Source organism: Meleagris gallopavo, chromosome 8 (genome assembly GCF_000146605.3).
Source record: "Meleagris gallopavo isolate NT-WF06-2002-E0010 breed Aviagen turkey brand Nicholas breeding stock chromosome 8, Turkey_5.1, whole genome shotgun sequence".
Lineage (NCBI taxonomy): Eukaryota > Metazoa > Chordata > Aves > Galliformes > Phasianidae > Meleagris > Meleagris gallopavo.
The window spans coordinates 28,068,607-28,136,520 of record NC_015018.2 but is presented as its reverse complement, the minus strand read 5'-3'; the positions used below and the strand labels follow the sequence as shown (position 1 = coordinate 28,136,520).

Below are 67,914 nucleotides of genomic sequence, written 5' to 3'. Positions count from 1 at the left end.
AGGGAGGGCACGAGGCCTGCTGTGTTCTGCCCGCGCGCCCCGGGCCGCCCCTCCAGCGTCTGCTCGGCATTGGCCCCTCGCCCTGCAAAGTTCAAGGCGGTTTTCTTTAAAACCGTGGCGGGCAGTGCTGGAAGAGATGCTGCAGCTTGCCGTGACAGCCCTTCCTTCCTAGCAGTTACTCTATCTTCGCGTTTCGCAATTGAAATCAAGGCATTGCCTTCCACCCTGAGCCTGTTGAGTGGTCGTAAAAGTTCCCAGATCAATACTAAAGTAATAATTGTAATATAGTTGTCTGAAATGTCCTTTTTTTTCCCCTGCAAAATGTGCCATACATAGCTGCTTTTTTCAGCTTTGCTGTAATGTGCTTTCATTTCACAGTCAGAAAACAACCCTGAGCCTTGCTGGCAAGCAGTTAAGAATATAGCAGCAACCAAAACCCCTGAAACTTTCTCTTAACACTTAAATAGAACGTTTGTAACAGGATATCTCCATTCCAAGAATATAAAGGAAAGATAATTAATTTCCTCTCCTGTTAGTATTTAAAAACAGATAGGTCTGAAGTGACCCATATTGGACCATTCTCCAGATTGACTGTTCCCAGATTCCACAGGCCTCTTGTCTGTGTGGAGGAACTGCTTGGTTGGCTTTGGTGCAAAATCGATGTCATTACTATATCAATACTACAGAAGGGAGAACCACAGTACCCACTAGTATCTATTTGCATTTTTACACAGTGTGAGAGTCCAACGAAAGCTAAACGCAATACAAGCACTCAGAGAACTCTGTCTTATGCACTTTGCAGTCTTAATTAAGGGAATACCTGAAAATGCGTGCTTGTGGAAAGTAGAGATGAAAAGTGATTCATCCAGTTGCATTGCAAAGGCTGTCAGGGGGACCACAGCCGCTCTCAATCCAGGAGTCTGTACATTGTCTTCCTAACAGAGCTTATATAGATCATTGCATTGTTCTGGATCAGACAGATTTCTCAGCTATTAGGGATCTCTTTGTGTGTGCTTTGTAACGAATTGGTGAGTTCACGCAATGAGAGGAAATGGAAATTGTGTTGCTGCTTTATATTTTACAGAAAAAAAGGCTGAGGCTGAAGCATTTGCTGAACAGTCTGCTAATTGTGCAGTACTACATGTGATTAAGGCTGCTGAACACTGTCCTCTGTAAATACCATTATCAGATCAGAAGTGCAGTTAATACAAGCCTAAAATACAACGTCATTTCAAGACTACTTTTTAATCTCATAAACACTTTCAGCAATTTTTTCTTGCTTAGCATGACTGGAAGATACATTCTTCCTCCACTTTCTCAATTCCTTTATACCAATCAAGAAATTTCTAAGGCTTACACCATCTTTTCTCAGCCTGAATGAAGATTTTTCTTCAGATCTACAGAAGTCAGCCAAGTTTTTTAAAAGCTAAGCTAAGCTTCCAACAATTCATTACAAGACCAAAAAAAAAAAAAAATCAACAACAATCAGTGTGTGTTTGTCCTCCAAGTGCTAAATTTCTTCTTTAGTCATGAATACATAAAAATAAGAATGAAAATACAAGAGAAAGACAAACATATACTGGGCAGGGCCATTACATGACTCTGGATTAAAAACACAAATAGGCCATCAGAAAAGGACAAGATAGATATCAGACATGCAGAGAAGAGTATGACAGCACTCTTACACTGCACAAACAGTCCTCTCTAAAAGCCTAAACACTACTATAAATGTTTCTAGATTTAGAATAGTGAGGAGAAAATATTGGATAGCTATCTCCTGGGTAGCTATGAAAATGAAGAAGTGCAAACCTTTTGGCTGTTGTATGTCACAGTAATGCATTAGATGTTTCATAACTCCAGGAAATGAATGATGTGCAAATGCCAATATTGGTACTCTTCTGTCCTGATTTGATGAGAAATTTCTTTTTTGTCAGATGAAGTTAGCAGTTCTGGCTGAGAGAAGTCAGATCTGTCAATTTGCTCATTGTTACATGCAGATCTGTAAGTTCTGCTTTTCTTGGAAGTGTGACATTTTACACCCTTCATCCCTCCAGTTCTTGACATAGAAACATTTACATTTTTGAAGGGCTAATGTACTAAAAAGTCTTTGGTTGAATTTACAGCTTAGAAGCATTTGAATAACTCTTCAAAAGTTTTAAGCTGCTGGTTTAAAACAGATACTGAGAATAGACTATAGAGAAGTAATGTCAAGGGTATGTTGAAAAAATACCTGTCTAGAATATATTTATAATTTCGTTAGCTATTGCCATCAAAATCTAAGGACTAGCATTCAAATATACTGATGGATTTGTGTTCATTCAGAAAAAAACATCTTTACACATACTTAGAGATCTATACAGCTGCTGTTCCAGGCAGGGTGGAGTGCATACAGGGAAGGTTTGAGGACAATACAACCAGCTGTGTAGAATAGGGAGAAGAGATTACCTTTGTGACTGACCTCTTTGTGAGGATATTAAGAGAAACAAATGATTTCCGTGCCCTTCTCCTTGGACAGACATTGTCAGACTCATTAAATTAAAGCAGCCAAGCTCTGTGCTGCTTACAGGCAGGGATGTTTAGATCTGAGCTGGCCTTGTGCCATGATGGTTACACTAGCACGTAGATTGCCATAGCAGAGGGTAATATCTGCAGAGCGGTGCACAAGCTGTAGTTCAACACACTAGCACAGCATACAGGCTTTATTGCATGCAGTGTACAAGCTTCTTAACTAACCTTAAAAGTGTAGCATGGGTATAGACTTTCCCTTTTTTCCCCCAAATATGCATGTAATACCTTGGGTGGAGGACAGCATAAAGCCCTCTTTCCCTAAACCCCATTTTTCATTGAGTGATACTGGAGCACCTTTGCCATTCCATATAAGCCTTTCTGTCATTATGAAAACCATCACTCTCTTCCAGAAGGTAAAACAAATTTATCCATACTCAGCAGATCCTCTAGTTAAAAGAACAATGCATGTTACAATTTTCTGTTCTAATTTGTCTTAACCAAAGCCAGCTCTTGGGAGACATCAGTTTTGTAAATTTAATAATGTAAGCACGGAATCAGTTTTGAGATTTCAGACTTTAAGAAAGTGATGGTACATACATTGATTAGTTCAGTGGTTGAATCAGAAGGGAGCAATTACACACGAAGCCATCAGTGTCCTGTGACAAGTATGTATAGGAAAGTCGAATGCTCATTTCACCTGCTCACAAGAACTGTTTGATATTCTCTTGTAGAATTTGTAAGTTCTTAAGGAAAACTAAGAGATATGAACAAAACTTCAAGAACATACAAAATCTCAAGCTACGTGTCAAGTAGAAACAGGTACAAAGAGCAGATGGCAACTTGGTTATATTTTAGTGTTAAATCCAAGCTATGCTTTTTGTGACTGATAAGCATCTCAGGCTTTCATGTTTTTTAGGATTAAGTCTCACAGAAATGGGGCTTGAATATCTTCTTTTTTTTCAGCAAAGAAGGCATGAGGATACTTTTATCCTGAATATTTCCTCAAGTATCTCTTATGTGAACATCCATCCATCAATCAGCTCAGTGAAACTGTTTTCTAAGTTATAGTTCATAGGCAAAATTTTTTGCTGGATCACCCAAGGCAACATTATTATTGTACTCCAGTCTCTATCCACTGTCACAATGCCATGTGTACTTATCCAGTGTTAAAAGACCAGTTCTGAAAAGTGATAATGTAAAGGTTTAGAGAGTAGGAAGATTAAAAGGTTAAGAAATTGGCATTTCATTACAGTTTAATATAATTCTCCTCCGTTGACATTGATCTTGACTCTTACTACAGTCCTTTGAATTTTTTTTAGAAAAAGGTTTTAGATGTCTGGCTTACACTTTCCGCTGAAAGAGATGTAATTTCATGCCACACTGAAACTTTGATACATCCTGTAATATATTACAAATTATCAGGAAAACACATTTTCCATTGCAAGTATATCTATATCTGTTCAGCTGCACTCATTTTCACTGCTATTCCTTCTGGATTTTCCCACAATCCTGTTTAATCTTGACTACTCTCAAGCGTTTCTCCTTGTCAGCAAAGCTGCATCTCACAATTCAACCTTTCTTTCACACCATTAGTAGGTGTACTGAATTTATCCAATACTCTTAACGATCCCAAAGGACATAGCTATTAGAATTTTTCTAGCTGAGAAAACATTTCCTTTTAGTTATTTTCTCTCGTTCTTTTCTAAATCAGGAAGTGATCTTTAGGATTGATGATACTGCTGCCTTTATTTATGTATTTGTTCCTTTTATTCATATTTTTCAGCAAAATGCTGAAAAATATATTTGATGGTAATGAAATTCAAATGCCCTCGCTGGGATTTACACTTCTCCTTCAGATTTTAGCACAGTTTTCTGTGTTTTTCTGGATCAGGTTTGTTCACTGAATGATGTCAGAGAAAGCGTTAGTAAAAGAGTTAGAAAATAAAAATGAACTGTTTGCCCCAATTTTCTCTCATCCACTATGTTTTATCTGCAAGGCTTAGGAAGACTGTGCTTACTATTATTAATGGCCTTCTAGTTTTTCCTCATCACATTATATTTTGCCCAAGGGTTTTGTATGTACTACACTAATTACGTCCAAGGCTGCTAAAGCACGACTTCTCAGCCCATACTTCCAGGCTGACAAATTTCATCCATTTGAAAAAAACTGGAAAAATTTTGGGTAACTGCTAAAACAATATTACAGTAAGGATCTTGATTTTAAAACTTTTTGTCTTTTATTTATATCACATTTCAGTCCCTTTGGACTGATAGTACCTCATCTTAGTGATTCCATTTCAATACGATCTCATGTTGTATTATTAATTTTCTTAAAAACAAAATGGGGTTAAACAAAAATGGGGACTGTAGTAACCTCTGGAATGCTTAATTTTTCTATTTTTTAACTTTCTGTTTTGTTTTTGCTAAAAATTGCATTTTCCTTTCCTGCATTTGCAGCCTGCTGAATTTTCCTCTTGGTTCTCTTTTATGTAATGAAATGTAAAAATATCTACACTTCTCTGCATGCTCAGCTAATACTTGAGCAGTTGAGCTATTAAATTTGGAAAGTGATGCTTGCAGAGAATGGAAACACAAGTGCATCGGGTAGGCTGCAACAAGGAATAATGAGCCAATGATTGCACTAGGCATAATGGAAAACTGGAATAAAACAGTGCTCATTTTTTGCCCTTTGCATAAAACTGGGAGAAACAGGAGGCTGTGCATGCATTGATCCTTGCCTTGTCTTCCTTGCAGATGTCAAAAAAAGAATTGAGCAGATTAATTTTTTCCGTAAGTATTAATGTTGAAACATGCAATATATGCCAGGAACCTAATTGGCATATTGCATTAATTCAAGGAAATTATTTTCAGTAATTTGAAGGAATAATTCTCGTGTATAAATATAATATTTTGACAAGCACAGCAGCAGTTATTTAATTAGCTTAAGACATTAATTTTCCTGAAGATATAAAGTAATACATTCCACATCTGCAGCTTGAAACAATGATAGACCATGCCAGAGGTGATGTCTGGCTGCACAGAAGGTGGGTAAGCGTCTCAAAAGGAAAGAGGAGAGAACTTGAAGTAACATACCAAACATTTGAAAAACAGAACCACATACACTGCAGTCTGAGATCTAAATAGTTAGATTTTATGGTACTGATACATTAGCATGGTCCATACAGTGGTACAGCAGTGTGGTGAAACAGCAATACTTGAACACTGTCAGAGAAGAGCATAGCATGATCTAGAAGAACAAGCATAGGAAAAGTCACGTGTTGTGGCTTGAAAAGGAAAAAGTGTCCAAAAGATTCGCTGAATAACAGTTAAATTAGGTGAGTTAAAAAGAAATAAATGCTCTTAAAGATAGGTTTAAACCAAAGATTTTCAATATAGCAACTATTGGAGACATCCAAGGGACAGAAACTAGAAATAACTAAATGGCAGGACCTAGTGGTTAGATGGTAGTATAACTATCTGGGAGCTGCTGGAAAAGGCAGGACATGGATTGTCTATTCAATACTCTGAATGTGTTAGGGACTGTTTTTTTCTTTCATGAAGTGGAGGAAATTACACAGAAAGTAGCTATTTTAGATTTAATTCAAATTCTTTTGGAGGAAATGGTTGAGAATCTTAAAGTGGAAGTTAATTCAAGTGAAAGAGATCATAAAAATGATAAGTCTTCCACTCTTCCTTTAAATTGCAAATAACAAAATAAGGGTAATGGACTTCAAATGGCTCAGGGAAATGCAAGTATCTGAGAAGAGATAAGGAAAAAGAAATACACAAGATAAAGGCACAACAGCAAATTATGCTAACATGGAGGAAAGATTTGAAGTACATCAAAAATTATCATGATTGCATCAAGAACACTTTAACAATCTGAAAATCTAAAAGAAAATCATAAAAAGCAGGAAAAAAAAGGCACATATATGATGATAAGTATAATGAAATAGCACAAGCAAAGCAGAATAAAATTAAAAAATGCTGAAGCACAGAATGAGTCACAAGTGGCATGATAATATTTGCATTCAGTTCAAATGGGACAGATCTGTGCTGGAAATAGTAATAACTTCTGTGGTGGTACATATCAGCAGACTGCTGTTTTCCACAAGGATTATGCCAGATCACAATGGCTTGTTCCTTGGATTTGACTCTTTTTACTCTTTGAATTCACTTGTATTAATGCTTTACTTCTCTATGTCCTCCAGTAGTGTGATTTCAAAAGATCAAATCAAAGAATGGCAGTGGAGCTTCAGTGTCACAGGTGCCGATTCCAGCTGTGGTAACTGCAACTGTTCACCATCATTACAAGATGAGGCATACGTTAAAATTAATTCCATGTATCACAGTTTACTTCCATCAAGGTTGCACATAGCTATACTAAATATTAAAAGAAGATCAAAACAAAAACTACAAAGCACAATTTTCAATTACATCCCATGGAGCACTTTTGTGATTTCATCATAAAAGTTATTAGCCGTATGTCAGAATCAAGATGGAGAACCATGTAGTCAAAGGTAACACTGTGGATTGATTATACCAATAAAAACAAATCATTTAGTTATGCCACGATGACAAATATCTTCAGGCTACAAGAATGTCTAAGAGTAGAAAGGTTCAAAAAATGTCACTGGAACACTGTGGAAGCAGAGTACTCTTGTTTCACCACTTTACTTTTTTTTTTTTTTACATGGCTGCATTACTAATTTCAATGTATTTTATGCTTCTGTATGTTCTCTCAATCCCTCTTTTTTTCCAGGCTATGGAAAGAATGTTTTGTCATTTACCGGAAAACAAAGTGAGAAGAATCATAATTTGGGCTGAAACACTTCCCATCTGTTCAAATATTTCAAATGCCTAATTGCACTGAAGAGAATAATTTGTAATAAGCTTTGTCTAGATAATTTATTGACTGAAGAGCCACTGTGTTGCAAGACAAGTTATTCAGTTTTAACTTAGGTTTTCGTTATGACCTTATGTGTTCACATCCTTTCTCGTTTTTGTCAGCTTAACTACTTTTCTTCCATTATTTTCCAAATTTGACCTGTCTTCTCTTTATCTTCCATGTTGACCTTAGAAAAAGACAGCGTCTCCTTGGTAATCTAAGAGCAGTTGGAAGTTATTCTAGACTAAAAGAAATTAAAATACTCCTCACTTTCACACAAAAGATTTAGAGCCAATCCCCTCAAAGAAAAACAGAGCTTTTAAAACTCTCTTGACAATAATTAATGAGCAAAACACTGTCTTTATTTTTGAATAAAAGTATAGACAAACTTTAAAATAAATATTCTTTGACGTGATTCATCTATCCACTATTGCTCTCTCATTCTGTATTATCTGAATTATTTTAAAAGAAAACAGAAAAATTCCTCTTTTAAATTATTGTGTTCTGTTGTTTGCATTCATAGTTCTATCAAAACAGCACAGTACAGACATATCATGTAAAGAATAGGACCTATGTTAATGCCTTACAAAAGGATGCTGTTACCTACATTGCCCATCAGTCTGTATTAGTTTGACATGGGCCTAGTAAGTTGTGATTTGTCTTAGTGTAAACATACATGAGCACACATATGCACATTAGCACACATTTTAAGTTCTGTAGTTGTTTTGGGCCTGTTGTTTTTTTTTTACTTACACCCTCTTACTACATAGACATCCATTCTAGAAGCTGCCTGTGGAAAAGAACTGAGATCCTGATTTTACTTCCCCATCCGGGAGAGCCTATCTTCAATAAAGTACCAAAAATGCCTTGAATAAAAAGGCTGTTTCATGTCCAGGGTTGTGTGTGAACGCCTGCCTGTTACAAAATGAATGACAGTTTTATAAATAGCATGCAATGTGGATGCTTTCTGTGAGGGCAAAAAATGAATGTCCACATCCCTCTGAAGAATGTCAGAAAATTATTCCAGTAGAATGACAGCTTGTCATGCACAGGGGGGTGTCAGTGTGAGCTTTCAGCATGTTTGTGTGGTCTACAATTAAAGAGGATAAACTTCTCAGGTATTACAGTCTGGGTCTTGAAGGAAAGGGGCCTTAAGTGCCTTTGATGCCTCTTTGACTCAGCTGGAACATCTAATACAAGAGCCAGATCTAAATAGGAAAGGGCAGAAATGTCTCTGCGGGATGATGATAGCTGTTCATACCTGGAGACCTTAAAAGTCATTAAAGCACAGTGCAGTTCAGTGCTGGTTCACTCCAGAGCATTTCTCAATGTTGTGACCTTCAGTGTTAGCATAACACAGAGGGGATGAAATTGAATGCATTTATCATATTTAGCCACTTTCAAAGACAGATGAGCAGTGAAAAAAGGCAAAAGGATGGACCTTATCTGACTGTGGAAATGTGATTCATTTTAGTATGCATTCACACAGACATATGAAATGCTGACTTGTTTGGGGTACCTTCAAGAAAAGACCTTTTAAACACAAAATTAATCTGTAAAGTCTAACAGAGGAAGGCGAATTTAAGAAAATATTACCTCTTGTTTGTGTCTTTCTTGATCAGCCTTTTGGGTTCAAGAATCAGACCAGAGAATCCTTCTCTGTTTTGATGTATTTGAGTCAAAAGAGCTGATTATGTACTGCTGGATAGCAAGTAGATAGGTCTCAGGAAACAAAAAATAAACTCTCTGTAAAAACCTGTCATGTGAACTCTGGGCAGAAGTTGAGCCCACACAATCCCCAGACTACCCAAAATATGCTGTTTGTTCATATTGGATCTTTTTGTTTCCTGATGACTGCTCTGTTGCCCTACTTCTGAAACTTTTGGCATCATGTCTTTGCAGAAGTACAAGGTCTGTCTCTCAAGTGCCTGTGTCAGAGGACATCTGCATTACGGAGCAAGAATAGAACAGTTCCAAAATTAAGGAACTAAAAAGGAAGGAAGGCAAAAGAGTCTGTCATGCACTCTATTGTGGTGGCTGATTTTCACATCCACAGAGAAATTTAAGCAAAATTCAGATGGTTTGTCAAGGGAAATATGATTGAATTATCTCTATAGCCCAGCTGAAAGGTGAAATGATGAGCAACCTGGAATTAAATTAAAAACCTAAACCCATTAAAGTATTCAGATTTCCCAGTCTAAGATAAAAGTGAAAACCTTTGAAATTAAGCAGTCTCCCTACCCTTATCTCAAGCTGAAGACGCTGCTGCTTTGGATAACACAAAGGAAGCCAGACTGGATTATTGCTCATTTGAACACTGGTTTTCAAATGCACCATATTTTCCTCAAGAAATGAACGTTATTCATTTCAGCTTATGCTGGATATCAAAGTAACTGTAGAAAAGGACACAAAATAAATTACCAGCCATCCTTTGATCCCAACACACTCCCACTGCTCCACTTCCCCACTCCAGAGAACAACGAAATAGGACCATATCTCTTCCTTATTCTCAGCACAGTGCTGCATACCCTGAGTCTTTCAAAGCTCATTCCTTTTCTGAACAATGTCTTTATTTGTAACTCAATCAATTTTAAACTCTGTGTAAGATTTTCTCAAATGCTTGTTTTCTCACATGACTCTTTCTTGCCTTCAAAGTGATTCTTCTTAAAATGCAATTCCTGAGTCCCACCTTGTCTGGCTTGAAGAGACAAATAAATCTCTCTCTTTGAGGAATCCAAATCTGTTCATCTATCCCATCACAATGAAGTATATTCATGTACAGAAGTATTCCATTCCTATATGCAATATAAGCAAGAAAACAAATGTTTTTCTGTTTAAATTGGTTTTCATGTTAGGGCAGTTACACTTGTGCTGCATGTGAAATGAATCCTTGCCTTCCTTCATAAAGGCAACACCATACTGAATCACCGTTTGATGACATAAAATACTGGAAAAACATATGACAAACTATGTGATATCCCAAATCATGAATATAAAGGGATCAATATTGAATTCCTTAAGTACAATAATGACGAAAAAACCTTCATGTATAACAAAGTGGGACCAGTTCTGTGTATTTATTTGTTCATATGATGCACCCACATCCCTTCCATTATGCCTGATTGCACTCTAGGTGTATAAACACTTCAGGGCAGACATTCTTTCTTTGAAACTTGCACGACATCAGAATAATGAAGCCTCAATCCCAACAATGGTCAGAAGAAACAGCAGGGGTAGAAATATTTACTACTACTAACAATGTTACGTTACTGAAGAAAATGGTTTTTTCAGTTGCATTTTGAATAAGAGGAAAATTGAAAGCAAGTTGCTTCATAGCCCTTGATCTCTTCTGTTTCTACTTTGGAACTGAATGTGTCCTGGAGTAACCAAGCAATAGAGAACTTCTCTGATGTGAAATAACCAGAAGGAAGAGAAGGGAAGAAATACCTATTGCTATCAGGCCTCCACAATCAGATTTCTCCAATAAAATTTGCAAATTGCTTAGAATATCTTCAGTGGAGGAAAGTTACTGTTGTGCCTTTGTTGTACTCCTCGAGCACTCGTCTACATGCTAGATAGCAACTGAGACACCAATGGAAATTCTCTCAATAAACATATTTTTTTTTTAATTAAACGTAAAAATAAAACCTTTGAAATGGTATTACTCCTTCCATCATCAAAATATTGTGCTGGTGTAGTTAAATTTCCCCCTTGCCTTAGGTTTCAGTTCTCCAGAATTAAATATTCCATTTCAAATCCACATTTGGTATTTCAGTGATTTACACCTCATCTAATTTTGCTAGACGTCAGATGCCCTTTTAATGAGTGCTTGGAGGGTTTCATTCCATTATAGTTCCAGAGAAGCTGATGCTGCATTTTCTTTCAAATTCAAAAATTTAGCTGGCTGACATCCAACTTGCAATCAAATAATAATGAATTTTTAAAACTACTCCTTCCCAAGCAGATTCTCAAGAATAAAATTAAAAAATAGAAGAATAAATGTGCCAGATTTATACAAGTCTTTATAAAAATTGTCCAGAAGAAAAAGTGCATTGCTGTAATTTCTCAAAAATAGAACAAGTAACCTTTGGGATGTTTCTTCCATCTAATCAACTGAGAATATTAACAATTTCACATGTTTGCTGTTCCTGCTATGTTTAATAAATGAACTAAATGTGAGCACTGTCTGAAAAAGCATCTATTTAAAGCCTGCTGTACAGCTAACTCCCTGTTGCGCTGGGCAAGAAGGAAGTGCAGAGGCAGAGTAGCAATCTACAGAGATAAGCATAGTTAAGAAATAACCGAAGATAAACAGTTTTTTCTGAGAAACTATGGCCAAGATGAAACAGCGAACAAGGCATCAAGCAACTGGAATCCTTGGTTCCCTTTCTCTTTACTTTCCTTTACTTTCTAAACCTTGAACAGCCTTTGTAATGTATCCACTCTTCCATCCATCTTCTCTCTTCTCTGCCTATCCATTTTCACATCATATATGCAATACCCTCCCTGCCCCCTGAGAAGAAAAGGTATCTCTCTGAACAACTGTAAACAAAGTATAAAAACAACTTGTGTAAATTATCATGAACTATTTGGAGATAGTGGACAGAGAATTTCCCAGTTAGTTTATACCACTCCACTTTAATCCATCCATTTGATTGTTTGCAAGCGTTGTTTCCATTTTATAAAGATGGCTTTCATAACCTAGAATATAATTTATCATCCTAGTGAAAAGTATATGGTCATATGGTATGTAGCTTGTGCACCTTATTGATTAGGTGTTTCACTAGCAAGTTACATTGACAGGACCTGCTGAGCTTGCCAGGTGCTCCTTGTGAAGGTTTTTGTAAACGCATTTACCACCCACAGTTTAAAACCAGTTATTTATTTGCTTGCTTAATACCATTTCCAATGGTCTATATCCAGTATGTCCAAACAGCTGATCTATTAGCTAAATATTTATAAATAAAATAATAAAATGGCAGATTCTCCCAAGAGAGTCAGCACTCCCCTTTCCTGCATATAAACAAAGTCCTGCCAACCCATGTGAGATGCTTCCCTGTCTATTCTGGCAGTGAAAGGACACTGATGTCTCCTTGTTTCTTTACATAAGTCTGTAGGATAGGTGACAGTTCAACTTTTACACAGAAATAATTTTCATTTTCTGAAAGGATTTTGTCTTTGGGTGCAGTGATTCTCTTTCAATTCCTTTTATTACCATAGAAATATAAAACTGAAAGTGAAGTCACCTACCTCTTGCCTTCTCTTTTTTTAATCTAAAAGAATCCCAGTTCATAAAGTCTTCCTTCAGAGTCTGTGCTTTCTAGACCTCTGTCTGGTCCCTACCACCTCTCACATCTTTGCTCCTGAAGCCATTTTCACAGCTTCACCATTTTACTGAAAAGGAGTTGATTTCAAAGCAAAATAAATTTTATTATTTAACTTCTCTTTCCCTTACTATTTTTTTTTTCAATCCAGTAGTAGCAAATCTGACTACAGTAAAACTTTCCTAGTTGCAGTGTTAAGCACGCTCCCTTTTTATGCATAGGCATAATTTACTAGCACTAGTAGTTGAGTAACACATTTTAGCATTCATAAACACTGATTATTTCCTTCATGAATCACCTTGAACTGCATTTCTCATGATTTTAACATGCACTCCCTTGTTGAGGTCTGGAATTCCCTTGATATAAAGCACTTTGCAAAGTGATATTTCTGTGTTACCACATGCACTGAAGATGAAGAAAATGAGTAATATAATTTTTACCACAGAATAACTGAGGTAAATCTTTTCTTATGACTGGTTTAAGGGAGTAATGCACTAAATCAGTACATTTTTATTATTTTCATGACATTAATATGGTAATCAGCCCTGGAATCACCATAAACATCCTAAAACATAGGCACAAATTAGGACTTCATGATGGAATGTGATCATTTCTATGCAAATGATTTTCAGTTCTTCCTATTGTTTGCTTTTTTTTTTTTCCTTTCAATGTTACCTTGGGATGTTTTGAAAGGACACTTGTTAAAAATACTCACATTTAATGATTCCACAGAATTCTTGTTCTAGTGAGCATTTAAGTCTACTGACCTGCAAACAAAGAGCTGGGCTTGGTGTCAGTTTTATGATTAAGCAGAAATAAAGTCAATAAATGTTGGTAAGGAACTGAACAAAAGTTATAATTTCCTCTCTTTACATGAATTGCATTGTTCCTTTACTGTAGATCTTCCTAACTCTGAAATACAAACTGTGCAACTACTCATGGCAAGAGAATGTCACAAACTACTTCAGAAATGTAATCTTGATTGAGGTCAGTAACATTCTGGCATTTTCTAACTCTGTTAGAATATCATTCCCAGAGTCCCTGGCCTTCTCAGTCATAAATGTTCTCTTCAAGAAAGGGATGCTTTAGCGAGAGCAACAAAGAACAAGCATAGACATTGAGAACCCCTCATGCTGCATCACAGCAGGAAAGAACACTAATAGCAGATTTTCCTTTTCATTTTCAAAAGTTAATGATGTTCTGTAATTATAAGTAGTGAAACTGGGGTACTATCTTCCAAGATGACTGTACAGTACCTCGTTCTTCTGGTTTTCATCTTGGGATTTCAGTTCCTCAATACATCAGCCTGGTAATTGCACACGGAGCTAATATCTGTCTCAGATGCAGCACTGATGTTAGCAATTAGCATCTAGTCAGCCAGAGAATATAGGATTCACTTTAACTTGTCCTGGATATTTGTTGAAAGAAAAGAAAATAAAACATAAGTGGAACAACAGATAAGTGAAACACCTGGGCATAACAAGTCTGTGGGGACAAATGCCACTTCTAGAAATGGTTCTTCCACACAGCAGCATATATTCAAGACCATGCAGAACTCCACACCATCAGCAGACACTCTTCTCATTTGTTTGCTGAAATAATTTTGTCTCAAAGGCTTTGAAAGATTTTCATCTTCATTTTTAATCAAAAGAGCATCATAGTGCATTTCATAAATAGCAGAAACAATATTTTCCATAATCACTGTGGAAAGTTTACCACGTCACTCTTCTTCAAAGTCACCTTTTAAACAGAAAACAGTTTATTGAGCTACTTTGTCCCTTAAATTAGCTTAAAAAGAAAAATGGGTAGCAACTCCTGTAGAGAAAGATCAAGAAATTCCCAGTGATTATTTCATTACACTTTACAAAAATGCCAAAGGTTTTGTGCTGTACAGTGTGAAAAATATCATATTTTCTAATGAAAAAAAAAAAAAAAGCCACTGAAGAATCCTTCTAATTAAGTTACTCCTGGAAGTCTGAATAATTTTGCTGTTTGTACAGCAGGCTTTCAACACTGGGAGGTCTGTTCATTACCCTTAGATTAAAAGGTGTGAACTTGTTATGAACTTCTTCCTAATGGAAGAAGAAAAACTAGCAAGGTGGGATATTAAAAATGCAAACAACTGGTTTTACAATGGAAACTGAATCTTCTGGAGGGATTTTTTTCTATTCTAGAATGATTTTCTTCTGTTTCCAAAAACACCATCTTTTGGAATTAGGATTGTGGTATCTAACACAACAGTGCACTAGGTATGGGTATTGAACATGGGTACCTGCCTTCTTTGGGTTTGCAACCAACACTGAGCTTTAAGTAATAGCAGAAAATATCCACTTTCAGTGCAGTTTTCAAGAAATTCTTTTTAACAAAGTACAGGTATAGCTGAACTGCTCCTTTCTAAACACTGGAGAATAAACATTCAGCACAAAGATCTTTGCAGCCACAATCATAGAGGAAAGTTGACACTTATCTCTTCCTGATTCACTGAACCCGTATGCCTGCATCTGTTGTGTCAGCATTTTCAGAAGCAGTAGCATGGAATAACACCTGGCTTGATCATGTGGTTAAGAATTACACTACAAGGAGAAAAACAACACAACCTAAAAAACACATGTAATTGAGAAGATGATTGATCTATCTTCAGAAAGTGAAGTGCTACAACCATTCAGTTACTCAGAATCCTAAAGACTGCCCATCACTACATGTAGCCTTGTTTGGTAAAGATACTGTACTCCCATTTCAGCACTGGCCAAATTCCTTTCAGATACAAAAACAGTCACACATTTTCTGTGTTACTGGGAAATAACCCAAGAGAGATTATAAACAATGTAATCTAAGAAGTTGGCTTTATGCCTTTGCAAAGGCTTTGATAGGTCCTGTTGGCTCACACCGACGTTTTGAAAATAGTTACACATATTTTACTGGTAGCAATGTTTTTCCATTGTTCTGAAATCCCAGCATGGGACCATTAAAGCAAATGTCCCTTTCAAGGCATAAAACAGAGCAGAGCAAGCAGATGTTGGGTACAAAAGATGGGAAGATGAAGAACTGGGATTTCAACCTCCGAGCATGATCAGAGATGGAGACCTGGACTCTGGAGTTTTAGTATCTTCTTCAGCACAGCAATTTTCTTAAACTGGCTAACACAAGAAATCACTGTTTTGAACCACTGTTAAGTTACCTTCTTAAAATATCATACACCCTTGTAGAGAGAAACAAACAATGAGATAAAGAACCCTGGAGACTGGAGTTCTGGAAAGGAATGTGTGCACGCAATATGGATATCTCATTGATGAAGATGTTTGACTTGGGTCTGAGAGCTAAGTGGCATTTTCTACATTTTAGACCCAGAAAATCCCATTACAGTTCAGATGACTAAGGCTCCAATTCCAAGAAAAGGATATTTAAATGAAATCCAAATCAGCTCTATAAGAAGATACTTAAATTGCTACTTATTATGCAAAAACTTAGCAATTTGTTAAACCTGTATCCAATTAAAATGAAATAAATTTCAGAATGCATTTAAATGCTTTTCTAAATTGGAACTTTAAAACTTTTTCCTGGAAACTGATAAGGAATATCTACAACAGTTGAGACTTACTGTAACATTTTCCATATTTCACTACAGTCACGCTTTTACACAGTCACTGGAAACTCGTAATGCAGACTTTGTCTACTTTCAAAAATTAATGCTCTCTGTGGGAGCTTTGTTAATAGTCACAACTTAATTGCTTTACAATGCTCTCCAATCAAGACCATTTCTAGCAACTCACTGGATTATAGTACTAACAAACTGTTCACCCCAGCAGTAAAAGTGATTGCCCAAAACTGTTACACAGAGATAGGCAGGGTATCCCTCCAACAGTCTAAACTGAGGAATTTGTTTGTGTTTCTACTGCACATCACCACTCTGCAAGAGAAAAACTAAAGTAAATCAATATTTTTACTTCTTTGGATTTCTGAATTTAACCACTGCTTCACTTTACTTGCCCTTGTCAGATTCGTTCTGCTCAGCAGTTGACAGAAGACACAGTTCTGGCCCATTTAAAGGGGATGTTTTTAACCTTCTGAATGAACAAAAACAAACTAGACCTTTTTCTTTCTTTCTGTGAATAGTCAGAACTTTTTAAATCAGTCTGCCCTGGGTTTTGCATAGTGGAATACTTGAAAAATCTGACCGACATCTAACCGCAGCGACTAAAAATCTTTTATTGACTTCAGTCAGTGGCCTTTGAATCAGGGTCTACAAGAAACCGTGGCTTTGTGTTTTAAGACAAATAAGAAAACAGAATTTAAAGGGACACATTGTTTCAAACAGACTCATTCAATTCCTTAGCAACAATTTAAGAAGTCACAAGGGAAATGAGTTTTTATGGTCTCATCATTTCTTTGATGTAAAAGTGCACACTCCATCTTTCTGGCATTTCATTCAACAGCCTCACATGAGAAAAAAGAGCCCCACTGTGCATAAAGAGAATAAAATATGTTCAAGAAGAAACAGGAAAAGAGATTCAGGTTAATACAAAGGTCAACCTCTTTCTGTGTTTCAAATCTGCACTTTGCTGAGATCTTAAAGAGGAGTAAAAAAAGCTTTAATCTTCAGTGCTGTCATCCTTCTGCTGGAGAACGAAAATCCAAACAGAAATGCTTTGGCTGATGTTAGCATTGTGAATTGCTGTTAAATCTTATATCTGTCCCTGAAATACTGGACCCGACATGGCACTCTTCATATTAAATAAAACTAATGCCTTGTGAAGGCTATCAGTGATCTCAAAATGCCAGAATCTGCCAGTCACTTTTCCTTCCTCCTCCCCTCATCTTATGCAATGACGCAGTGGGAGGCCTCAAGTACCCCAATTCCTGCACCAAACTTTTGGTCCAGGATGGAGGAATCAGTCCACCTCCCTGCCTTCCTTTGCATCTCTGAACCAATTCCCAGAAACTGGTCATAATCTGATGCCATCCCATAAGCAGCAGAGTTTTCAGGATCCTTCCCCTCCCAGGTGTGCTCTGCCTGGAGGCTGAAGGCTATCCCACAATAGGCTGTAGATACCAGTTTGAGCTGAAGGTCTCTCCAAGAGCACAGTGTAATGGCGGCCCAAGCTTCATCTCTGCAGAAGGGGAAGGAAGCACTGCTCTGCCCACTGCAGAAGAAATAGGCTGAACCATGAGGTTTTCAGGTACAGTGAGGCTGGGGATGGGCAATAGAGAGAAAAGCACCTCCACTGGGTCTGCCTGAGAGACATGGCTGGGAACTGCCCCATCTGAGGTAACGTGGAGAAGTGCAGAAGACCCTCTCCAAATGCAGTCATTTGATTTTCAGGATTTTCTCATTGTTTTGTTGTGTGTGCATTTTTGTACTGTGCATGTTTCTGGTGTGTTTCATTTTTCTTTTTTTTAATTCTTCTTCTCTTCTTACAAAAGAGCCAACCAAGCATGAGAAGCTACTACTGAGAGCACGTGAGCTGACAGGTCTGCCATAGAAATACTTCATCAGCTACTTTGAGATTAAGCTTAAAATGTTTTTTTAATGCCAATATTTTATTCATCCACACAATTACCTCTTCCTTGCAGGAGAACTGCTAGACAATTACAGTGCCTACTATTTATAACCTATCAAAGCTGGAAGTCAGTTCTCTTGATCACGTAGTGTGGGGCTCATTTCACCAGCAGTGGTTGAAAGAGTGAGAAAGTCTCCTCTGCCTGGCTGTGTTCTTTTCCACCTTAAAAGTGAAGAATTAATATATAAAAAGAAAAAAGAAAAAAAAGAAAAAAAAAGTACACAGCTATCTACCTAGTATCGTGCTATGTGGGTTGTATATTTTAAACATAAAAAAAAAATACAGGAAAGAGTTTGTATTTGTAGCTAGACAAGCACAAGGAAAAAGGTTTTCACACAGACATTAAGAATTTCCCTAATATTTAAAACTCTTTCCTGAATTATATTTTTCCATTACACTTTCCCAAAAGGACAAAATGGTCTATGTTTCCATTTTTATTTTTATTTTTTACTGGGGTGAGAGAAGAAGAGTCGACAATTAAGATTTATATTTTTTTTAATTTAACTGCTAAGGAAAGCACACCATAGGGCAACCACAGGAAAGAGAAAGTCCAAATTCATACAAGCTTCTATCTCCCAACTCATGGGAATAGCAGCATCAGCTCTTAGCGATGGAGCAGAAACCACTTAAAATGGATCTGGAAAGGTGGTGAGAACTGTGGCTGCTTCCATCCATAACTGTCACCCCAAACAACCCCATCATAGTTAGTGATAAATATGACAGTGAACATCACTATCTGAAAGCTGAATGTCAGATGAATAGGAATGAGAGCACACTGCCATTCAGTTTTGAAATCCTTACTACAAGAACAGCAGCTGCTATATGCTTTGCCTTTTGTTCAGGCAAAAGAAACGAGACTTTTTCTTACTCTGCTGCAGATGTAAAACGTGTTTCATTTAGCATGCCTAAAACCAACAGCTCTCTATATGAGCACAGAGCTCAGTGCCATATCACACAAGTCTTGAGTACCTTTGAAATATTCTTTCACTCCAGTTTCCCTAGTTCAAAATAGTGGTGTTTAGCTGTTGGAATTCACCAGTTCACGTGTCTGATGGGAAGAGGTTTGGCACCATCCTGGCAGAAAGGTTGCGTGAATGCACTACCAGCTGCAGTGATTTATAGAGGGGACGAAGGAATAAGCAAAGTCACAGGTAGAGATAAACAGCAGCATGAGATTACAGCATCAGGAAGAAATCTGTTTAGAATAGAAAACAAGGAATAAATATTTTTCTCTCCACTATGAACAACCTTTACATTTCAATCTTCTGGCTTAGTGCCTTTAGCTATCATTTGAGACTTCTTGTTCTGCTGAATATTTTTGCATCAGAATTCTGCAGTCTAATGTCTTTTCAGAATAAATTTTAAGTTCTTCTTCATCCTTTCATCCTTTGGTAACAAGCGTAGACACAAACATACCTGCTCTGCTTCTCCCTTCTCTGTAGCTGAAGTGCAATTTACACTTTTGTTTGTTCAGTCACCAGCCCCTCCAGCATACGTAAATGATGCAGCTGACTGGATGCATTGTGAAGAACTTCAAAACTATTTCTCAGCAGAATATTTACTCAATGATTAGAGAAAAGCTTTCTAATATTTGTATACAAAACATTTTCACATGAAGATGGCACGTTTAAGCTTTGAAGAGATGATAATCATATATCATATCCCTCTAGTTAAAAAATTCATGGGTGCTCTACAGAAATATCAGGAACTCGTGTTTCTCTGCAGCTGTGTTACTTCTTTAATTAAATGCTTCTTACGAGGACGTACAGGGCTACAGGGCTATGAAGGATTTGGCCTCTATAATGCAGGCAGTACCCTGCAAATCGTGGCCACGCGGCCTGATGTGAGTAATGGACTCGTAAGTGGCTGCAGGATCTGCTGCCTCATCCCAGGAATTGCACCGCATTGATTTCCTGCCCACGAACCTGTCTCCTCTGCCCTTCAACCCACCTCCACAGTGGCTGCTCTCATGAAGTATGCATCCAAGGGAGAGGACCTAAAGAGCAGGCTGATACTGCAAAGCCACATCGATACGTACATTCCTGCTGCCTCTTCCGCGTTTTGGTGCTGTTTTTTATCCACTAAAGAAAAACGGTTTTCAGGATTGTTGTTTTCCACGTTCTCACTCCCTTCTGCCTTTGGTAATTGGAGGGAAGGTAGAGATGCATTAGGCATCCTGACAGTTTCTTACTCTGTTGCAGAGAGAATGTCTCGTGGAGATTTTTTACATAGGTTCCTGGCCAAGTTTCAGAGAAGGTCATTGCAAACTACCCCTTTTCTATTACATCACTACAAACTGTGCTGGTTTTGGCTTTGAGATCCACTAGAGGAAAGCAAGAGCATTCCAAGTGTTGGGAAGGTATGTTTATGCAGAGATTATGCTTATCAACAATAGGGAGTGCCAGAATTCCTTCTTTGTGAAAATAAAGAAGATATCCTACCAATGAATGGCTACACTCAACAAAGCAGCAGCCACTGACAAAAATTCCTGACATGTCCCATTTATAGCACACGGCTATAAATACAGTCATTTCTGCAAAGCAGGTAACTGTGTTTGATACTGAGTAAGAAGAGACATTTTTGAGAACCTATATATGAGTTCCTAATAAATAAACTGTAATTTTACGCTGCTTGAATAATGTTGACAAAAGCTAGAGATATAGCTGACAAAGAAAGAAGATAGAAAACCATCACCTTAAAAATGAAATTGATACTGAACCGAAGAACAATATCATTCAAATAATAATGCTACAGTGTATCACCCTTTTAGAATTCTGTACGAAACATTGATTAGATTGTTTAGGAATAGATGTCATGTTTTAGATAGAAATATTTATTCTGGGAAAAACAAATTAACCAGCTGCCAATCCCGTGACTATTGTCAATCAAATTGCATTATGAATGAGATAGGTACACCCATCAAACAGCGAGGTGGCCTATAAAATACAGTAGAAGACAAAAGAAGAAAATTTACCTCCCTGCTCAGGGAAATAGGAGATCACGTGAAGTGTAGAAATATTGGCTGCCATGAACACTTACCTTCTTCCAGTCATTTTGCTTTTCCTGTTATCCCCCACCCCCTTCCATGTAGCAGCACTTGGCAGTATACTGGCCACATTCTTCCTCAGGAGTGTGCATGGGCTGCCTGGAGAGGTGTGGGACACAGAGGTGAGGTCAAGGGGGAAAGGAGATGAGAGGCTCTGGCTCTGATACTTCTGATGCTTGCAAGGCTTGGGAGAAATTTAGAGAGCAAGGGCAGGACATGGACTGATGCTGTTTCAGGGCCCAAAGAGAAAGCAGAGTGAAGGCAGGATAAGAGTTAATGTGTCCATCCAGAATCAGGTCCATTTAAACTTTCAGTTGCCTGTGTCTTTTTCCTACGCTTACATGGAGGTTCTTTTGTGTCACCACATCCCCCTCCCTTGATCCTTGTTTTTCTCTAAGGCATTATCTGGTTTTAAATTATGTAACAATAATGATGCTTTTGAAACAGTAATGTAATTGAACGATACGCTACATCCTTTCTTTTGTGCGTAACCTTTAAAGGACACATTTATATAAAATATCCAGCAATGCCCTCCTTTTTACTTCCTGGCTAAACGCACCTGTAAGACTCTATTTACTTACCATAATAGTGCAGGAATTCAAAATTTAATAATGCCCAAATTTTTATAAATACACATCTTTCAGCTGAAAACGCAATGCTGATTTATGGGGTAATTCCTAAGGCTTTTATAATCAGTACGTGTGTCACAGTTTTCTCAGTTTCCTTATTTATTTATTTATTTATTTATTTTACAAAAGAAGATGCAGTTTAACTCAGTTTTCACCCAAAAGAAATGGGAAGGATCCAAGACTGACCTATGAAACAAGAGGAGCCTTAGACTTGTTAGGCATGGAGACTGAGATGCATTTCTGCACAGCAGAGCAGGAGCTGTGTGGTTCTGGGAAGGAATATCTTGACGGAAAAATCAGGGAAATAAATGACTTTTGAGGCTAATCAGACAAAAAGACTGAAACATTTGACTTACGTTACAGTGATGCCATGGCTGCAGAGGCTTTGGTACTCTACTGCCAGCAGTAAAGTAATCCATGAATTTTTTAAGCAGAAGGTCTTTTGACGTAAGGAAAGCCTCTCTTACTTACGGTTGTTTTAGGCATTTCTGTGCTCCCTCCCAGTTTGTGCCAAACATGATACTCTGAGATTTGGGCAGAATGGCCACCCAGGCAGCAGCAGTGAGTACAGCCTTCCTCTGATACACACTGCTCAATGTTTGCAAACCCTTTGCAATCTGCTGGTGTTGTTGCTGTACATCAGCAGTTCAAATGTTCAGTATTTTAAGTAAATAGGGGATCGCAATGCTGCCAGCCTGATAAATATCAGAGGATTGAGTTTGCTAAGGAAACTAAAGTAGTTCCAAACTAATTTAGTGTGTTAAATCTGCATTTGGGAGATGGAAAACCCTCTTCATTTTAGTGTTTAAGCTCAGAGCAATTTTTGTGTGCATTCTATTGTGTTCCTAACTATATAACAGGCAAATAATGCTTATCTTTAGGCAGATGGATACATCACTAAAAATGACAAGCCCATTAGATCAACAAGGGCTATATAATTATCATGGGGAAATAAAGCCAATAAATCTATCTGGTATAAATTATGGGCTTATGAAGTCATACATAATGAAATAAATATTTAATTTTTCTAAAATCCAAAGTCTTCCTTTGGAAACAGGAATATTAAAAATTCATTTCCATTTCTTATGTCGGGAGCAGTGTGGTTGAGTGGTTTCAGCACAGGCGTGCACTCCCAGGCACTTCTCAGTCCTATTCCTGGTTCTGCCATTGATTCACACTGTTCTGAGCCAAACTGTTCCACCTCTTTGTACTCCTTCGCCCATCTGTAAAGCTGAGATAATGCTCACCTGCTCCATAGAATCATTAGGAGAATTAAGAAACATCTGCTCTGCATCTTGAAGGCATGAAATACCCTCAAAATGCAAAACAGCATTATTTGAGAGATAGATAAAGCCTTCCAGGGTTTGGAGATTTTCACTTTGTCACCAAACCTCTCACTACCTGGCAGGATTGATTTCTATCTCACTAATTCAGTCAGCACTCTCTTTCTATAATATTTATTATTTCACTCTCCTTAGCTAAGTCTGTCGCCATTAAAAGAGATCTGTTTACTGTAAGTCAGCTCTTCCAAAAAATAATTGGCAGCAAGTTCCTGGTGGAGACACAGCAAAGGGAACATCATCCTCTGCAAAAGATTCACCCGCAGCCAACACAGGTCCCGCTCTGAGAGCAAAGATGCAGACTGTGTCTGCTTCATAATTATGGAGGAAAGGTGAAGGAAAAGGGCTGTTTAGGGATGTAAAATTATAAAATGGAAGCACAAGCAAAGAGGAAAACAAAAGTTTAGTAATTAGAACTTTTGATATATGCTGGAATGGAAACAACTTCTCTATAAGGAATGAAGAAAATATTTATTTTCATCTAATATTTTGTAAACTGTGTGGAACAGTCTATGGCAACTCCATCAAGAAGACTGTAATACTTCTATTTCAAAACTGAAGTAAAATAGTTTTCCTTCTTGATCAGTAATATTGTATGCCATTCTACTGCAGCCATATTGTATCTATCCATTCTATGCAGCATATTTCCAAGTTTATTTGATTTCTTTGCCAGTCCTCTTCCAAATTTTATCATATATACATATCTAACTTCAGTATTTATTGACTTTTCTAAAGTCAATAAAAAATGAACCTGGTGATACAATTATTTTAGTACATTTTGTTTAGCTTCATTGTTACACTCTCAACTAAATTCTTTTTGTACACTTAAAACTCAAGTAGAATATTTTAGGAAGGTAGGAATGGTAGAAAGGTAGGAAACAAACTGTGTTAGTTTTAAAAGTCAGTATTTGGGAGAAAAAAAAATACAAAAAAACCTATGCAGCTCAACAAACAAAACCCAAACTGAAAAAAAGGGTACATAACACTTCCTAATTGACACAGAAGGCAGATGAGTCACACCATCCATTTTTGCCAAAGGTGGTTTAGAATTGGTGTTATGTGTTCTGCTATGCTTGGCTGGCATTAACAGTGACCTGCACGATTACCTGAGAAGTCTGACCCGAAAAGCAGCAAGGCTTTAATTGTTGTTAAGGAATCCACTTTGGCCTTGAAGCCTTTATTCCGTTTCACATAAACTCTGCTCTCTGCCATCAATCTGCCTTTCTGTAATCCCAGAGATTAGAAGGGCAGAAAGAGGCATTCTCATACTTATCCTTCAGACTCATCTGTTAGGTAACCTGGAGGCAAGTTACACTGGATCAAGCTTTGGCTGAGCTGAGTTCCTCCTTGTAGGAAGTCAATGGCCTTGACTTAATGGTTTAAGTACCCATTCTGCTTTTGGTCACTTAATTGTCCAATTAATTTCTTATTTCTAGGTGCAGAGCAGGCTTTTTTGATCTTTATGTGAGAGGGAAAGAAGCTGTAACCCACTGGAAAGGACAAAACAAGTATTTGCAGACTGATCGTATCACTTAGTTTTATTTTAAAGAAGAGTGAACCAATTCAATCTCTAAATAAATGGCAGATTTCCCAAACCTTGAGTAACGTTTGCAGCCCTGCAGTGAACTCTCTCCATTATGCCAGCTTTCTCTCAAAAAAATCCTGTTATAAATGCCTGGAATCATTTCACAGTGGCCTCATCCGGAAGATGAACTTTTCTAGAAAATAATTTGTCACTGCCATATCTGTAGGTATGTAAATCCGTGCTCACAGGTAAAAGATCATCTGACAGTACCTGAAAAAATCAGTTTACTGTACAGACACCAAACTACTTCCCTTCCACATACATCACATGCAGCATTATTTGCAGCAAGCATGACAAATTGCTGCAAACACACAGGCTCAGCATCTACAGCCGTAACCACGACAACTGTCCTGCAGCTACACAGGCTAGGAAAAGATCTCCAAAATACTTGTGTCTGCTGCAGCAGGATCTCATCTTTCTGAGGCAATTCGAAGCATTTCACAAACGAAACGTCAGAATTCATCTGCCTGGGGCACTGGCACAGATGTTGTGCTGTGGATTCGGAGGGAGGGCTGTGCTGTCAGAACCACAGGAGCCCAGCACTGAACACTGCACAGTGGTGCTGGCTGAACAAGATCCTGAGCAGCCTCGATGAGGGATGGGGACAGCCTACTTGAGCACAACAGTGTGGGCTGCAAAACTTAAGGGCAAGGATACCAAGCACTACAACAGTGCTTTGATTCTAAACATTGAAGAACTTGTATGTTAGTGTAATTGCCATATCAATAGCTCTTTGTATTTTACCCATCCACAATGCCAAATAGTGCTCTAAATATGTCATCATCTCTAAGATGTCTAAGTGCTCCAGTTTACCCCACGAACAGCTATGCAATCATAATATGTTTTCGAAATCATTCACAGAACAATAAGTTCTGACTTCCTTGGTTGGTTGGTTTTCATTTAAAATAAAACAAACACAAAAACAAAAGCTAAAATCTAGTTCCTGTTAAAGAAAAAAACACCTTCATATCCCAGAACAAATATCTTCGGCTGTGTCAAAGCCCAGAGAAGCTGGAGTTCATATGGCAGCCATTCCCAAATGCACCATGAATGCCACCCACAGAACACGCTTCAGATAAAGTTTGCCGTTTCCTTTTGCTACATTCTTTGGGAGTCTTTCCATTCTGCCTTGAACATAGATCTCAGCACAAAGGACTGCAATATGCAGCTCCAATTCACGACAGAGTGCCTATGCCATGAAAAATCTCAGCACCTTCAATGAGATATTGGTATATCTAAGGCTTATTAATATGAGCAGGAGTTGATGACTAACATGAGAATCTGCTTCAAAAATACCACTGCTAGAGCTGACATATTATTATAGACAGTCTATTGTACTTGCAAAAGACAAGTAAAGAGCTTTTGGTTGAGAATACATGTCAGAAAAATGACATGTTTTCATCACTTCCAGCCCTAGTTAAAAAAACTCTGAATACATTAACCAGCTGAAGGAAAAATACTTTCAGCTTTTGTATCGCAGTGGGAATCTGTAAATCTGCTACAGTGTAACAGACAACTAGTTTGAATTCAACCATTTATCGTTTCCAAAAAGTTTTTTTGTTTTTTGTTTTTTTTTTAATTCTATACATATACAAATAGAGGATTTTTCACTGAGTTCCCCATGCTCCACTTTTGGAGATCCTGCAAACGGAAGGAGTTTTGGGTGGGCAGAACTGGTTCAGTAATTGCAGCTAAGTCGTTATCTAATACAAAGCTTTAGCTTGTTATTTCATCCCTAGTACACGTTCCTGTATGCTAATTCAAAATGATCCAAATCATCTGATGAAAATCTGGTAACTATTTCAGCATGCAACCTGCATGGGACCCCATGCTTTGCTTTCAGTAACTTCTTATCAGGAGTGGGTATTCTGTTTTGTTTCCTAGACCAGACTTGCTATTTCCTTTATCCAGAAGGCTTCAGCTATGCTCTGGGGACTGAATTCCATGCATCTGTAGGAATGGCTGTGTTATCTCTAGGAATGCCTGGCACCGCTTCTGAAATGGGTTGCTTTTGTTGGCACCAGCAAGTATCTGAGCATACTTGTTTTGGCTAAAGTTTTCCTTTTGTAATCTAATACTGACCCAGAATCATCCTTTCATGCAAATAAGTGTGCCCGACTGGATGGAAAGCACAGGTCCTTCTCTGTGATTCTGTATTTCTTAAGCTAAGCTGGACATCCTTTCCAAATTCAGACCAAAGAATGAGTCTATCACGCTCCTTGAAAGGAATATTTTACTGTCTACATGGATAAGAGAATGGAAACATGAGATCTAGTCCTACAGTCTTTACTCAAATCACTTTCATAGGAAATCCAGATTCACTCTAGATTTAAGAATAAAGGGGAAAAAAAGAGAACAAATTAATTGCAAATTACACAGTTTTTCTGGTTTTGTCGGTGGTGGTTGTTTTGTATTAAAAAAAAAAAAAAGAAGGTGACTGATTATTTGTAGGAAGCAAATAAAAAGGAAAAAGGATAAAAGGAGGGATGTGGCCATGGATACACCACACAGGCTTCTATCAGAGACTCATCTGCAGCCAGGAGCTTTACTGAAGTGGCTAAAAGGAAGCACCAAGGGGATTCATGCTTTGAAAAGTCTGAAAATGCAACTATGCATATCATCTCAACAATATTATTTTTATGTATTTATTTCTATATATAGCCCAGAACACTTAGGAGGCAGCAGCACGTCAACAGTGACACAATAGTTATTACTATATATCATTTGTGCAGTGTCATAAGTGTTCAGGGCAGACAGGAAAAAATGCTTTCCCAGAAAGTACATGTTATAAGGATGTTTAATTAATCTAATGGCTTAGTGGGTGCCATTAAGCACCTCTTTAGGTTAATTTCAGTCTCAGCAGGCAGGTGGATAAATAGGAAGCTATTTTACTCCTTCTTCCAGACAAAGCATCATTTCATTAGACCAGAAGGGATTGGGCTTTTTCAGACATTGCATTTATCTGACTGCTCTGTGAAGTGACAAATCCTCATTCTGTTTCAAGCCTTACAATAGCAGGGAGCCCGCTGCTGGAAAGCCCCTCTAGGTAACAGCTTATGTCTCCAGTGCTCTCTTACTCACACACTAAGAAATGTGGGAATTTAAGGGCAAACTTGAAGCTGGACAGCAATGTCCGTTTCTGAAGTGGAATTACACTTGTGACCACACTGCTGCTCTCAGCCCCAGACAGATCAGCTCATTCTCATTTAGAATCATAGAATTGTTTGAGCTGGTAGAGACCCTTAAAGGCCATCTGGACCAACTCCCTGCAGAGAACAGGGACAGCCTCAACTCTGTCAGGTGCACAGAGCCCACACCAGTCAAAGCAACCTGATCTAAATGTAGATTCAACTCCACTGCACAGACAATAAGCCACCAGATAAACTGAGGATCCACCCAAACACTGCAATCTCAATGAAGAGAATGACTTACTGCTATCAACGCCAGTTGTCTCTGGCAAGAACCACCCACGTACGAAGCACAAAGACGCATCTAGAGTAAACTGCAGCAGATAAGCTCTCAGCATTTTCTAAGCAAGCATGATAGATTTCTCAAGGTTAAATTTTTTTTTTTTACTTTTTTTTTACTATTTTTATTTTTTACTAAATGCTACAAATGTCTGTTTATTAAACATTTTTCAAATATTACTCAAACTAAAACATCTCTTGCTTTCCGTACAGTTCACCTTTTTAACGAGAACACCTTTTTATATGACCTTGCATAGGCTGAGGCAGTTAAACAAACACGTTAAAGGACTCAGAAATTGATTTTGACAGAAGTAAAATCCAGCACTGAAAATGCAAAGAAAAAACCGTGGTTTAACAACCTCACCATACATTACACACGAACTGACAAAAATATCTCTAGGGCTTTGCATTTATGCACTAGAGTTCAGATACTTAAAAGTTTTAACATTTAAATCTGGATTTACTTGTTATCCTAAGCAGCCTCCTGCAGTTTTACAGCACTAAGTTCTTCAGATTTGTCTAATTCAAGGCTGCACATGCATGACATATTGAAGCAGCTTTAAGAAAACACACTTGTTCCTGAGTTACTGGAGCAACCTCACCTTGTTCTGAAATCAAGGGTGTATCTGAATAACATGACATGGACACTGCTCGTCCTGGGCAGCCCTCAGAGACCCGTGGTACCCAAACCTCAGCAGCACTAAGGTTCTTTGTTTGCAAGCAAAAAAGTCATTGAGAAATAGGTCCTATATCACCTACAGCTTGGCTTCTATCTGATCTCATCCCCAGCATCAGAAGGAACAGAAAGAGAAAAGTTAAAAGAAAAAAAAAAAAGTAAAAATCAAAGAGGAATTTATTTTTTGTACATTCATCATTTCAAAATTGGAATATAGCAGCATTTCAGGTCTTATTAATAAATCGGAAAGAATAAACTGGACCAATTTAACATGAAATTCACTATAAGACACAACGAAGTGGAAGGAAATTGTTGATAGCCATCAAAACAAAAAGAAGGCAAAGATGAGAAACGAACCTAATATGCATTACCAACATTATTTACAGACCACGTCAGGCTTAGTTTCACTGAATAGCTTCTCAGCTTGCTTATTATCAGGCATTTTTGTGGTATTTAAATGTTGAAACTGCAGATAATTTGTATTCCTTTCCCCACTGCAACAGGAAAGTTTAATACAGAAGATAATATCAGCGTTTGAGATCCTGTTACACTCTCAGCAAGGTGTACCTGCTGTGATCAGATGCTGAGAGAAGGCTCTTTGTCAGACCCATTTCCACAAATTCTTTGCTCATTTTCTATTATAAATAGTGCACACTGCAAAACAGTGCATATTCTGAAGAGGCACTAAGAGTAAAACAAGATTTTCTTGCTTAGCATCAGCCCCAAGATGCACAAACCTAAGGAGAGACCAACACATCCATTTGATGGCATATGTGCTTACACACCCATAAACTCCTTCGTGTCTCAAGGCAACACACGGGGGGAGCAGGCAGTGAGTCTCATCCCATCCCACAGAGCCTTTCTAAACAAAATAAAACGTTAATTTTTGTCCTCGAGCAATGGTTGTCTGTAAGCCTGTGCGATCAATGCAGCAGCCAAAGATGTTGTTATTAAAACGCCCCTTTCAATGTGCTTCATTCTTCACGTTCCTGAGCACTAATAGAGAAATGTTGAACCTGTGCCTGAGCGCGTATCATTCAGGTGTTGCTCTGCTGGGATCTATTTTCATCCCATGTGAACACTGTGCTGCTTAACAGCAGGGTTACAGGGGCCAGCTCATTAGTATTGGAGGGAAATGGCAGCTGGGGAAACAAAAATTCAATGCCGAAAGTTACAAATGGTTTCAGCATTATTAAAAACTTCTTGCACTAGCACTTTTGGGAAAAAAAAAGTTTTCCTCTTTTTTTTTTTTCTTTTTTTTCTTTTTTTGAGGGCAGCTGACAGTGGCAGAACCTTAACTATGTAAATACCACAAAGCCAAAGTTCGACACCTGCCTCCTCCAGCACATACCTTTGTTTTCAGAATTTGCTTGAGATCCAGAGGCTGAATGCTGATGGAAATGTAGACCTCAATGTGCTCTTTTTAGAAGCTGGTGCCCATCTGCCTGCGCTCATGAGACAAATGCCACCATCTCCTCACTGTAAGTTCATCATTGGTCATTTCAATGTCTGGTGGGAAGTTTACTCTTGCTGCTCCCATTATAAACTGTTAGCAAGCCTGTATCTTTCTTTTAGTCATTAACAAACAAACAAACAAACAAACAAAAACAAAAAAAAACCCTGATTTCGAACCTCAGTATACTTGGGGCAAGTAGGTATTCACCTGCCATCCAGCCAGTGTTATGGTCTTCTCTCTCAAATACACTCCATTTTCTGGTGTTTACTTCTCACTCCCACAATTTCTTTGCAACCATCAGTATCGGTGTTTCTCAGACTTCAATAAGAATTACATTTGTTACTTGTCAGCAAAGCACTGAGGGGGTGAGGGAAGCCAATTTACATACACAATTGCAGTCACATAGCTCACATACACAGATTTTTCTTCCAAACTACCTTCCACTGACTTGAGATGACTTTTCTGGTAGCCACACTTACAAAAAATCGGGCGTTCCACGGCCACTCACCATTTTTCTAATCCACTGGAGTACTGTTTTGAGTTCTGACGAAAATTCTAAAGTATTCTAGCGAAAATTGGCCAGCCTGTCTCCTCATCATTTCAAAACCTTTAGAAATACTATTTACAAAGCATGCAACTGAAAAGCTACATTGAATAATGTATAAAGAACACTTTTCTTTGAATTTCATAGCCTTTTGATGGCAAAAAACACTGACAGACTGAAAGATGTGATTCTGCCATGTAGCACACAAGATGAAGGTCTCTGTAGAGCTCTCTCTCTCTTTTAAACATATCCATCTCATGCAAGTGGATACCTGGGACTCCCATTACATTACACTTTTTTGTTTTATTATTTTTTTAATAACTACTTTTGAGTGTTGGCTTTGTTTGTTCCTCCTGGATCCTGGTCCTGTAGCAGTGGGACTGCCCAGAAGGCGAAGGACTGGTTTCACAACCTCTTGCACATCAATCCCATGGCCTTCATCCCCTCCTCTTTCAGCCACAAGGCAGGGAAATCACTTCAGGACAAGCACAGAATACCATATATTTAATTCAACTCTTTCAAGAAATTCCTCAACAGTGCTCTCTGTTAATAGCCATATCATTACCTGTGCTTTATTCCCACTGTAAAAGTTAGTCATAATATACCATCTGTTCCCCCCTTATTCAGCAGCTAGCACATAGCACTACATACAGAGCATCAGCCAGTCCTTTCACCATGCAGATAAATTCACAGCCATAATTTTGACTGATTCATTTGTAGAAATATAGAATTCTCCCTCCTCAAGCACGATTGTCACAGTGCGCTTCTTCTCAAAAAGTAGAATTATTAATTTAACCCCTGCAGCAGTCTCAATGCACATTGCATATGAGATACTTAATGTGCACAGCTGGTGTGACCATTTAAAAAAATTAGGGAGAAAATAGCTTATTGGTTTTCAATTTCCTCCCAAAAAGAAAGAAAGAAAAAAAGGCACATTTTGTTCTGCTCTAATTAGTATGTGTGCCAGTGCATGACTTCCAAAGCAGGCAGATGCTTTGAATGAAGTGTAATGTAGATTTTCATTAATCTTCTTTGGCACAAGACTTTTCTTCTGTTATGTGTATGCAGGAAGTAATGACTAGAGAAGATGAGCAATCACAGGCAGTTCTAACCAACTTAAGCTGGCTTTTGTAAAGGGCAGGATAGGGTCACCAAAGAGTACGGTTACCTCAGTGTATGACGTCTCCCTGTTTCTGGTTTTTCAGGATAATAAAGGTTTTGAAGTAATTCCTTTTTAATAATAACGCATTAAAAAACTCAGACATGCTAACTAAAGAAATTAAATATCAATGTACTGAATAATGCATGCATTTCAACCAGCTACACGGCTGATCCAGAAGAAAACCACAGACACACTTTCCTTTCAGGAGGCACAGAATTAAAAATTGTACTTCCTGAAACTGCATTGATTTCTGGTTCAAAGCCAGTATGGAGAAGGGCCCCATCTTGCTGAAACTATCAATTACAGCCTATCAATAAGCAGTTTAAAGAAAAGTTGGAATTACTTTCATCTTTCCTCACTTCAAGTTAGAAATATTCTCAATTGTTTTAGGTATGACTGAGGGGAAAAATAACAAAAAAAGCTTGAGGCAGAGGCTGTGGATGTTTGTTCTTATTAAATAGCCAAGCTGGGTCATTCTACCAAAGAGCCAGGTTCTGCCCTTGATTCACGTCCACGTATCACAGTAAGAACTAAGATGCTTCGGGCTCTCTGAATTATGAGAGCATACTGATGATGTGAATTTTTCCAGTGCTGAGTTTGCATTCAGAATAACATAACACCAAAAAAATCTGCTCCTTTTAGAGATCGTTGCTACTATTACCTTTTGCCTTTCTGCAGTCCCTCCCACGGCTTTTCTTCCAAGAGACAGTTGTTGCTTTCCTCTGCACTCCTTCCATTCATTTGTGAGCTGTGTCGCACACATGTAAGAAGAGAGCAGTTCCCACACTCGATTTGAGGATTAACTTCTGAATAAGAGTAATGGGACAGGGAAAGTCATACTCCCTCAGAGACACTGCCTTGGGCAAACACGGCTGCTCAGCTGTTTGATTTCCACTTTCAGACAAATCTCTCTCATAACTCTGAGGTCTAAAATGCAGCTTCTGCCATGAATGTTCCAGTTCTGACTTCAGGAAGAGGCAGGCTGCTAACCACATTACGTGGCCCAGCTCCAAGCTAACGATGGCATGTTTGACATGTACGTGTAAGAGAAGTTAAATTAAATAAATAAATCTTCCTGTAATAACACAATCATTAATTACACAAATGGATTTCTATTTACAGTCTAAGTGAAATTATGACTTAAGAAGATTACAGAGTAATGTGCAGTACAGAACATTGCTTTCAGGAAAAGCACAAGCCAAGAAAACATAATGAAAAATGTGTGCCATCATTTGAGATAATACACACGGGACACAAAAATAACTTCTACAATTTGAGCAGAAAGACATATATTTCTTCCTGACTTCTTTAGAAACAGCCAAGCCCATTAAGCAGTAGTACAGCTGTTTTAATGTGCCCTATCTGAGCATTAAAGTAAAAAAGGAGGAAAAAATGGGTTTAATCTACTCTATGTATTATCTTTTCCAAAAGGCATGGAGAATAAAGGAAGACATTTCACCCAAACCAGCATGTATCTCAGAAGAGAAATATTTCCAGGAAATGGAAATGAGAGCTCTTACATTTAGGAAACCCACTTGCTTTAGGACCCCAGTGTTACAGTGGTGGGACTGGACAAGATGCTACGTTCCATGCAAATAGAACGATTCAGAGATTTTATGATTTTATGATAACTCTTCTATTTTCACTTTGCAGAGCAGAATCATTACAATTTAGTTGTCAGGCACTAGATAATAAATACAATTACACTGCTAAAGACAGAGGGTCCCTTTCCGCTCGTAAGGTTGCAACCTTCTGCATATGGATAATCCACCTATGGCAAAGTGTCAGAGCACCTTTCTCTAATGGTTCCTGAACTTCGCCTTGATTCCCACCTTCTTTATCAGGTAAAGAATTTAAATTCTAAAGAAAAAAACCAGGACTCTTCACAAGTTCAAACAAAGCTAGCATTTCTCTTCATTCAAACAGTAGAAATGATGACGTTGTGCCTTGCGCTCAGGTGCAGCTGTGTTACTTCATTAGTTCCAGTAAACCTGGTCATCTTTGCACCAGGACACCATGGCAGAACAGATGACAGTTTTGATCTCTGATGTTTTGTTAAGGAGCTCCCAGGGCTTGCTTTATATATATAAATATTATACATATATATATATATATATATACACACACACACACACACACACACACACATTTAGTATCCAACAGTCTCTTAGCGGTCCATTTTCAGGTATATATCTCTATCTTTTCACCTATGTATATAAAGTGATGATAAATCTGTCAGTTCCAGGAATACAAAGTTAATATCATTTAGACACATAAATCAGCATAAACTCACCTGATTCTATCAGAATGAATTGACGACTCAAGCTCAGACAACTTATTTAATATTTGAAGAGAAAGAAAGAATCCTCCACAGAAGCAGCTCACAACTTTCCTGTAAGTCCTTCACCTGGATCAGTAAATCACTCAGAAAAAGCGCAGTGAGGCCCACTCCATAACTCAGGCACTGAAGAACACTGGCTAGAGACAGCAGATCCATGAATGTGCACGTTAGCTTTAAAACTATTTATAGAATCTATTGATTTGGTAGATGATGCTGAAACACTGAGGCTGGACTGCCTGTGCATGCACACATACCTTACCACACTAATGTGACATAATGAGCTAATCAAAGGAACGCAGAATAATTTTGTTAGTTACATATGTGAGCCTCCCACACTGTTATATTTCATAAATGAAAATGAAAGGAGATGGGATAGACACAAGCTGCTGTATATCCATGAGAAAGGGGCTATAAAGGAACAGTTTTGCTAAGGCTGGCACAATGCACAGTACTTCACTGGCTCCAATAAATAATAATACTTCAGCTGCAGAAAAAAAGAAATCCACCCTACAAATAAGGTTTGCTTCATAAAACATAATTTGGAAGAAACAGAGCCATGAGGGAGATCCACACGAGCTGGAGGCTGAAGGCAGGTACACCCGGAGAGCAGGAGGGAGCTGGGCAGTAGGCAGTGATAGGAAGCAGGCAGCAGATTGGCAGCTGCCCTCTTGCAGGAATGATCTGAATGATTCCAGTTGTCATTACCTCAAGGAAGTTTTCACTTGGATAGCATAAATAATACATATTTTTAAAGATGAAAGAGGCAAAGAATCTGGCTTGAAATCTTTCTTCCATACAAAAGCAGCAATCATTAAGTAGACTGCTCATGGGCTGCAAAGAGATAAGTCAATCTGCCACGCTGCAACCTCAGGAGTCATAACTATGGATCTCATTCATGTAACACCAAGCTGTGCTTTTAGAACAGCAGCTTTGACCCTTTGTGACTCCAAATATTTTGGCTGTGAAGCCTCTCCAGGGTCCTACATATATAAATATTAAGGTGCCAAGAAAAAGAACCAGTCATAACTAAGCAAACAATTAAGATTAAAAATTACATAGCATGTCATGTGCTTTTATCTATATTTAACATTCCATTAGGGAAACTTCTTTGAAAGGCTCAGTATTAGATTTAAAATTAAAGTGGTATTTAGGCAACTGTATTCAGCAAATTGTGCACATGTAAAGGGACCAGAATAATGCACAGTTCAGCACTAATAAATAATGTTCCCTGGAGAATTGAGTATTTCAGGCCCTTTTGGAAACACATGTGAGATTGAACATTTGTATGCCGTCTGAATATAATGTAGGTTGCTCTGAAAGTAATGCCTCCTCTTTATTTCCATGGAAACTACAACAGATATCAAGAGCACAATCACACTATTTGATAGAGCAAACTCTCAGCTATAAAACACTATTTTCCAGCATAAGCACCACCATCTGCTATGCATTTTCACCAGTTATGAACAGGAGCTTGCATATCACACTTGTCAAAATCTGAACCAGTGGAGGTGACCCACTGTCACCACAGCTGAAACGCACCACCTATCGCCCCACTATGCTCACATCCACTGTTTGGTCTCCATACATGTTCACAGGAGCCAATGACTGTCAGTGGGTGCCATTTTTTCCACACTGAGGAATTCAATGACACACCTTTTCTTCCTGCACACTTCCATGTCAGACACCATCGTGTCAGACTGCCCCTCTGCTGCCATCTGTTACGCAACAGCAAAATGTAATAGGATATTGGTGAGAAGGTTCAATCTCTACTGCCACACCACCAACATCTGCCTCTGATGTTGTAGTCCAACAGCATAACATAGAAGGCATTACTTTCAGAGTAGCCCTCATATCTCACTGTTTTGCTGAATTAAACTGAGTAGAACTTCAACAGGAAATGTAAGAGCTCTTAGGCTCAGCTACTACAGGTTGAATCTGCCTTCCTTGAAAAACACCAGGTACTGCCCTAATCTGTTTCCCTTAGCAGCTTGAGGGGGCAGAGTTCAATCCAACCAGGGTGAGAGGTGATCCCCACAGAAGCCAGATGGGAAATAGGGATTGGTGCTGTTGGCAGAACAGTCCAAAAAATAGGGGTAGAGGAGGTTGCTGGGGCTGCCCGCCACCACTTGAGTTTTCATACAATCATAGCATCACCAAGGTTGGAAGACCAGTAAGATCATCTAGTCCAACCATCAACTCATGTCTGTGGCTGCTCTAGACCAAGTCTCTCAGTACCACATTTACCCTTCTTTTGAACACCTCCAGGAATGGTGACACCACCACCTCCCTGGGCAGCCTGTGCCAATGCATCACCACTCTTTCTGAGAAGAAATTGATCCTAATATCCAACCTGAACCTTCCTTGGTGCAACTGAGAGCCTTGACCTCTTGTTCTGTCTTGTCTTTTCTTCTCCTCAAGACAATCCAAGGCCAATTTGTGCAGATGCAAGTTACACTGTGAGGACAGGAATCTCCCCCCAGATCTCTGAGCACAGAAGTTAGAGACAGAGGAGCAGTAAGAAATCACACACATCCCACCAGCTCCCAGCCCTATTCCTGCAGCCAGATCAGCCGGCAGAAACCCACTGATTGCAACAAAATTGTCAGTTTGCAAACACTGAAAACAAACAGAAATTTGTGCTGTGAAAAGGTAAAGAAAATGCAAACTGACAATTTGTTATTACTCAGAGGTAATGAAGTTACGATTCAGGCGTACAGAATGACAGTGTATCAAAGCCCCAGCTCCAGCTGGAGAATTCACGACTTCTGGAACACGAACAGTAAAACCCTTAATGAGATGAGGACCGTGGATAAAACTGCTGCTTCAGAAATGCCCTGAGCACCCGCAGTTACCCAATTAGTGATCTGGCAGCAATGCGAGCGCATTCGGCTCCACAGAAGAAAAATATTTAACATACGTAAACTCACTCACTGACTGCTCATTAAACACCACCCGAATGAAACAGGAATATCTTACAATAAACTCACCCTTAGTTTTGTTGTCCTTCTCCACATCTTTGTGAAGATTAAAGAGCAAAAGTAAGATCTAAATTAAGAGCTGCAAGTTTTCTTTGAATATCTTTGTACGTTTACTGTTGCCATTAGAGTGCTGCAAATAACTACTCCTAAAATATAATTTATGAGCGAGGAAATGCACATGATGCTGCAAATCCCTGCATCTCCTGCTGGGCTTGTTTGGGAGGTAGGGAAAAGCATTCTCCACTTCTCTTTGCGTTGCTTTGCTTCTCAGAGAAACAGGAGCATGGCACTTCACCAAGAGAGACAGAGGCAATGACAGAGAATCAAAGAAGCAAAGGATGATGTGAGTTGGAAGGGACCTTTAAAGGTCATCTGGCTCAGCTCCACTGCAATGAATACTCTTGGGTAGGTCCCAGAATTGTGGGGTTGGGTCACACGCTGCTGGGCAGCTCTGCCTGCTATCATCCTACAAACAACTGCTTACAACTGTTGCCACCAAACCCCCAAAATGTGTGTTTGACTTCCCTTTCCCTTCTGGCTGCCAGCATGGCAGTCTCAGTGAGTTCAGAGCAGTGATGAGCTGCTCTACATCTCATTAAACATCCCCGCAGCTCTTCAGAATTGCTGATCTGTGTCAGCTGCTGCTCAGGCAGGGAGCTGGCAGTCATCAGTGGCTGTCTGGTGCAGGAAAACAGCACAGGAGCATACCTGACTTAAAATGATGAGGGTTTCAGGACACAGCTTCTCACTAAAAGAATAATAAAATGTAGTCCAGGTGAAATAGTGGGATGCACAAAAGAATCATACCAGCAGCCACCAAGCTGCTCCTACAGCCACGAGCTGCTCTCCCTGCACACCTGCTCTGTCAGACCAAGTTTGCATACGTGCTCTCTGCAAGCAGATCTTGATGCACTGAACCCAAAAGGAACAAAACTTCACGGAGGCAATGTGCTCCTCCAGCAGTACTGAAGCCAGAGCAACCCTCCAGCTCTCCAAACCTGCAATGCCACTGCTCTGCACACTGCAGCAGCTGGCAGAACTTCCTCACAACCCCGTAGGAATTTGCTACTTAAGGCATTTATTGTTTCATGCACAGCATCCACAGCAATGAGCTTTTGATTAATCATATGGTGATTAATTACCTGCTCGCTTTATGGATCCATTTCAGCAGAGCAATCAGGTTCTCACAGCAGCACGTTCCCGAGTTCTGAGGTTGGCCAATTATCTGTCACAGCTGCATGTGTGGCGTATTTCTGTGCACATTCCTCAGATGTTTAGATTATGGCCTCAGAGTGCTTGCACGAAAGCCATAAAAGTCAGCCTGAGAACGCACCAACAGCACGGTCAGCCCCATGCAGCAAGACATCTGAGCCATGTAATCTATCTTAGCTGTTGTTGGTTCAAGAGATTGATCCAACGTTTGTTATCAGATAATATACACATGTGGCTTACCCGGCCAGCCATTGCATTTTGAAAGTGAAGTTGCACAAACATTTATTTCAGTTAAAAGCATAGAATATATAAGGGGCTGCTCCAAAAGTAATGCCTCCTATGTTATGATGTTGGACTACAATAACAGAGGTGGATGTTGACATTATGGCAGTAGAGATTGAACCTTCTCACCAATATCCCTTTACATTTCGTTGCTGTGTGACAGATAGCAGCAGAGGGGCAGTCTGACACAATAGTGCCTGACATGGAAGCATGCAGGAAGCAGAGATGTGTCACCAAATTCCTCTTTGAAGAAAAATGGCATCCATCGACAGTCATTGGCTCTTGTGAACATATGCAGAGACCAAACAGTGGACGTGAGCACAGTGAGGCAGTGGATGGCATGTTTCAGCAGTGCAGCAGTGATGTGAAAGCCAAACAACATTTTGAATACACATGCAGATTTTGATGAGTGTGACATGCAGGCTTTTCATCATTGTGGTGACAACACAAAGCTGATGGTGGTGACTATGCTGAAAAACAGTGTTTTATAGCTGAGAATTTACTGTACCAAGTAGTGTGATCATGGTCTTGGTAGCTGTTGCAGTTGCATGGTAATAAATAGGAAGCTTTACTTTGGGACCAACTTCTATACATCTTTCCCTTGAAAAAAGCTTGTACTTCAAAGCAGAGCCCTATTTGAGTGAAGACAATAAAAACATATTCATAAATTGGCCATGTAGCATTTAGGAAATACTGTTTGCATGGCTCCTGGCAGGCTGGCAGGCACAGGGTCAGGGCAGGTCAACCAAGCCCACCCAGCAGCTCCAGGAAGGGCAGATGTTTGCTATCCATAAGCCTGGCCATCCAGCTCAATGAATTAATTCTGAGCATTGTGTGACAGCAATGAACAGCAATTGCCAAAAAACAAGAACAAGGACAGGGAAAACATGAAGGGATCCAATCTCCAGTACTCTGTGGCTCATACTTACTAAGGAAGAGAAGGCAGCACAGCATTATAGCTGCAGAACGTGTTCTAATGCAACAGGAACTCATAGTTCTACAGGTTTCTGATTAGCATGCATTTAAATATGCATGAGTGCATTTCTCTCCTTTTACCCTCTTTGGATGCTTAGGGGGTGGGGAAGCACAGCATCTCCACAAATGTAGGTTTCTAGCCATGAGTTACAGGTTTTGTCAGCCAGCTATTGGAAGCAACTGCTCTCTGGGTGTTATTTAAAAACAAAACCATAAAACCTAAAAAAGAGGTTAACAAACACAGATCTGTTAAAGTTTCTGTCTTACAGAAATTTTACAGAATCAATGTTTTGTGTTTCCTTCATGCCCCTTTGCGGATTGCGGATTCAGGATTGCAGAACTGCCGACCCTGCATCACCCTCAAGTTTTAGGGATTTTTATTTTACTTGTAAGTACAGCCTACAGGAGCCTTGCACAGCTATGCTTCCTCAGCCTGCGCCTGCTCACTCAGTGCCATTTGCTGGAGATCTGATGTAGTATCTGAGAGGACACATCACCAGGGTAATTTTAGAAGTTTCCCTGGTAACCACTGCTGACATCCATAACTCAAAATTTAAGACTACGGCTCTCTGTGTCACTCTGAAATGGCAAATTGCCTCCTACCAGCGGAGATAAGGGACATCACACATGAAAATGGAGCTCCCTGGGCTTGTCAGAGTTAAGGTATCTGCCCACAGATAGCTCCCTCTCATAAAGGAAACTGCCCCCATCTCTTCCAGCCTGCAAATAGGGAAAAAGTACAGACAAACCTCTCAGATAGTGATCCAAAGAAGGGAAATAGAGCCTGGAAAGAGGGAGGTGCTGGAGAGAAAGCAGTGGAGGCACAAGGCAATGAGTGAGAAGCTCTGGGGAGCTGCAGCATGAAGTCAACAGGAATGCCTGGAATAAGTAGAGAGCTGGCAAGGAAGCACTGAAAATAAATGAATGTAAAGAAATGAAGAAAACAAGAAGGGGGTGGGGGGGGAGCAATACTATCAGTAATTGCTCCTTTGGTATGCTTTTGAGAGGATGCTCATCTCCCTCTCCATGTCTGGAATGGAGAAAAAGTGAAAAGAGGGTCACCATGAGATGCCATTTGTGGTCCCCTGTGTGTCAGTGCTTTATCTCTGGGCAATCTTGTTTTCGAAAAGCATAAATAGCTCAGCCATTTCTGTTGATGACTCAGGCCTAACCTAGATAGGCAAATCTATCTGCTTCATTCAAGCAAAATAAGAGCCCAATAATACATCACAGACATCCAGCAATCCTCCTCAACTAAAAGAGAGTTCAGCATCTCCCACTCACAAACCCTTCCCACCAGTTCCTCCCATCTTCACCGCACCCATCACCACCTTTCTGGTGGGCACTCATGGATGCCAGTTGGTTGTCTCCTCCTTGTTTGTTCTTACAACCAGCATGGCACAGCTACACGCAGCAATGATTTCCTTAAGAACCAGCCCTCCCACGTCCATCTCAATCCTGTAGTCCTTCTGAATGGCCTCACTGCTGTGGGCTTTGCCCACTCCTACCCCAATGGCTCACCACCCCAGTATTGCCAGTGGTTCCATGACACTGGGAGCCCTTGAGCAGGGGCTGAGTTTAACTCAGCACTGAGCACTTTGGGATCCCGATGCTCTTACCAGCGTGGTGAAACAGAAAGGGAAGAATTGATACCAAGAACCAAGAAAAAACAAAACACTTTGAAGAGTAAACGTTGCTTTGTCTTCATTTTCTTATTTTCCCAGCTATATTAGTGCACACTGCAAGACATCTCCAAGAATATGATTTCCTCTCCAATGCCTATTATCATTTTTACTTCAATTCCCCAAGGACCAGAGGGCTATGTACCAGCACACAGTGTTAAAGGTGTGATCGGGTGTCAGGACATTTCCCAGGCACACCAAAAGCACACCAACCAGCACGGCTCCATCACCCCAATGCCCCTCCTTCCTCCCTCCCATCAGTCACGCTCCAGCTTCTTCACAAAGGTCCCATTCTTGCTCTCCCGGTACAACGCCTAATGCAACCAAAGCCCTGTTTTTCTCTTTGGAGGCCACCATAAGGGGAAAAGCAGCAGTAAATAACAACAATATAGCTAAGGATAGCAAAATTTAAGAAAAGACTGAAGAACATCTGCCAGTTACCTATATTACACAGGAAAAACTACAGAGTGCAGCGCTCATTAAGGGGAAAAGAAAAGCAGGCAATACAAAAACAGACGCAGGTAAGTGGGAATCCAGCTGCTAGGGCTCTTACAGCAACAAAAAGAAAGAAAACAATGCCAAGCAACAACAAAGGAAAGAAAACAACTGTGCATGGAAATAGTAAAGCAGAGAGAAGGAGAGAGCTATAAAGCAGCGTTCCTCAAAGCACCTTCTAAGCACTGAGTCAGGGAAATAGCACTGCTGCAGGAGAGGTGGTGAGGGAACGTGCTGCAGGTGAGTGATGGCTGCACCCTGAACAGGTCAGCTGTAATCAGTACATGGAACAATTCATAAAAGGATCGTGATGGTCAATGGTTGGGATTTTTGAAAGTATTCAGATGGTTTTTTCTCCTTAATGATTTGACACCCTTCATTGTATCTACCTCCAGGGTTATCAGCAGTTTCAACTACAGTTCCAAGCAGAGCACAGAACTACTGATGTTCTGACCAAGAGGCAGCATTGCCTTCACAAACACTCCCCTCCAAGCTCCCCAAGCCACACACTGCAGCATCAACCTTTCAGCACTCTTTCAGAATCTTTTTAACACATTTTTTTCTTAGATGACTAAATGAGAAAATGTGCTTTCCACCATTATTACGTTCCTGTGCCTTCTTTCCATCAGCTTTGTTATTTTCCTACTGCTTCAAGATGCATGAGAACAAGCAGCGCGTAGGGGCACAACTCACACTGTAGCAGACATTCATAAATTTAGATCTGAATTGCACTGCTGGTGCCACGCTGTGCGACTGCTGGGAGGAAACTAGGGCAGTATGCAGAGGAAAAGACAGAAAAGAGACTCATTTCCAACAGCACTGTCAGATACAATTGGCTGGTCAGCATCTCTACTGTCTGAGCATCTACAAAGAGACACAAAAAAGCCCTCAGCCTTGGTCCATTTCAGTATTGACGTAAAAAAATTAAACATTATCTTACCAGAGAATCTGGTCTTGTGATTGAGTTTCACATGATAGAACCTCATGGAGCATGGGAGGCTTAGCACAGCTGCTGCTACACAGGTACAACCATAACACTGCAGGAGACCTCTCTCTTAAATACTGACTTTCTACATGGTCTAATAGTGACAGGACAAGTCGGAATGGCTATAAACTGAAAGAGGGGAGATTTAAGTTAGATGTTAGAAAGTCATTCTTTACACAGAGGCGGTGAAGCACTGGCAGTGCTGCCCAGAGCTATGGTTGTGCCATTCCTGGGGGTGCTCAGGTTGGGTGGAGCTCTGGGCACTGACCTGGTGGGAGGCACCCAACCCACGGCAGGGGTGGGACTGGGTGATCTTTGGGGACCCTTCCCGCCTCAGCCATTCTAGGATTCTATGCAAATCCATTGGCATTTTACCACCTTGTTGGGGCACAGCCTTCTCTTAGCATTTGCAAGTTGTGTCAATATCCCCAAGAGGCGCAATGCAAACATGCCATGCTGTAAAAGAACAGCCTTTGTGCCTGAACTCCTTCAGCAGGGCAGGCAAGAAGAAATTGCTTACGGAATAATTTCTTTGCAAGTTCCTTCATCAAAGAAAATTAAAAAAACCACTGAGTTAAGTTTCATCTGCATTTTGACGAAAGAAATACTGAAGTATATTTCATATAAACACTGTAAAGAATGCCAGAGCCTTCCCAGCTCAGCTTTACTTTCACAAAACCAGGACAGAGGCCAGGGTTCGCTGCATCAGAAGAGTTCTTGTTGAAGTGCGGAACTCCTTCTCAGCAACGGAGCTTCAGAAAGCACTGTGCTTTGAAATAATGCCCTCAATTATGTTTTAAAGTTGTAAGCTAAACAGGATTGCAGATAACGGGTACTTCCAACCAGCACAGCATAAGGAGAGGCCAATTTAAAATAATTCCAAAGAGTAACCTGCAGAGATCAGACTCCTGCTAGAAAGACGTTCCTGGAGGCACCAGGCTTCCTTTTGAACTAATTCTCACCTGCCAGCCAATGGGACAGCTTTCCTGCATTCCTTCTCTACCACTACATACAAGCAAATTGAAGACAGCCTTAAATGAAATTGAACTTTGACATTATTCATTTAAAGTGAGCTTAGCGAATGCTTTCGGGGTTCAAAGTTCTCATGTAAATCTGGAATAATGGTAGGCCAATGGAAAAATTTGGACATCACACTGACAATTTTCAGCAGAACCAGTCGAAGTTGATTTAAGAATGAGAGCAGACCAGCAAATACACTTCACACTTAATTAATGGGTGAGGGAACCACTGCTCTGAAAATGGTGTCCTGATCAAATTTGGATTTTTTTCACACTCCAGTTGAAAGCATTTTGTTATTTAAAGCACATAATGTCAAACTATGATCTACAGTCAGAAATGTTTTAAAACTACTTGTAAGCAAAAACAAAAAACAAAAAACCTCTTTTTCTGCTCTGTGACAAAAGCAAACACTTCCAATCAGCATATGTGAATCCTAAATTATACTGCCAATAACATTTCTTCTGGGTGACAAGAGCCAGGAGCCAAGCAGCTTGCTATTCATCTCAGCCCTACAAAGTTCTCTGTCAGGCTTCATTTCCGTTGGAGTTCACATCCACAAACACTAGTCTGGAGTTTGTTTCCACTCCTGATATGCCTGTGGTTTGTTGTTGTTGTTCTCGTTTTTTGCTTTAATTTAAGCTGGAAAATTCATAGAGAGATAAATATTATTGACTGCTGTGGATACTTACATCGTCTGCGAAGGAACACCAATGTTTCACATTGATGCAGTTTCACATTCACATGCTCAAATCTATTCTAAATGAACCAAATGCCTCAATAATTGAGTTAAAGCAAAGTTTGACAGCACTGTGAGCAGGAGTCAATGCTATCAACTCTACAGTTTGCTTTTCAAATTAAAGAATAATTGTATCTTCATTTCCAGGGCTTGCCCTTTGTGATATGTGTCTGGGCAGACAAAGTGATAGAAGATGAGCAGCTGAGTATTAATTAAAACTCAGAAGGAGCCTTTATATGCTGCTGCTTATGGCACTGACAGTTCTTCAATTAAGCACCACAGTTCAGACCCATGAGTTGAGTTTCTCTTTTCATTCTGATGTCAGCCTGCAATAGATTGCACAGACATGCACATTTGACCAACCAAAGCCAGATAATTTCTAAGACAGCAAATTTTTAAAGCAAAAAATAAGTTTCCCCTTTTCCTCACTTTTTTTTAACTAAATACCCCTGCATCCAGCACATCTCTGATCAGATGCATCCTTCCCACAGAGTTAATTTGGATCCTTCACACTGAGCCAGTTGCAGGGCAGCTCTGGCAGCTCCAGCTGGTTGCAAAGGGAACCCTGGCTGGGAGCAGCCCTCTGCCAGCACTCACTCCACGTGGGGCCAAGAGCACAGGAGGATCATTCTCTCTCCATGTGCATGAACCCATGCTTTGGAGAAGCTCCCCACTGACCTTGCATGATTGCTGACAGGTTTATTTCTCAAAGTAAAGCCTTCCAAACACTTTTTTCCCTCTTTCAAATCATTCTTTGCTATTCACTTTTGTAAGGCTTTTCATATTCATCAGAAGAATTAAAGCAGCTGTGCCAGGGTTGAGCTTCCCTTTTGCTATTCAGATCACCAGGGTTGATGCTGGGAGCACAGAGCATGCACTTAGAGGCAGGAATCAAGCCTGCCCCATACACTATGAGCATCTCTTAGGCTCAGGAACTCTTCCCCAAGTTATCAAGGGTCAACAGATCAGCTTCCACTGAAACAGTATCACAGCATATTTAAATTAGATTCTGAGCCAAAGAAATCAGGCTAACTCATGGAAGGGCTCTCCTTGGCATGGAAGGAGTATGCTGCGTGCCTTATGTATAATTAAAAAGTTACTGGATTGACCTTACTTCAAAATGAACACTGCTGAAACACTTTCCTCACTGAAGAATTAAAGGCACCAGCATGAAGGCTGAAGGTTTTTTTTTCCATCTGTTCCTTAAATCATCCCATCCTCAGCATCACTCCTGTGCCACACAAAAAGGAATCTGTGGCGATCCCTCCTGACTTCTGCAGAAGCACACGCAGGGGTGGGAGATCTGGTTATCTGTTGTGCTTTATCCATAGACTTGCAAGCACTCTCACAGGTTGCCAGGAAATAACCAGATGCTGTATTAACTGAGCTTCCCAAAATATTCAACTACATTTGACCAGATACCAATAAAAGAGAGACTGGGGATGAATTCTGCTGTTTCCACTGATAAAATGGAGCAGCTGAACACCAGCTCTAACTATATGAACATGCTATTCCTTCCAGTAGTAAACAATATCCTCAGCATAGCAGAGAACCAACAAAACTGGTACGTGGCAACTCTACACCATTCAGCAAAAGTTACACATGGCCCTAGAAACAAATCACTAACACACTCAACAAACAGGTTTATTCATTCTGCACGGCTGTTAATAGCAGTCTCTAGAGAAACAAACGCATTTCCTAGATAAACACATAAGATGTAACACTAATTCTATTCTGACAATTTTTAAGTTTTAAGTAGAAAATAGAACTGTTACATATTCATCAGACGCAGAACAACTCTAAGTAATGTGCCACATCATTAATATTTATTCTCCTTTTCCCCCTGCAAAAAAAAATACCATTTTACAACCCATTTGTATTTCACCAAAAAAAAAAAAAAGGTGAAAAGGTGAAAATTAAATACATAATTCAGTGAGTAATAATGTACGTAACTTACTGAAGTGAGGCAGGAGTCCTCTCATTGAAGCCAAATGAAACACCATGTGCTTTAAGTTACCTACTTCCCTTACACACCCCTGCTGACCCTTTGCAGTACAGAGCACTGCCACACCGCTGCCTGCTCTGCCTTTGCCAGGGTTGGCTGAGCACCACGAGACACATGGACATCTCTTATCTTGCCTACCTGCACAAAGACACCACACCAGCACTGCATATCACTGTGACAGTCCATGAGAAGGCCCCCGGGTGGGACAGAGGAGAAGATATGCATTCCTTCCTGCTGGCAGAGGGGCAGACACTGTACTAAAGACATCACAGTGGGCAAACGCAATGGTTAACGGCAGCAGTCACTCTGCGGGCGAGCAGCTGGGTGAAACGAAGCACCCTGACAAGAAACCAATGGTCTGCCAGTGCCCTATGTCAAGTGAGAGTATAAAGCTAAGAAGGAACTGTATACAAAGCAGCGCAGCAGCAGCTAGCCTTCATGCATTCTGTGTAGCAGTTTACTCAAAGGGCAATCTGCATAGCAAAGAGCATTAATCCTGTTTTTTTAAGCATATTTAGTGTTTGTACACAATGTTCCATTTACACTGCAAATGCATATTCTGTACCTGCAGAACTTGAAATGGTTTTGTTGACCCCAAAGAAAGCCAGCTGCAGATGGGGACTCAGTGCTGACATACTGCTCACCAAAGAATAAGCCGTGCTGAGATTTACTGCAATTCAACATAAGCAAAACAAAAACAATGAAATGTTGCTGCCTTTTGAAGGGCATCATAGAAAGCTATCTTTTCAACTGCTGAAATGAAAATAAATGCTCTCTCTCACATCAGTTGCAGTAACAACCTCTATTATGCATTTCTACTTAAAAGCTTCTTAAGCTTTAAAATGATATATTTAAGCTAATTGCTCTATGTGCTGAAAGAAAGGCTAGTAAAAATGGCATCCTCTCCTTACCTTTCTTGCTTTATAATACTTAATATATCTTCTTTCATGATTGCCTAAAATGAGTTCATCTACTTCAAAATGTAACAACTGAAATACGCGTTCACCTCTTGTCATACCTCTTCTAGACCTCCCCCCCCCATGTGAACTATAAAATTATGCTCTGAAGCCACTAAAAGTAGTCTGACATCTGTGAAATGATGCATTCTGTTTTTAATGCATACACTCAGCTGCAGATCTGACTTTGAAGTACTTAATTCTGAAAGATCAAAAATAATCCTATGTCCCTGAGAAAGAGCACTGAAGCATCCAGGTCTGTGTCTTTCTTAGGAACAGAGCAGTGTCAGGAATGGGTCAGAAAGACCTCCTCATTTTCAGCTCTACTTTGTTAGCAGTTTTTCTTGTCCCTTCTCTCCCCTAAGCATCTTTGCTCCATGCTTTCTCACTGACCACTTGTACCTGGAAAAGAATTCAGGAGAGGACAAGAGCATTTTAAGGCGAACGTTTCAAGCAGATGAATTAAAGGGATGCAAATAGGAAAGCCAGACACAGAACTGTAACCTAAGACGAACAAATCTGGTAAGAAGGCTATTTTGTAAGCTGCAGAGACGTGTGTGTTTGTGCTACCAATTCTATTGCCTCATTTCTACTCCCACTCTCAGTTACTAATGTCTTCTGGTACAAGCCACACGTGCCCTTTTCTAGCATCACTGCACTGTTTTACAGCTCACAACACAGAAAGCAAAGCGATGTGGAAAAGTTAGGGAGAGGATGCTGATTTGATTTGACTCCACTTCTTCCAGTCTTTCCTCTGGCATCCTATGTTAACAGATTATCTGAGACATTGCAGTGTCCCCAGCACATCTTCAAAAAGAGTACTGGAAAAAGTAAAATTTCCTTCATGCAAGGCAGCTCTGTGTTTTCAGAAAGCATTTCTTGTCCCAAGCACTGAAACCACTCACTGCCAATTACCACCATTTTGCTGTGCCTGCTGGACACCTGTCTGAGCCTGTGGCTGATCTCAGAGACAGTAAGAAAAGATAGGCAATCTCATGGCTCCGAATGAGGACATAAGCATTCAGGTGATAACCCTGCTTGTCTGAAGCGCTTTTAAGTATTGGTGATTTCCTTAACCAGGTCTCACAAAGAAACAAATTAGAAACAATGTCTGATGGTTAATAGGGAGAGCAATTTTGCCCACAGATTGGCTGAATCCATTCAGAGTCCACACCACATCTCTCTGGTGGTGTTACACTCCACACAGACTTCCACATAAGACTTGCCTTATTTTTCCTAGTGCTTTTTAATAAAAGTACTGTTGCCAGCCAATTCTTTGACTCCACCAAGCAACCCAAGAATGATCCCAGCCACTAAGACTTGACCATTTATTTCACCAAAAACAAAAATAAAAAATTCTAAGGTATTCCAAAACCTGGTGAGCCATTCAAAGTTGTTTGACTTAATTTTCTTCTAATAAACATATAAATAAAAAACAGTTCTGCAGGGCAAGATGCTAAATGTTAGTTATTGATGAAGGCGCTCCTAGAATATTTCACTAATGGTTCTGGTTTGGTGAATGTATGTACAAAGAAAGATCCTATTGATTTTACTTAAAAACATTTAAAAAGTGCTCAGCATGCTGGCAGCAGAAAAATAATATGAAGCACACAGAAAAACTACCATTTAAAGCAGGAAGAAAGAGACACAGCCCAGCAGGGACATTAGGAGGAGATAAATGACAAAGCCATTGTCAGTCTCATTGAAGCAGCACCAGCACTGGCAGCAGAGACAAGGCAGGGCTAAAGGAGCATAATGCCATGGATTAAAGATCACGAATCCAAACTCAAGAGGGAAAATATTTATGTCAAAATGTAGGATTTTTTTTTTTTTTGGAAACAGGATTTTCTCCATGAACAATGCTCATTAAAATGACACAAATCCTCAAGTCTGCATCACTGAAGTACTTCAGTAGTAAATCGCAGAGACATGCATATTTTATGGCCAGAACAGTATATAATTCCTAACTAACCTTTGTACATAAAGTACTCCCAGCTGGGCATTTGGTACCAACTGTCCTACTGGTCTCAGAAAAACCGTATCTGCACTTTTCCTCTCACTTTAAATAGCCCTTAATCTTCAGACATCATGATCGTCAGTAAACAAGTTCCATCATTTCCTTCTGGAAAGCTTAAGTCTTCCCATGTATCACAGTTCTTAAGGCTGATATCTCAGGAACATGCATCTTAATAAGGAGTTAAAATGAGAGAATATTTCCCTAGGTTCCCATGGGAACACAACACTTTCAGATCTGGAAAGTTTCAAGATACGGGGTTACACACTCATTAAAACACATCTAAAAAAAGCTATTTGTTTAATTTTCAGTGGCCGCCTGGCTACTACTCATTGGGCCTAATCACTCCAAAGTCACTAAAGCATAGAGTTACTCAGAAAAGAGTACACTTGTGAGGTTGAGAACCCAGGAAAGACCGTGGGAAGAATCTCAACTGCTTAGGGCCGGAACAGGCCTGATACTCACCTGTGGTCACAAAATAAGCTGTTACTACATTACTTGCTCATTGTTTTATGCCAGGTACTGTCTAAAGACAGCCATCTTAAGTCTGACGTCACACTGTATGCTATCTGCCAATTTACAGCTACAACCAAGTATAGTCTCTAGTCAAGCTGTAAGTGAAATAGCTTCCATAATATAACACAATTCACCTGGAAGCAAACTGTTCATTAATTTGAAACAAAGTTCTAAGCACTTGTTTCTTGAAAACAATTTTTCTTCTCTTTTTCTACCCAAAGTACCAAAAAGAATCTCTAAAAGAAACATCCAAAATTGTCCTGTTGTCTTAGTACAACTCTTCTTCCATTTCTTATATCCAGATTTTTTTTTTTTTAATAACAGTTACTTCATCTGCATTCTACATTAAGCGTGGTGCTGCTGCAGTGCTCTAACACTGTGATATGTGTGCAGCATTTGCAAAGCTTCCCTTAAGTCCTTTATAAGAATACATAAAAGAAGAAAACTGTTTACTGGACAATACAAGATAAGCCCTATCCTCCTCCAAAAACAACCAAAAGATGGCTTCATTAATCTTGCAGAGACTTGAGTTCCTTATTTTGTAGCAAACAAAAACTACAGTTGTCTCGAAAGGTATCTTGCAATAAAAGCTTCAGGATATTTAGTTCTCTTCTGAAGTTGAAAGCAAAGTTTGATCTTCATTTCATATAATACCAGCACACAGAGAAAGTTGCACTATGTAAGGTGCAGAGATGTAAAATGCAGTGTGTGGATTTTCTAACTGGGACTAAAACGTCATTTCTTTCATACAATGGAGGTAATTAACTATTGAGACAACTTACATGGAAAGCAGCAAGGTGAGTAACAGAGAGCCATTAAAGTTTCACATCTGTGAAAGATACGCCCACAAGATCTAACCCGTGTTGCCTTCCCATCATTCAGTCACTACAGTAAAAGAACCAAGTAGCTGTATTCCAGAATCAAAACCTGATGCTGATGGTGCAGGAGTTTTGCAAAGTCACAGCAGATCACCTGGCCAGCAAGCAGCATGGAACTGCAGCCACCCCACTCCTCTTGTTTGGCAATTCAGTGACTATTTAAAATGCAGGGCTTTCTCTCAGATACTCACATGTCATAATGAACAAAAGGAACAGTTTTAACAAGAGGAAAGTAGATGTGCTACTAGATTGTTGAATGGGGATAAATATGAAAGCCCTGTTTGAACAGTCTGGTACACTTTTCAGCACCAGCAGCCCTGACTCTTAGTCATTCTGCAAACCTCTAGAGAAGCAGCGCTGAGAAATTATCAGTGCAATCAAGTTCTGTTGAATATGCAAACTACTGAACAGGCATTCACTGCCCCAGCAAACTAAAATGGTTTCAGCAAAGACTCTCCATGTTGGACCCTGCTGCTGCCCACACAGCTTCGAGTCCCACTGCAGAATTCAACTCCCAAAGCCCTATGAAAGGCAAAACGGTTGACTAGACTTGAAATGACATATCGACATTTAGGATATCATACCAGAATAGGATATGTACACCTGTAATAATGAATGCACCTTTCAGAGCACTAGTTACATAACAATTACCTTTACAGACTCTTTGAATTTATAAACTATTCACTTACAATGCCATTTCAGACCTCACCTGAAACATCAGCATTTACGTTTAATGCATTCTGGATAACATTTGACTGAAAGAACAATCTGCATAGCAAAAACTACAGTCAAGTGGGCATTTTCCAAAATGGATTTCAAGAAAACAAATTGCCACTCCACAATCATATACCCTTGCAGATATGAAAGTCCTGTCACTATGGCACTTCAGTGTTTGGAAGCATCTGTCAAGGAAAAAAAGGATTTTTCTTTGGAGCACGTTAAGTAAATCCTAAGGTTTGTAATTTTTTATTGAAGAATCAGTAACAACAGCTGTAGGGCACCCTGTAAGTTCTTTAAAAGTTTATGCAGACTTGACGTCAGTGGCAGAACAATTTACAGTATGTAATGAGAGAAATAAACAGATCATGGAGCAGCAGGCACTGGATGTTTTCAGTGCATGTTCTAGCCCCAGAAAACAGAAGAACCATTCGTGTCGCACTGCATTTTGTCACCCTCCCAACACAGACCTGTAAATTTATACAAAAGGCAAGACAATCCCAATCCAATCTAAAAACATCTCAATCATTCAGTCTTTTTCCTTGACCCAACTTATCACTTATCTTCACGGCTCACAGCAGTTTCTCCAGGAAACTCTGTCTTAAATTTTTTATGAGATTGCTCTCCTGGGAAAAGAGACATGCAACGCTCTAAGGATCGTGCAATTTCATCAATTGTCCATCTGTCTTCATGAAGCGCGTGCTCCTCCAGCGTAAAGGGTCCATGTTTGGTTCGGGTCAGCTCCTGTATGCTGGCACAGGTTGAAAGTTCTACAGTACAGGAGAAAGAAGAATTTACAAGAAATGCATGGTCGAATTTAACTTATTTTTCTATACGTAGCCTTCTGCATTGCTCTGCTTAGTTTGAAGTGAACATTCATCACTCATTTACATCTTCGTAAGTCTGAGGCAAGGAATTCCTTTGATTTCAGTAGACCTTCAGTGCAGTAAGAGTTCAAAATCTGACATAAAGTTGTCAGGAAGTTTTCCAGATTTAAATCAGAAAGAAAAATACTGACATAAAATAAAGGCAACACGTTACATATTCACAAGCGACTGTGAGGACCACGTGCTGATTTTCCTCGTACTTAGAGGCCTTAGCATTTTTGTCTTCAAGAAGAATTCTGTGATTCTTATCCCTCTGACACTCTCCAAGATAATATAAACTAAGATATGGAAACATTTGAAATTTAAATGGATCCTCTGATGGGTTAAATACACATAGAACATAATTACATAACAAGGAGTTACCAAAGATAAAAGCAACTGGAGCTGACTCCTCAGTATAAAGGTGTACTAAAATATTCCTGTCCACCCATTCAGAGGGCAGAAGGATTTTTCCTGCATTTCATAGTTTGAAAAAGAGTCAGCAGGGAAGAGATTTTAATCTTGGTGTGTTTTTTAAGTGACTAAACACAATCCGCTATACACAGGAGGCTATAGCAGGAGAATCTTTGACTTCCCTAAGCACAAGCAATAACATTGAAATTCACAGGATACATCGCTTGTTTTTTGGTCTGCAAATGTATCACTTAATAAAAAAATACTGAAATGGTCTATCTGTCCTCCATCATGCAGTTTGATAAATATAGGACGCAAGACAAATAATCCTGTGGGAAAGCAACATCATTCTCAGTACAAGGGAAGGAAAAAGAAAACACTAGAAAAATAATCACAAGTGAAGACGACTTTCCAGCAGACAGGGTTTATTATGTGCATGGTAATGTTCTGTGCAATCTGTTTTCAAAATGCGATGAATAATGTTTAAAAAGGCAGAATCTTTCTTCTGCTTCTTCTCACCCTTAATCTGAGTTAGCTTTAACATATGGAGGAGAGGGGAAAAAAAAGGATTCCCACCTTGCCTTGCATTTTCTTTCTCAGTGCTATTCCTCACTCCATTTTTATCCCCCCAGCCCCCAGAGTTCTTCAGCAATTACTTAGGCTTCATTCCTTCATGCTCCTAATGAACATACTCTAGTACTTAAAAGCAAGTGATAGCAACACAAAGCTGCATAACTGTACCTAAGTTTGGTGGCTGGACACAAAAAAAAAAAAAGGCAAGAGTTTTCTATAAGCAGACACATTACTTCTGAAAACCATCACTTTCTTTATCTCCTCATACCCACCTTTGCCAATGTCACTGACCAGGCTCCTGACATAAAAGCCGCCGCCACATTCGACATCTGGAACGTTAATGGTGACATGGTAAATTGCCAGCAGAATGTGAAATCTGCTTCACATAGAAACCGTGCTCCCAAACAAATGTAAAAATGCACTGAGCAAACAACCCAGTGATAAAATATTTATAGGATGCAACATCAATTATTCAGCCTGTAACATATGTGCGGGTGAGATTGCTAAGCCAGACAGGAGGGAAGGCAAATACAATGGCAACTGAACTAACTCGCTAGAAATTAAGTACTTGCTATGGTCTGTTAAAAATGCTTCAGTTCTATTCATTCCTAAGATTTCAGAAGGTTGTTTCATATTTCTAATGATGAAACCAACTTATTTCAGGTATAACCTAAAATAGCTACCAATGCTTTTAAGATACTGCACTTGGGCAGCTCCAATGAATGCTGCTGACATTTCAGAATTCCCCTTTAACTTCCCCTACTGCCAGTGATCAGCTTCTGGTCACCCAACCAGAAAGTAAGGCCTGAAGTAACACAGCACTGAGATCTGTCACTCAAATCAGCTCACCATATACAATCTGGTCCAATAGAGGATTGCGGGTCAACCAGGTAGTACCTCAATGCAAACGATTATCCAAACCTCAGAGTAGCATAAAACATTTACAACAGGATCTTTGATTTATTAATGTGCTTCTTAATGATGACAGAAGAAAGGGTAAGATCCTGCCAATGCAAACTAGAAAAGCCCTGACAATAGCTGATACTGGACCCCTGTTACACAGGGAGAGATGCCAGCAGCTCTGTGCATCAAGGCAAAAGAATGGGTCAGGTGAAGTAAGCAGACCTGAGAAAGGAGGAGTGAGCTGGAGGTTGCAAAATTATGGACAGATGCAAATAATCTGCTGACCAGTCTCTCAGAATTTTCCCTCACAGAAAGATTACAAATAATCAGCTTAACTTAAACCAAAATACGGTGCTTTTACTGCAAAGTGAAAGTCTTTGCACACAGGCTCACACCAAAATAAGTAGATGAGGGAAACGAACCCATTTCAATATCTTAGTCCCATTCTGATTATAAATAAGCACTAACACACACGCTGGTAGCATCACCCTATGTAATAATCTTTGGCCTTTACCCAGTGTGAACAGTGGTGGCTGGAACTGTTGGAGAGAGAGGCTGTACACTCTTACTGGCCGAGCAGGCTTTGCTTCTACTGCTTCTCCTCTCTTCATTAGAGTTGATAGCCTTTCTCCATCCTTCTTCAAAGCAGAATAGCTGATCAGAGAGAGCACGAAAAACACGTCAGCCGGTTAGAAAAGAACAAGCTTCCCCTCCTGTTAATATTGTACCACAGCAGCATACACTTACTCTTCTAATCCTTTCTGCATGCTCCCACACAAAAACATTAAACCTAGCAAGTACTTCTGAAATCTCTTGGACACAAAATAATCTCATTCACCAGTAGTTATGTACCCTGGAAAACAAGAGATGGTCTTCAAATTACCTCTTGTTGCTCAGATTTAAGAGTTTCATCACTCAGCTTGCAGTTTATAAAAGCAAAGAGTTGCTGTGAGAGGTACAATGCTTGCAGCTGCCTCTAGCATTTCATCACTCAGAAGCCTACCATACATGCTGCTTCAGTGCTGTGTTAGGGTGAGCACTGGGCATTGCTAAGGCAACACCTGTAATTCTGCCTTTTAACTTCACTCAGACCAGGGTCTTCCCTGCACAGCAGCTGCCAGGTTATGTAGCCTTGTTTTGGGGTGTTTAGGACAAAAACTTAATCCATTAATTTCATTCATAATGTTAAATTTTATCCAAAGCTCCCACTTTGGCCCTGACAGAAAGACAGCTATAACAAAATCAAAAATGATTTTGCTCAAATTACTAGAAGGTAATTTGAAAAGGTCACACAAACAGAACACCTACTGAATTACTGACCTTACAAGGCTCACAGTGGAGCCACAGTAACCAAGCCAATGCAAATGCAGAGGAAAGCACATTAGTTTAAATCACCATGAAAGCCATCTGTCACAAGCTAAGCACTTACTGCCAGTTACCATGGCTCACCTGACTAGATGAAAATTGTAAAGCTAAGGAAGTTTAAATCACTAACAATTTATTCCTATTCTAAGTATTCAGAAAACTGATTTGAAGACATTTAAGGAACTTCCAAGCTGATGTTAGTAAGCCTATTCTGTAGCTAAAGTTAAATTCTTGAGGCTTTCTCTTCTAAATGGAAGACAGGACAGAATCCACCCCAGTCCTGTAAGAGTTGCTTAAGACTGCTACTCTACTTTATCAACAAAACAGACTCCAGGTTGCCTTTTGAACTGGATGTTCAAAGCAGCATGACCGACAGTTGCAAATGTTAAACCTGTAAGTCTACATTGCCTCTACCTCCTTGCCAAAATGTCTCTACGTCATTTCTGCCATAATCAAGTCCTGTTGGCAAGTCCCAACAGCTGAGAGTTCAGAATGTTGCAGAACTTACAGTGGAGGAACCTGCATTATGTCCCCTGTGAACTTCTGCAGCACATTCTCAAGGTCTCTTTTTGTTACTTGGTCTGTCAAAAGAAAAGAAAAAAAAAAAAAAGAGTTAACAATGGCTATTCATATTGCACTAATGGAACCAATCATGTTTTACAAAGAGATAAAAAGTGGTACCTCTTGCCTGAATTTAGATTGGATGAACAATGCTAAAGAAAGATAAACAGAATGTAGGTAGGAGTGTAAATTAGCACGACAAGATGGAACAAACGGTCCAGGGTGATTAAGACAGTCTGGATGCATTCAGAAGGGCAGAAATCCCTACATACATAGTTCTGCTATGCAATTTCTCTCTACCAGGACTAACAACTGATTTTTCTTGGGAACTACACAAAAATTACAAATCTTGTGCTATTCTAAACCTTGCTAAGAGCCTGAGAAGAATAAAATGCTCATCTGGCCTTGGCAACTTCTCTTTAAGAGTGCCTAAGCACAAGGAAAAAATACAACAGGTTACTGGAGAACAAAAGCATTGCACTTCTTTTTCCCAGCAAAGAAAAAGACTGCATCTGGAACAACACATTGAATTCCTCTATCAAACATCTAACTTGTAGATTCTCACAAAGGTATTGTTATATATAAGTAAGTCAGCTGTACTGAAGATATCCTGTAAGAGAAAGCAACGACTTTTAGAAATTTGTTCTCTCAATGGTACACATATACACCTGCCCCACCTTTATTAGAAGGCTACAATTGAAGTAAAGTAGCTGCTTGCATCGGTCCTCCAAAACGCTATTCAGTAGAGATGACATAAAACCCTAATTTGTTTAGGAAGTATTTGTACTTTTGTACATTGCTTTTGTACATGAGATCTGTAATAAAAATGCACTTCAGTAACTATTTAGTCCTCTGCCTCATAAGTTATATTTTGTTAGTATCACCCTAAGCCAACAGCACCCTAGCATATATAAATGAAATTAACTTGTTCTGGAGAAGAGCTGCACTTGTAAGGACTTTGCAGTCCTTACAAAACTGATGTCCTTTATGCTGAAAATAAGAAGGAAGAGGTTTCTTTCACACAAAGTTTTGAAGATGTTAATACAGCACCTCCTTTCCACAATGCACATTTTGCAGCCTTGGGAGCACCTGCTGTCCCTAAGCAGCACCACTGTCTCCAGAAGTGTTTTTAACAGCAAGGCACACAGGGGATAGGCCGGGGATGCTGAGAGAGAACAACATGCAACAGAACATGGAGCAGAAATTACAGAATTGCTTGCACATTAAGTCTGGATCTTCTTCCGAAGGGCCATCAGTTCAATCTGATTGCACTACTGTAGTTTAGCAATGTATCACAAGACAGTCATAGAGAAAAGTTAGCTTGACTCAACTTGATGCCCGTGATCCTGTCAGCCTTCTTGCAAACTCCACATTGTTTTAGGCTAGACTTTAGTATTTAACATCTAAGGAAAAAGAAATCCCCATGTGAGGAATGATGTATAAAGCCATTTACAAAGCTGTGCAGTGTGTTATCAAACTAAATATTTACAGATGAGTTTGTTGAGATATAGAATAAGTCATGTTTGTTTTCTGTGATACACCACAGCTCAAGGTGGTCAGAATTCAACTCTGAAAATGTATTGTTTTTATTTTTTCTATTCCAGTATGCATTGCCTTTGTGCTAAGGGCTGTGCTGGATTCTTGCTCTTCCCTACAGCAAGCTGGTAGAATTTTTACCCAGCAACATGTGACTCAGCCCTCTGTTAAGCATGGAATATAAGCACATCCATAAAGAATGAATAGTTTCCACAGTTCCCAAAGTTTCTCTCCTGTGTGACTTCCTTTCTCTACTCTCTGAGACCAAGGGTTATAGAGGTTTTTCCAATACTTACCTGGCACAGATCCCAGTCATTCCTGCTACCAAGAATAAGCTCACCCTCCCCACTACCCTGATTGGAAATGTTAAACATCCTCATCTGCCATATCCCAGAACACAAGATTTGCTAGAAGCTGGATTGAAGTAGCAGCAATCTGCCCTTTCAGAGGAGGTTAAGGGACTGTTGCCCTGATTCAGGACTAAGTTTGTCCCATGGGACAACTGCATCCCATCCCCAGGAGTAATGACAGCCCTCGCTTCAAACAAAACAACTACAGATGCTCTGTGTGAGCACTATTTGAAAGACATTTAATTCATCACTATTTTCTAAATTTCTTCCTAAACCTCTTACACCAACAGTGGGGTTACATGCCGTCTGCACAGACTGTTTCTTCCACTGGAACATCCCCTGTAATTCTATCAGCACCCAAAACTTCTCCAATATCCTAAAAACATCCAGAATGCTTTGGCTCCTAAAACAAAAGTTTTCAAGAACAGCAGTGCTTTTGAGTGCTGATGACTACATAAATGTTGTCCTGTTGTAAACACATAGAAAGCTGTAGAAGTTACCAAACCAAGAGGTGCCACAGCCTCAAGAAGTCCCCTCTGCAGTGCGATCACACCCTGTGCTTGCTAACAAGCCCTACTGAAGAAGAACACAAGGCCAGAAGAATTAGCCACAACTGTCCAAGGAAACTACAGCAGCTGGCCTCAGTTCAATCTGGCAGCAACTAATTGCAAACAGACAAGCAGAATGCTGAAAAGACAGCATTTTAAAGTTTGAGTAGCATAATCAGCAGAAACATGGAGAAAACCCTGAGGAGTTCCGTTCCCCAAATCTGAATATAGTCTGTGAGCAGCTGGGAGGAAGCAAGTTTCAGAATGAACGTTCCTGTTTGTAGTTACAGAAAGGCTGCAAACACTAGAGTTTCTAAGAAAGTAACAGAGAAAGACTAAACCCTTGCTGCTTCCAAAGTCAGCAACTGAGAGCCTGGGAGCAGCATGAAGCCTTAAGTAAATCTCATGTGATAATACAAGCTAAAAAAGCAAACAAAAATTATCAGAAGTCTAGAAGAGATTAAACCCATGCTTAATCTCTAACACATTCTTCACTGTGATCAACTTAGCACACAACAGTTAGCTATTCAAAGTGCTGCCTAGAATCACCTTGAGGACTACAATCTGACACTTTATCATGGGAGGCAACTTTCTTCAGGCACTTTATTCTTTGGGTCCAGCAGAGTCATTCCAGAGGAGGTTTACACATCCTGCAGGCTGTTTTACTGCCCTCTCCTGCTCCAGGTCCCAGCCCTGCATTCTGCTGGCACTGCAGAGTCTGCATTCTCTAGCAGATGCTCAGCATCTCCCAGGATCCATCTGGATGTCAAGAAATGCTGAAAATTGTCTCAAATGTCTTTTGTGTATGCTCCTGGAGTAGCAATTAAAATCAGGGTTGAGTGAGTCACCCAGAAAGCCAAGCTGCATTGAGAAAGCACTGGAGAAATACCTGCTTTATTTGAAGGTAAGGAAGGAAGGAAAGATAAAATACGTAGGTAGCATGGAGAAAAGGGAGTGCACATGTTCTTTAATCTTTCTTTAGGAAGAATTAGAATCTGATTTGAATAAGGAATGCAACAGACCAATTTCATAAGCATTCCTTCCTACAAAAGGAAGCCATGTCCCAAATCCAGTACTGTATTGTCCCACCAGTGCCAATACTTTTTGTGAAAGCATATTTTGAGCTTCTCTGTGGGACTGATAGCTTTTTTTTTTTTAATTGACAATGGGGGCTTAATCTACTTGAAAAGTTAATCCACAGTTTCTTTGCGAACATTTTACAACAAATACTCATTGCAGCAGAGCTACAGCATCCCACTTTGAGAGTTAGAAAATACCAGGGAAGCATTTACCAGTCATCACAAAATTTTGCAATTAGAAATTCTCAATACCATGCTGGCATTCAGTTCTTTAGAAGCTCAGAAAGAAATTCAGTCCTGAGACAAAAGCAAGTGATCCAACATCTCTAAATAGCACTGCCTAGCAAATAATGCAATTTGGATTGATTCATAGGGTTTAAGTTGGACAACAAAATCATGCTTGTACGCCTTGTGTAAAAAGAAAGACAACAGAAGAAAGGAGATTGGGGTTGAGGAATGGAATACAAGCCACCTTTTTCATCATGTTTATGTATTCCTTATGTATTCTATTCCTCAACCCTTAAACCCTTGCTCTGTGGGTCAGAAAATCTCATATACTGAAGTTGCTAGGACATAGACTGCAAACAAGAGCAAGATTTGGTAGGTAAACATATGTAGAGGGAAGCTTATGCCATCCTGCCATCCTCATTTTATGTCACAAAGTCTGTAGTTAAACAGACATCTTGGAGGGAAGATCTGGGTACTTTATTCTTCTACTGGCTGTGAAGGGCCTTACTCAAAGAGGACTCACAAGACTACACACTGAAAGAGGAAAGTTTTACTGGACACAGCATGCTATTTGTCAGCCTGCTCAAGATTTAAAATGACAGTCTTGCTCAATTCTATTTTCTCCCTCTTAATCTACAGCCTGTACTGTTCTCTTTCCACTCAACAGAAACATACACTCACACCGGACACAACTGCATGAAGCTGGACTGAAGTAGATGAGCACTGAAGTTGAAGATGAAATAATCTTAGTTTGATTTCACATTTAAATTTAATTCACAGAGCCCCAAACATCTCTTCCACTCTTCTATGACATAGTCAGTTTATGCCTTCAAATAACATCAAGCATATCGATTCGTTTGTCATTACCATAAGGCTTTTCTTCAGTTACTTTTCCTGTAGCATCTAATGTATCAGTAGCTCTGCCCAGTAGTCCAACAGCAGTGTACTTCTGGGAAGGAAAAAAAAAAAAAAAAAAGACGATCAGATTTCAACTTTTCTTTGGTGTTTTTTTTCTTTTTTCTTTTTGTTTTTTTTTAAATGCCTGCAAAACAGTAAATACTTCAGATGAGGCCAGAAAGAATTATATCTTTGGGTAAGCAAAAGTAAAGATGAGAGGGAACTCAAAAGAAATTAAACACGGCATTACGTAGGCCTATGACTTTTTAGAAAGCCAAGGAAGAAGCAAGTGATCTGATTTCTACCTACAAATACATCATAAAGAAAGTTATAGCACTAAAATCCAAAGTCTCCATAAAGTTTCCTATGTCACTATTTAAGCAAGCCAAGAAGAGTACCTTTCATGCACAGTGCTTCTGTTCTTTCACAATTTTGTTTGTTTCTAAGGTACACAGAGAACTTTTCTACTGAAAGCAAAACACCACTTCCAAGGTTCCAAGTCACAGCATTACAACAGTTCAGCTGAAGATGTAGTGATACGCAACAGCCTAAAGCTAAAGGAGCTATGAACACCTGGAATACGGTAAGGACATTGTGCCTAGCACATGGAGACTAAGGCCACTGACAGACATCTCTGTTTGTCATCGCTTCACACAATATTTCAATTTCAGGGCTTTTTCTTAAGCCTAAAGATTTATCTTGAATGCGTATTTGTAACTTCCAAGCACTGAACCTGTTCCCAGGCCAGCAGCTCTAGTCCATATTGCCATGTTTTCCCCACAAGTACTGCCAGGCAGAACCTGAAGAAGCTGGCTGAAGGTTTCCGAGGAAGAGCTGCCCCATGGCTTTCACAGGGCAGCTGACCCGCAGAGACTCACTTGCCCTATATCAAGCATTTCCATGGTCCAGGGGGAAAAAAAATAAAAAAATTAAAAAAAAATAAAAAAAATACAAGGTGTTCCACCAGCCTAACTCCCAGGAAGGAGGCTTCAACTAACTTTACCACAGTTGAGCTAGTAAGAATTTGAACTAAGTCATAAAAAGACACCTTCCAGAACCTGGTTGGCCAAATTCTACTGGAACATCCAGACAGGTAGAAGTACTAACATACCACAATTTAATGCAATTCATCCTTTTACATATCCCTGCAAAGAACCAACAAGTTCAAGCAATAATAGTGATTTATATTCCTACACACCTACAGAATGGGACTACTAAGACATGTCTTGATTTTGTTCTGTGTGACAACCTGCCACTTGAATGTATTTCTTCAAGCGACTGCCAGTAAATGGAAGCAGCAGAAATAGACAAGAGGCAGCGGACTGCAGACTTCACCATAACAATAGCTGTAGTCCTAACATGGTAAGCAAAGTATACTTTTTTCCAAATACTAAAGATGCCCAAACCAGAAAATTGCAAAATCAGGCATTTAGATATCTACCTGTAATTTGTCATGTTTACTTCTGGAAAGTATGGAAAAGAAAAGGAAGGAAGAGTGGATGAAGGCTCGAAGGCCGCTCCACAATAAACAACTTAACAGTACATCATCTGCTTTTAGGACCATAAAATTGCTTGCACTCTGAGACATTTAATGATCTAGTTCTTAACTTTAATAGCACAGTTAGAAAGAGACACTATTCAGCAGTTATTTCTAGAGGTTAATAAAAAATGTGAGAGGATCTTAACAATTATAGCACAATGAATGATCTGAGCAGTTCGGGGAAACTTAAAATCTGAAAACTTCATACCTCTTCTGATTAAACATCTCCAAATGGAAGTACTGATACTACTTCATTTTGAATGCACTTTTTCTTCCCAATTCTGTTTTGGGTCAGGCTGTCTGTTTTAATAATAAGCTGCACTTGACCTCCCAGTAGTGGGCAGATAATATAGAATGTTTATATGAAAACACAAGTAGTATGAACCATACTATCCAAAGCTCAACACTTGACTTGCCCTTTGGTTTCTGGAAAAAAAAAAAAAAAAGGACAGAAAGCCATCCTTCAAAAGCCATCCAAAAAAGAAAAAAAAAGAAAGAAAGAAACCTTAAAATTAGTTACAGATTGTCACTTCTTAGAGGAGCCTTCAAAGAGTCACAAAACACTCAAGTCAGAAATACAATAATCCACTAAGAAGGCTAGAACAGGTCAGAAAATTAAGAATTAGAGATGGTTTATGTATCAGTCTCTGGAGTGTCCTTGGACATCTACAATTATACATCATAATTCTTACTGACCACTTAGTAGAGTTTACTTCCCCTTTGTTGGTATCCAGGACCCAGACACTGTAGAAGGTAAGATGAGAGTCCAGATTTAATCTATCATTCCTCTTATTTTGTGTCGAAATTCAGCATTCATTCTCCTTAGCCTCTAACTTGCACAGCCCAATGGATTGAGCCATCCAGTAAGTGTTTGGTGACCTTTCCTCACTTGTGTTGACAGTCATTTATTTCTTACAGATTTATTAAAACATATCCAGTGACATTCCTCCTGTACTCTCAAGTTATAAATCCCCACAGGAATACAGCTGGCAATGGCTTACAACTGACTTCAGCCCACTCAACCTGAAACAAAAAAAACAAGGTAGTAGATCTTGCAATTAGTGGAAAAGCCTCACAGATCCAGACTGCTACAGGAAACAACCCAGCCTCTGCAGCCCACCAGAGCACACTGCCAATGGATAGCCCTTATGTTCCTTCCCCATGCTTATCTCAAGAGATCAAGACTGAAATCGTTTAAAGATTAAAACCAGCACCTCAGCTTCTGCTATAGGTAGCTACAGTATGCAAGCATGGCACATTAAAAGTTAAGATGAAGCATTCCCACTCGTATCCTGTATGCACTGTAGCATTGTGCATTAATTTCAACTTCTAATGGTGTGCTCAGTTGTCCCCAAAGACTCCCAACTGTTAGAACAATATAGCCCTGAGGGGATAAGACCTTCATACAGCATCATGCATTAGGGAATGGCTACAGATCTTTGCTGTCTAGAAAGCATTTTTCTTGACGTTATGACAGTTGAAACAAGAGGCAAAGTGATCAGAAGCCTTCAAGTATAAGGAACTCTTTCATTCACACTAGTGAGAGACAACCTTAAGATGCTTTGAAATGACAAACACTGCACTCAATGATGATGTAACATGAGAAGTGTCCAGCAGACTGGGGGATACATATACGAATATATGGTGCATGCAACCACAACAAGATGAGGATTGTGCTTTGGAAGCCACATGGCTGCTGCCACACCTGTGAGCAGAAGGACATACCCAGAAGCCAGTGCCTGAGAAAACAGGGTGACAGGAACCCTGAAGAAAGAAATGACAAATCTCTACTAAACCTGAAAGAACACATACAGAGAAGTTTCGTTTCAGCCACAACCATAGGCGCTATCAGAATTCTCACAATCAATAAATACAATAATATCTTGCTAACAGAAGAGTTATCATTTGGCTTTTTGATTTCAAATCCAATTTAAGCCAAATCCTGATAGTAGCTTGCAGGAGAAGGAAAGTATGAACACAGCAAGAGAAAGGACAGGGCTTTACCAGTATGCACATTTAACTGTGAGAGGAAGAAGAGGAGGAAGAGCCCTCTCCTGTTCAAGGGTTTCTGCAGCCACACAGCTCCGAAGGCCCTGGGCTGAGTGCCAGGCACGTCTGCCCCACTTATCAGCGCGAATGCCAGACAGACGTGGAACAGAACTTCTCCATTTTAATTGTTAATATATCAAAGAGTCTTTTTTTTTTTTTTTTTAAATTTTTTGGGAAAGAAGCCAGACAGTTGAAATCTTAAACTAAAACATGCTTAAAAGCTTTTCTTAAACAGCAATGCTTTGGAGGAACAAGGCAGAAACAGAGTTATGAAATAAGGTCACCAGTAGCTGTCAAGAAGATTTTAACATGGCTCCCAATGCAGGAACTTCCCAGCAAGGAGAACTCCTGCAAGAGGCAGTTCAAAAGAGTTCATCCAAGGATGACCCATTTTCTAATCACAGCAACAACTGAACACAGAAGTGTAAAAGGAAAATAAATAAAGGCTCCGGCCCACGTGCAAGAGACTGGAAGCCAAGAAAGAGCAGCTAGAGCTGCTAGAAACAGAAAGTCAATTTATGCAAAGTGATGTCTGTGTGTGGCTGACAAGTTTGAAGGAACAACGACAAAAAAAACAACACAACAACAACAGTAAACCCAAGTGCTCCAGGGAACATGAATGAGATCAGGCAAGCACTGATTGCAAGTAGTGATTCAGTGTCTGCTCCATCCAACCTACAGGCCTGGTGCAAGCAGTGATATTTTTATACGCTTAGGCCATCCAGACAGCAAAGAGGCTTTCAACTCTCAGTTTTAACTAGACATCCAGTTTGTGTCCCATAGTTCCTAAAGCACAACTACTGTGCTCTGAATTTAATAGTTGCATAATTTGTATTTGCTCTTCGTATAACATTTGAAGCTACCAATGGTTTCCAGTATGCTAACGCTCACCACAACAGAGAGTACATGAGATAGACAAACACGCTGAAAGAAAAGATGGTTGCCATAGTTTCAGTTATTTTCCAAAACAAAGCACTCTCGCTAAGTAGATTTCAATATATTAAAAACAAAGAGCCCTAATCTCTTAAAAGCAGGTTGCACAGACACAAAATTAAGGCTGCGGGATTAGGGAGGAGTTCAATATTTTGTGACAAAGCAAGTTCAAAATTAACGAACACTAAACATGTCCTCTTAATATCCACAAACATAACAACTATTCCACCATCCATTTTTCTCCTAAAAAAAAAAAAAAAGCTGACTTTGTGCTAAGCCTGCACTAAATTTTATTTACTGCCAGAAGCTGTAATTGTACTGTCATTGCTGAAGAACTATCTGATCTTTACTCTCGGACTAACAGGATTTTCTGACCTCTTATGTCAGCTTATTTAAAGAGTTCAAGCACATGGAGTGATGGGATTTTCAAAGTGAAGGAGCAGAACGACCAGTAGGAGGGGAGCCCAGAGGAGATGCTTTACCTGGAGTTGAGAGAAGACAAAGCGGTAACTGAAGAGGCCAGCAAGTTTAGGTTCTGGTGGTAAAAGGAAGGGAAGAAAGGAGTGGGAGAAAAAACAACCAAACCCCAAACAATCCCAACAACAACAGGAATGCTTGTTCTCCCTCAATAACACTGGTCCCCCTAGGCAGCACCATGGCCATGTGTCACTCGCGGACACAACACAGGCTCTATCTTTTCTATTCAAGGACTGAAGGCTCGCATGCAGTAGTGGCTGCATGGAAACCACAGCCTATTTATTCAAACCTTCCTGACACTTGCTGTCTGGAGAAACCGATCACACTCACCAAAATATCTCAGGCTGGCTCTTAGATTCTCTTTTCAGCTTCAGTACCTGTTCTTTACTCACTTCCTCATTCAGCCGTCTAGCGCCTACGCTGCAGAGCACACAAAATAAACCCAGACAGCCTCCAGCTCCCAGCTGAGAAACAGTTTGAAGCATATTCATAATTCCTCGCCCAGAAATAAGACAGTATCTCCAGAGGGGGTAAAACTTCACACACATAAAATTCACAGATAAAATTGAAAGCAGGAAAGCCTCTAGAATCCAAAGATGCTGCTAAGGTTAGGATGCTGCAAGTTCTAAAAGGCAGAGCTAAGAGCATCTCTAAGTCACCTGAAGTGAGCACTACAGACAACAATGCAGAACAGCTGTTTAAACCTTTTAATGTATTTTCTTTCTCCTTTGATTTTTAGTAAGAGAAAAGGCCTTGCCATGTTGCAGCCTTGGGTTTGTTTTTTTATGTTTTTTTTTTTTTTAATGAATGAATGTAAGGAAGAACTGTACATGCAGCACAGACACACACAATTATAGAAAGGTCAAGATAGAAAGGGCAGCACTGACCTTGCAAATAAAAGAATAGGAAAAAAAAAAAAAAATCACACTACAGCATGCTCTTAGAATACTCAGCATTTTCGGTGGAAAGAGTTTCTGCAGCACAATAGGTCAGTCTACTCAATATTTCCAACAGTTTTTTAAAGTGTGAATATTAATAGAGCATGGTGCTGAGCTATTAATAGCTTAGGCCTCTGGGGTTAACATAAAAGAGACTTGAGCAATACACAGCATGTTAAGCCAGCTTACCAATGGTACTGCCGCAGGAAAGCTTCTGTCTATACCATCTAACAGCTTCTTTCTCTACAACTGTGTTCTGGGGATACTGAGCATGTAATGAAAGAGCAGGTATTCATATCAGCTTCCTTTTATTATTTGTTAGGAAAAATATACCTCATGATTGAAATAACAGATAATTGGAGATGCTACAAATGTGTATTTGGTAAGACCACTTTTCCCAGGCACCACTTCAGCCCTTCCCAATTTCTGTAACCTCCACTGCGTGGGCTTCACATTGCTCAATCTTGTTTTGCACAGACACTATTTCAAGTTTTGATAACACCTTCTGCATGTTCTCAAAACACATCAGAAACAACATAACTCATGCAGCCTCCTAGCCTTCTTTTTATGCATCTTCCTGGTACCAAAATAAGGAGGAAGACTGTACTTCCATGAACTAACATTGATCTTTAGTTAATATCTTGGGACAATCAGTAACATACAATAATACACACAGGACTGA

At 39.6% G+C, this 67,914-nt stretch overlaps 1 protein-coding gene and 1 long non-coding RNA gene across 2 annotated transcripts; both read right to left on the bottom strand.

The window, feature by feature from the left end:
• Positions 1 to 7,191: 7,191 nt before the first annotated feature.
• LOC104912039 lies at positions 7,192 to 45,318 on the bottom strand. Its single transcript, XR_004160555.1, has 3 exons — positions 38,645 to 45,318; positions 13,436 to 14,128; positions 7,192 to 10,191 (listed from the first exon to the last, which is right to left on the bottom strand). It is a non-coding gene; the product is annotated as an uncharacterized LOC104912039 (long non-coding RNA).
• A 6,652-nt stretch (positions 45,319 to 51,970) lies between these two features.
• TRUB1 (TruB pseudouridine synthase family member 1) lies at positions 51,971 to 62,219 on the bottom strand. Its single transcript, XM_019617835.2, has 6 exons — positions 62,174 to 62,219; positions 61,266 to 61,347; positions 56,605 to 56,677; positions 55,246 to 55,385; positions 54,101 to 54,157; positions 51,971 to 52,745 (listed from the first exon to the last, which is right to left on the bottom strand). The coding sequence occupies exons 1-6, from the start codon at positions 62,195 to 62,197 to the stop codon at positions 52,531 to 52,533; spliced, it is 591 nt and encodes a 196-aa protein (XP_019473380.1). The 5' UTR covers positions 62,198 to 62,219; the 3' UTR covers positions 51,971 to 52,530.
• Between the last annotated feature and the right edge of the window lie 5,695 nt (positions 62,220 to 67,914).

Bases quoted from the DNA above. Each gene is read 5' to 3' on its own strand.
- TRUB1 (XM_019617835.2), bottom strand. From the start codon at position 62,197: ATGGAAATGCTTGATATAGGGCAA. The intron at 61,348-62,173 runs GTGAGTCTCTGC...TTTCCTTCCCAG, and splicing joins AAATGCTTGATATAGGGCAA to AAGTACACTGCTGTTGGACT. The intron at 52,746-54,100 runs GTGGGTATGAGG...CCTGTACTGTAG, and splicing joins GGTCAGTGACATTGGCAAAG to AACTTTCAACCTGTGCCAGC.